The sequence below is a fragment of the Mauremys mutica genome, chromosome 12, assembly GCF_020497125.1.
Source record: "Mauremys mutica isolate MM-2020 ecotype Southern chromosome 12, ASM2049712v1, whole genome shotgun sequence".
In the NCBI taxonomy this organism is placed as follows: domain Eukaryota; kingdom Metazoa; phylum Chordata; order Testudines; family Geoemydidae; genus Mauremys; species Mauremys mutica.
The window spans coordinates 1,839,904-1,908,404 of NC_059083.1; the positions used below are offsets into that span (position 1 = coordinate 1,839,904).

The 68,501-nt window shown below is 59.1% G+C and overlaps 3 protein-coding genes across 7 annotated transcripts; 1 reads left to right on the forward strand and 2 right to left on the reverse strand.

Moving 5' to 3' along the window:
• Positions 1-11,762: 11,762 nt before the first annotated feature.
• LOC123346426 (DLA class II histocompatibility antigen, DR-1 beta chain-like) lies at positions 11,763-21,433 on the reverse strand. Its single transcript, XM_044983819.1, has 6 exons — positions 21,256-21,433; positions 20,340-20,609; positions 19,515-19,796; positions 13,480-13,590; positions 12,722-12,745; positions 11,763-12,354 (listed from the first exon to the last, which is right to left on the reverse strand). Exons 1-6 carry the CDS (start codon positions 21,359-21,361, stop codon positions 12,341-12,343), a joined length of 807 nt encoding a protein of 268 aa, XP_044839754.1. The 5' UTR covers positions 21,362-21,433; the 3' UTR covers positions 11,763-12,340.
• Positions 21,434-22,152: 719 nt separating this feature from the next.
• On the forward strand, positions 22,153-26,591 carry LOC123345781 (HLA class II histocompatibility antigen, DR alpha chain-like). The gene is made up of 6 exons (XM_044982830.1): positions 22,153-22,168; positions 23,189-23,311; positions 24,178-24,435; positions 25,018-25,299; positions 25,658-25,808; positions 26,048-26,591. Exons 1-6 carry the CDS (start codon positions 22,153-22,155, stop codon positions 26,049-26,051), a joined length of 834 nt encoding a protein of 277 aa, XP_044838765.1. The 3' UTR covers positions 26,052-26,591.
• Positions 26,592-39,224: 12,633 nt separating this feature from the next.
• LOC123346400 (bromodomain-containing protein 2-like) lies at positions 39,225-57,729 on the reverse strand. 5 transcript variants are annotated; one of them, XM_044983775.1, is made up of 12 exons: positions 57,533-57,729; positions 48,174-48,474; positions 46,922-47,059; positions 46,658-46,799; positions 46,168-46,382; positions 45,423-45,794; positions 44,815-44,943; positions 44,450-44,695; positions 43,552-43,778; positions 41,232-41,542; positions 40,497-40,619; positions 39,225-40,156 (listed from the first exon to the last, which is right to left on the reverse strand). In XM_044983775.1, exons 2-12 carry the CDS (start codon positions 48,444-48,446, stop codon positions 40,026-40,028), a joined length of 2,307 nt encoding a protein of 768 aa, XP_044839710.1. In that variant the 5' UTR covers positions 48,447-48,474; positions 57,533-57,729; the 3' UTR covers positions 39,225-40,025. The 5 variants fall into 5 exon arrangements, with proteins under 5 accessions (XP_044839710.1, XP_044839711.1, XP_044839709.1 ...); XM_044983776.1 differs by lacking the exon at positions 57,533-57,729 and adding an exon at positions 52,150-52,297 and having other exon boundaries at positions 48,333-48,474; XM_044983774.1 differs by lacking the exon at positions 57,533-57,729 and adding an exon at positions 52,150-52,297.
• Between the last annotated feature and the right edge of the window lie 10,772 nt (positions 57,730-68,501).

The window sequence follows — 68,501 nt, forward strand, 5'->3', positions numbered from 1 at the left end:
TCCAGGGGCCCACCGCAGAGTCCCAGAGGCGTCTATATCTCGGCCACCGCCATCCCCACCGCCAGCCGTTCCGGTGGTGCCAGAGTGCCCCTCCGAACCCCCAGCCCACCACGCAGTGGACCCCTCTTCGGCTGAGGTCGTTCAGGAGTTATCCTCCTCATCCTCTCCCGATGAGGCAGTGGCCGGCGCGGCATCAAGAGAGCCGCCCCCCGTTGATGCGAAGGCGCATCAAGACTTACTCCGCCGTGTGGCGACGGCTATGGACCTCCCTATAGAGGAGGTAAAAGAGGACGAGGACCCCATCACAAACGTGGTGGGGTCAGACGTGCCACTCCGGGTTGCGTTACCTTTTGTGCGCACGGTCCAACGGAACGCCACCACCATTTGGCAAACGCCCGCTTCCGTGCCTCCCACAGCCAGGGGAGTGGAAAGGAAGTACTCAGTCCCTCCCTCGGGCTATGAGTACTTGTACGTGCATCCAACTCCGGACTCCCTGGTGGTACAGTCAGTTAACGATAGGGAGCGTATCGGCCAGCCGGCCGCTGCCCCAAAGGCGAAAGAGGCACGACAGATGGACCTTCTCGGCCGAAAGGTCTATTCGGCAGGGGGCCTGCAGATGAGGATCGGTAACCAACAGGTCCTCCTGGCCAGATACGTGTTCGACATACTCACGTCCCTGGCCAAGTTCACTGACCTCCTGCCGTCAACATCCCGCCAGGACTTCACCACAATGTTGGAGGAAGGGAGGCGGTCCTCTCGCTCCTCCATTACAGCCGGCCTCGACGTGGCGGACTCAGGGGCACGGACCTTAGCAACAGGGGTCACGATGCGGCGCATCTCCTGGCTCCAATCTTCCACCCTGCCTCCAGAGGTCCAGTTTACTCTCCAGGATTTGCCCTTTGACACCAAGGGGTTGTTTTCGGAGAAGACGGATTCGCGGATCCAGTCGCTCAAGGACGGCCAGGTGGCGATCCGCACACTCGGGATGCATACGCCGGTTACGCAGCGTAGACCTTTCCGCCCGCAGCCCTCCCGCTATCAGTCGCGGTACCGGCCCTACCCGGCTCGGCGACCGGCCCAAAATCGCCGTCGCCCGTCGGGCAACCGCCGAAACCGGGGCCAGGCCGCTTCCAAAGCCCCACAGGCGGCGAAGCAACCCTTTTGATGGGACGCACGAGGGCTGCACATCACTCTCCCCTACGGATCCTCCTCGTTTATTTCACAACCGCCTCTCCCGTTTTTTCTTGGAGTGGTCCCGAGTAACGTCGGACAGCTGGGTGCTCAGCGCGGTCCACTCGGGATACCGTCTTCAGTTTGTTTCGCCCCCTCCTTCCCACCCACCTTCCCTGTCCCTCTTCAGGGACCCCTCTCACGAGCAAGTCCTCCTACAAGAGGTCCAGACTCTGTTGAGCGTGGGTGCCATAGAGGAGGTGCCTCCCTCCAGGCGGGGCAGGGGATTTTACTCCAGGTATTTCCTCATCCCCAAGGTGAAAGGCGGGCTACGTCCTATCCTGGACCTTCGCGGGCTGAACAGATACCTACTCAAGCCCAAGTTCCGCATGGTCACCTTGGGGACCATCATTCCCTCCCTGGATCCGGGAGACTGGTTTGCGGCCCTCGACATGAAGGATGCCTACTTCCATGTCGCTATCTACCCCCCTCATCGGCGCTACCTTCGGTTTGTGGCCAACGACGCCCACTACCAATTCGCCGTGTTGCCATTCGGCCTTTCGACCGCCCCCAGAGTATTCACCAAATGCATGGCGGTCGTCGCCGCAGCGCTGAGACGGAACCAAATTCACGTGTACCCGTACCTGGACAACTGGCTCATTCGCGGTCTGTCCAGGCAGCTCGTGGAGAGTCAGATAATAGAGGTCCTGGCTCTCTTTCGGCGCCTCGGTCTTCTTGTCAAAACCGAGAAGTCAACTTTGATTCCGACGCAGCGAGTCGAATTCATTGGGGCGGTCCTCGACTCCACGATGGCCAGAGCCTGTCTCCCTCGCGCTCGACACCAGACGATGGTCTCCATCATCCGAGACCTCGTCAATTTCCCGACTACGACGGTGCGGTCATGCCTCCGCCTCCTGGGCCACATGGCATCGTGTACATACGTCACCGCGTACGCACGACTTCACCTTCGTCCGTTTCAGTCCTGGCTCGCGACGGTGTACCGCCCGCATCGCGACGCCATCGACATGGTGGTCACAGTCAACAGGACGGCTCTCGACTCCCTCCGCTGGTGGCTCGACCCGGAGGTCGTGTGCGCCGGAGTCCCGTTCCACCCTCCTCGGCCATCGGCAACGTTGACCACGGACGCCTCTGCGCTCGGATGGGGGGCTCACCTGGGAGACCTCCACACTCAAGGCCTCTGGTCAGCAAGCGAGCTCACACTCCACATCAATGTCCGCGAGCTCCGAGCAATCCGTTTTGCGTGTCACACCTTTCGGACCAAGCTGCAAGGCCGCTGTGTGACAGTATTCACGGACAACACAACAGCAATGTTCTACGTGAACAAGCAGGGCGGAGCCCGCTCGTCCCCCCTCTGCAGGGAAGTGATCCTCCTGTGGGAATTCTGTGTGGCCCACTCCATTCACCTGGAAGCGTCCTTTCTTCCGGGAGTGCAGAACACGCTGGCCGACCATCTCAGCAGGTCGTTTCTCTCCCACGAGTGGTCCCTCCGTCCCGACGTTGCTCACACGATCTTCCAGAGGTGGGGGTTTCCCCGGGTCGACCTCTTCGCCTCCAAGGCGAACAGGAAGTGTCTCCAGTTCTGCTCGTTCCGGGGGGCACTCGCCGGGCTCTCTGTCGGACGCTTTCCTGTATCCGTGGCAGACTCACCTCCTCTATGCCTTCCCTCCGTTTCCACTCGTGCACAGAGTGCTCCAGAAGCTTCGGAGGGATCGAGCCACCATGATACTCGTGGCTCCAGCCTGGCCGAGGCAGCATTGGTACACCCTGCTGCTCGAGCTCTCCGTTCGGGAGCCCATCACCCTCCCGTTGTGGCCGGACCTCATCACGCAGGACTTCGGCAAACTCCACCATCCGGACCTGCAGTCCCTCCATCTTACAGCCTGGTACCTGCGTGGTTGACCCACGCAGAGAGGGGCTGTTCGGCGGCGGTGCAGCAAATCCTGCTTGAGAGCAGAAAGCCTTCCACTCGTTCCACCTACATGGCAAAATGGAAGAGGTTCACGCTCTGGTGTGACCAGCAAGGGCTCAACCCATTCGTGGTACCTGTCCCTACCATCCTAGATTACCTATGGTACCTTAAGGAACAGGGTCTGGCGGTTTCCTCCTTGCGGGTCCACCTCGCATCGCTGTCCGCCTTTCGTCCGTCGGTGGAGGGTCGAACCATCTTTTCCAATCCGATGGTCTCCCGCTTCCTGAAGGGCCTCGACCGCTTGTACCCGCCTGTACGTCGCCCTGCCCCTACCTGGGACTTGAACCTCGTCCTGGCCAGGCTCATGTGTCCACCATTCGAGCCTATGGCCACGTGTTCTCTCCTCTACCTCTCCTATAAAACGGCATTCCTGGTTGCCATAACATCGGCAAGGAGAGTCTCGGAGCTCCGAGCGTTGACGGTGGGCCCCCCCTACACCGTCTTTCACGCTGATAAGGTGCAGCTTCGTCCTCACCCGGCCTTCCTACCAAAGGTGGTCTCGGCCTTCCACCTTAATCAGGACATCTTTCTCCCGGTCTTCTTCCCGAAGCCCCATGCTTCGCCCCGGGAGCAACAGCTCCACACTCTCGACGTCCGTCGGGCGCTGGCGTTTTACATCGACCGGACAAGGTCCTTTCGGCGTTCCACCCAACTCTTCATCGCAGTCGCTGATCGCATGAAAGGCGAGCCGGTCTCTACCCAGCGCATTTCCTCCTGGGTGACTCAATGCATCAGGTCATGCTACGAGCTGGCTCACGTGACACCATGCCGACTCACCGCTCATTCGACGAGGGCGCACGCCTCGTCAGCCGCCTTCCTGAGCCATGTCCCCATCCAGGACATCTGCAGAGCGGCCACCTGGTCTTCGGTCCACACCTTCGCCTCCCACTACGCGTTGGTGCAGCAGTCTAGAGACGATGCAGCCTTCGGCTCTGCGGTATTGCATTCTGCCACGTCTCACTCCGACCCCACCGCCTAGGTAAGGCTTGGGAATCACCTAACTGGAATGCATTGGAGCAATCACTCGAAGAAGAAAGAACGGTTACTCACCTGTAGTAACTGTTGTTCTTCGAGATGTGTTGCTCCAATCCATTCCAGACCCGCCCTCCTTCCCCACTGTCGGAGTAGCCGGTAAGAAGGAACTGAGGAGCGGACGGGCTGGCTGGGGTATATATTTAGCGCCATGGCGGCGCCACTCCAGGGGGCGCCAGCCGGCCCGCCGGGGTTGCTAGGGAAAAAGTTCCGGAGAAGCCGTGCACGCGCGGCGCGCACACCTAACTGGAATGGATTGGAGCAACACATCTCGAAGAACCACAGTTACTACAGGTGAGTAACCGTTCTATCTCTGGCTATCAATGCCCGGGATTGGGTGACTGGCCCCAGCCTGCTGGGGAACGGCATGTCGATGCCGGAGACCTGACTGGAGATGGAGACCAGTGACAGGCTGGGGGCCACCGAGGGGGCCCAACACGACCTTCCCCCTTGACCCCACTGTCTGAGATGGCTCCCCGGCGGGGCTGGCGGTCCCTAGGCGTGGGAGGAACCAGGCCTCTCCTAGTGTCCGGGTACCTGGAGGATCCTTCAGTGGCCTGGGTACCGTAAGCGGTGTGACCTCCCCCGCTGTCGCCTTTGATGGGAAGACGAGTGGCCTGACATGGGTTGCATCTCACCCCCACAGGCCATCCTGGTCTCCTCTGGTCATTGGGCAGTGCCCTCTGTCGGTGCAGGTCCTGTGCTGCTTTGCTAGTGCTGGGAAGGTCAAGCGGCACCAAGGAGGCCCTGATGCTGGGGGAGGAGGGGTCACTACGCACAGAGGCTGACGTGCTCGATGCTGAGTCCCAGCAGTTCGGGGTCCAGTCTCAGCGCGGCTCCCAGTCGAATGTCCCTGTCCCTTTGTGTGCGGGGCCTGAAACTCCGGCAGATCCTGCACGTGGCCTGTCCATGAGTCTCCCCCAGGCCGTTCAGACGAGTGCGGGGATCATACCCGGGCCTGTCACCAGAGCCGGCCCCAGCCTGGGAACAAGGGCCCTTTTTAGGGACTAACTCCTGACAACTGTCAGCTCTTCACAACAGTCCAGCAATGACTCTAGCTAGCACGTGCCCGGCTCTAGCCCAGGCTGCCCCCTAGTGGGTGTCTCCCTCCTTACACACGTCCCTGCGGGCCGGCTGGCAGAGGCAGCGCCACGGGAAGGGCTGTAAGAATCTCCCAGGCCACAGTTTTGTTGCACTCACCACAACTCTTCGCAGACACCCCACAGCCTTTCTTAGCTGCAGCAACTTTCCTCACCTCGGGTGCTGCTGCCAGCGGCAGGGCCCAGCCTGTGCCCAGCGGCTCCTTACGCCCCGGCTCCCTGCCACAGAGAGCAGAGATGGCAGGGGGCAGCTGGGCCGGCTCTGAGTGTGTGGCACAGGGACCCGGCACCGTCACAATGCCGGGCACCACGTCACACTGGGCTGAGGTGCACAGAGCTTCCACGGGCTGGGGGTGCTGAAAGGACCCCTGGCAGCCCAGCAGTGCTGGGGGGAGCCTGGGCCATGCCGGAGCAGGGGGGTCTGGGCCGTGCATGTCTGCCCACTGAGGCTGTGATGGCAGCTCGCTCCTGGGGAGCAGGGGCAGCGAGGCCGGATGCCGGACAGTGAGGGGGGATCATGGCTGGATGGAGGGTAGTGAGGGAGGGGATCAGGGGCAGTGCCGTATGGGGGACAGTGAGGGGGGGCATGGCCGGAGGGGGAGCAGGGCTGGATTCAGGGCAGAGGAGCTGGTTTTGTGAGTGCTCCAAATAGCAACTGTACAAAACGGTTGAACAGAACCAGTCCCAACTTTCTCCCCACCTGAGCCTCGGGAGACCCAGAGACCCCAGGGCAAGAGCCACCAGCCCCACGTGTGTCTGTCTCTGTCATGGCAGCCAGCTGGGGACCCCCCAGTCCACAGCCAGCCCAACCCCAGCCCCTTGAGAGAGGAGAGGGCGCCCTCTGCAGGGCAAAGCGGGAACAGCAGCCGCAGTGGACGCCCCAGGGGCAGGCTGGGGAGGTGGGGGGCAGGTCGGGGCCCCCTGCAGGGCCAGTCACAGACCTCGGCCGGCAAAGGGCCCCATGACCAGCCAGGCCTGGTCTGCACCAAACACTTGGGTGGAGGGAGCTGCAGCGCTCCAGGGTGTGACAAACTCACTGTGAGCGATGCAGCTCCGCCAGCCTGTGCCCCTGTGCGGGCAGCGCCGGGATTTCAAGGGTAAAATCCCTGTGACCAGCTAGGCTGAGTCTGCACCAAACGCCCCCCAAACCCGGTTACCAACCAACGTTCTTCGAGGGGTGCTGCTCACGTCCCTGCCAGTCTAGGTGTGCACCCACGGGCGCTGTGGGCAGAGGTTTCTGCCTTAGCAGTATCCCAAGGCCGGCTCTGGTGCCCTCTGGAGCCCCGTGCTCAGGCGCTGGTATATCAGGTGCTGCCGGCCCTGCGCCTGCTCGGTTCCTTCTCGCCGGCCGCTCCGACAGAGGGGCAGGCGGGCAGGTAAAAGCAGGGACATGAGCGACACATCTCGAAGAATGACACGAGAGGCAGGGAACCGGTTTTTCTTTGAGCGCTTGCTCATGTCGATTCCACTCTAGGGGACGCACAAGCAGACTCCACGGAGGTGGGCTCGGAGTTCACAGTCTTACCGATTGGAGCATTGCTCTGCCGAAACCAGTGTCACCTCGAGCTCGCTGGGTCAGCGCGTAGTGCAAAGCAATTGTGAGAATGGATGACCAGGTAGCAGCCCAATGGATTTCTTGGATAGGCCCCTGCGCTCTAGCTGAGTGAGCCGGCACAATCGCCAACTGGGGGATCTTTGCCAGCTCATAACCGTAGGGGATGGAGGCCGTGATCCCGGACAAGACTCTCTGGGTAGACATTGGGCAACCCTTCATCCTGTCCGCAGCAGCGACAAACAACTGCATTGACTCACAGAACGGCTTCGTTCTATCAATGGCCAAGGCCAGCACCCGTCTGACGTCCAGGGATGCTGCCTGCGTTCCTCCTCCATCGCATGAGGCTTCGGACAGAGGACGGTAAGTAAATGTCTTGACCAGTATGGAACGGGGAGACAACCTTGGGCAGAAAGGCGGGTGCAGATGCAGCTGGACCTTGCCAATATAGAAGACCGTATAAGGTGGCTCTGACATGAGCGCCCAGCTGGGACACCCTGCGGGCCGAGGTTATAGTGACCAAGAAGGAGACCTTCCAGGAGGGAGCAGGAAGCCCAGGGTTCAAAGGGGGGACCCATGAGCTTCGACAGCATCAAATTCAGGCCCCAGGGTAAAGGTGCAGGTAAAGGTGCTCCAGACCTTTCAGGAACCGCGCCGCCATGGGATGGGCGACGACCGACCTGCCGGGAATTGGAGGGTGGAACGCCGAAATGGCCGCCAGGTGGACCTTGACCAAAGAGAGCGACTGGCCCTGGAGTTTAAGGTTCAGCAAATAGCCCAGGACGTCCTGTGGTGGGGCCTCGTCAGCCCTAATGTGTTACTCCGAGGCCCGGCACGTGAACGGCTTCCCCTTCCCCACGTAGGCAGCGCTGGTGGAGGGTTTCCTGCTGCCCGGCAGGACCCGTTGGACACCAGCGGAGAGACGCCCGTTCGTCCAGACTCAGCCACGCAGCAGCCAGGCTGTCAGGCAGCGCCGCCAGGTTCGGTGCAGCAGGTTCCCAGGGCTCTGGGACAGCCGGTCCAGCCGAAGAGGAGCTGCAGGGGGCTGGCCGCTGACAGACCAGTGCTGGCGAGGCCACGCCGGGGCTATGGGGTGACAGTTACTTTGTCCTGATTCACCCTTAGCAGGACCCCGGGGAGCAGCGGCACCGGCGGGAAGGCGAACGTCAGCGTCCCTGAGCACGGGATCAGGAAGGCGTCTGACAGGGAGCCCGTGTCCCTGCCCTGCACAGACCAGAACCCGGGGCACTTCCTGTTCTGCCAGGACGCGGACAGGTCCAGCCGGAGAGTCCCCCACCCGCGGGAGACGAGGCTGACACCTCCGGGTGGAGCGACCACTCGTGGGGAGACGAGACGGCCCTGCTGAGGGGATCTGCCAGGACGTTCCTGGCGCCAGGCAGGGGGGCGGGTACCAGGTGAATGGCTGAGCGCCTCCCGACACTGGGCTGAAGCCCTGGCCCCGCCCTGCCTGTTGATGTAACACACCGAGGCTGTAGTGTCCGTCAGGCCCGGTATCCCCCGGCCCTTCCTCTGGGGCGAGAACACCAGGCAGGCCAGGGGAACTGCTCCGAGCTCCCAGACGTTGATATGAAGGGCCAGGTCGTGTTACAACCATCGGCCCTGGGTGTTGAGCTCACCCAGCTGGGCTCCCCAGCCCAGAACCGAAGTGTCTGCGACCAGGATGAGCAATGGGGTTGTGAGGGGAACTCCCTGCAGCGCTGAGTTGGGATCCAGCCACCAGTCCAGGGCCGAAAGGACGTGGCTCGGTCCTGCCTGCTGAGGATACAGACCGCGACCAGCCACGCTTGCGGGACCACAGGTGAAGTCAAGCACGGCTGACCACGTCCGTGCAGGCAATCGCAAGCGGGTGTGGGCCATGGTGAGGATAAAGGGACAGGAGCGTAATTCCCAGGAGGACAGTGCAGGGGTCACTTCCCCTTTCCCATCCAGGGGACACGTGTGGCACACACAGAAGGGTCCCTCTGTTCCAGTGCTGCACCACCCCACAGAGCCGACCTTCCTGCTCCACACCCTCTGCCTGGAGACAGCCAGGAGCCTGTTACTCAGCAATGGCCGAGGGGGTCACTGGTTCGGTTCATCGCACCAGGCGAGCGACTGCGCAGGCGCAGAGCAGTGGACGCTGCCGGGTAGAAACCCCCGGTCCCAGGCGCATGGCGCGCGGGTGACCCACGGCTGGGGACCCACAGGGACAGCACGTGACTGGCCAGGTTTAGCAGAAAGGCGCTGCCCAGACCCACGGGCTCTGCCCGCAGGAGCCTGACGACAGGACAAAGGTGGGATCGCCCCCCCCCCCATTACAGCTGGGAACGGAGCCCCGGAGGGTGGGGGGTGGGGATTTACCCCCATGGGCACAGCCCTGGCTCCCTCACTCCCTGCTCTAGCCCATTCTGCCCCCTAGTGGGTGTCTCCCTCCTTACACACATCCCTGCTGGCCGGCTGGCAGAGGCAGCGCCGCGGGAAGGGCTGTAAGAAACTCCCAGGCCACAGTTTTGTTGCGATAACCACAACTCTTCGCAGACACCCTGCAACTGGGGACATTGACATTAGGCTGTTAATGGGGTTTAATGAGCCTCACCTGCTTCAAATCTAGGACTCAAGGCCCAGCGCACTGACTATTCCCTCAGGGCAGCACTTGCAAACATCAGGAAACTGCCCCAAGACACCTTGGCAGGGGGAATCCGGGACACAGGGGAACTGGGACCCCCAGGATGCATTAAATTCAGGGCAGTGAATGTACTAAAAACAACCTGAAGTTCAATTACAGTATCAGTGTCTGACTAATTTCTATATTATCCCTGCCCAGCTACCTGGATGCATGTTGCAAAACCTCTGGGTAAAAGTACAGTTTAAAATAATTGCCAGGGATCCTGATATGCAAAACCCAAGACAACGCCCATTATATGGGCCACGTGTGGTAAACTTGGATTATAGGGAACAAGTTGTTATATCACCAATAGCATCTCAAAAGCAAACTGAGCTGGGCGTTACGGGGTTAAATGTGTCCAAGATCGTACCTTAGTGAGCCCCGTATGTACAAACTCTCCATCGGGGGGGGGGGGCAGCGGGGTTAAAATGATGGTACATTGAAAAGTCCATAAGGAAGAGAACCCCAGCGCTGGGGAGCCCCGACTGCGACACACCGGTTGTGGGTTTCACAGCCGCCTCTGACAGGCTGCGCTGCTGCGACACCATGGACGGGGCAGAGACACCCCCACCCCTGGGGCAGATCTGAGCAAGACACTGCTTCCCGGAGCGAACTGGGACAATGGACAATGAACGTCTGTCCTGGGGCTGGGCCCTGCGCAGACCACAGCCCTGTCAGTCCGGGAGCTGTCGCCCTGCGTGTACTGACCCCTCGCCGGCCCGCAGCCAGTGACAGGGGCTCAGGCCAGGGGACGAATGGAGCCTGGTGCCCCAGCGAATGGTGCGGGATGATCCATGCGACAGGGAACGCAGCTCTCCCAGCTGGTGCCTGGCCAGGCCGTGAGCCACGGATTCTCCCAGGATGCCAGTCGGCCAGCCTGGGTCCATGACACCTCCATAGGGGAGGGGTGACAGGTCTGCAGGCCAGGGATTGATCTGCTCCCTGGCAAGAGGTTATCACAGCTCCTCCGCCCAGGCACTAACAGCAGCAGGGGGTGATCACCGCAGCGCCTGGGACTGGGACCGGGACCGGCTCAGAGACATCCCCCCGCCGGGGGGGTCCCAGGCTGGCAGGGCTGGGCCAGAGGAGGGGTGAGGGCCGCAGAACAAATGGGGGCCAGAGAGATGAGGTTAAACAGACTCGGGGCCTTGCTTTGATCCAGCGACAGATCCTGGTTGGAGGGCTGGGAAGTACTCGGGCCCATCCCACGCCCCACGGAGGAGCTGGGCGATTCCTGCTGGCCAGGGCAGGTTACATCAGGTGGTTTCTCTCGCTGCTGATGCTTTTCCCCTGGAAGTCGCTGTCTCTGCTGAGCGTGACCCGGGGGGAACCAGTGTCCCAGGTACCCAGGGTGGGGGGGGCCTGGCTTTGGAACAGGCTCTGGGAGGACCCGTCAGTGAGCCAGACCCTCGGGGGTCTCACTCTTCCTCCAGGGTGAGCCCTGCGGCTTCCCTGCCTTCTTAGGCTGGACGCCTGGGTCTGCAGCCCCCACCCCCCTGGGCGCTCCGGTCATCCTCCCTCCCCCAGCGGGGCAGTGAGAGGGAACGTGGGGCTGGGCTGGGTCAGGGAAAGGGGGAATGCAGGGTGTGTGTGTGTGTGTCTCGGACGTGGGCAGACCAGGTACCAGCTCATGCCAAGGCCCTGGGTTTTCACTGACACATCCCTGGCTGGAAACCGGCCGGGCTCAGCTGCGTGTTCGCATTGTTAAAATGGGGATCAGACTGAGCGAAGGTGAACAGGGCTTTGTGAAATGCTGGTAAGCTGCTGCCTGCGTTAATCTCACCGATCACAGCTGTACCCCACGCGATACGGCGATAGTGAAACGAAACAGTAAAGCCAGGCAGGAGAGATGCATGGCCAAGTGTGAAATGCCAGTGTGTGGGGGGGTGGGGGGGGCATGGGGGGGTTATCTCCTGCCCACCAAGAGAAGGCCCTAAGCCCCAGATGGTTCCCTCCCCGTGAAGAGGAGACGCGCAGGAGCTCGTCCCACCAGCTTAAACTCGGGGAGGACGGGAATAACACTCCCCGTCAAGGAGCAATCCCTATTGGGCTGCGGTTGGGCTCTGAAGGGGCAGGAATGACCAGGCATAAGCACCAGATCCCCTGGCTGTGCCGGGTCAACCCCGCAGCACACACAGTGCTTGCTTCTTATCAGAGTTTCTATTTCCTTTTGAAACCTGGGACTGTAACTCTCTGGTGCGTGTATGTGGGACCTGCTGTAACCTTGTCAAGAACTCCCCATGCTTTGTCTTCGTTAATAAATCTTTACTGAGGTTATCACAGGACTGGCTACAAGCGTTGCCTGTGGGGTGAGATCGAAGGTGCCGCTGCCCTGGGGTGAGCGACTGGTCCTGTGGGACAGGGAGTGACCGAACGTCGCTGTGATTTGTGGGGGAAGGGACGATCGATGGATCACAAGGGCAGGCTGGCCGGGGTGGCCAGACAGATCGCAGAGCCCAAGGGGAGCGTCTGGGGCTCCGCGGTTACGTTGTTACAGGGCCTGTGGAGTTCACACCCGATACTTTGGTGAAATCTCAGTACAGAACTCACCCAATGTGGGGCTGGTGCCCCGGGTACTAACTGTGCCCTGAGATTGGTCCCCACCCTCGTGAGCCACTCGACAGCGGGACAGGGTCGCCCCAGGGCCCTGCTGGGACTGAGGGGCAGGGATGGGTCCCGGGGGGGCAGCGCGGGCTGGAGCCGGGCAGAGCGCGGGGGGCAGACGGGGACAGGAAGGGACCGGCCCCAGGTTCTGCATTCTCCGGGCTGGGCGAGGGGCTGGGACAGACGGACAGAAACTCCTGCCGGCCGGGGGATCCGACGCCCAGGATCTAACTCAGGAGCCCTGCAGGGAGAGGGGAGAGAAATCAGCCCCTGGCCGTGGGGCTGGCGGGACGGACGGGGGATTTTCTCTGCCAGGCCCCAGGGCGCCCCAGGGACTCTGCCCGGCAGCCGCAGGGCTGGGGGATGCTCGGCAGGACCCAGGACCCTCTGCCCCCGGGAGCAGCTCGGGGATCGGCCTGAACGGGGACCGAGGGAGCCGCAGCCTCCTCCTCCGCGGGGCCAGCGCCCCATTGCCCAGCTGCCCAGGGGCTGAGCCGGGCGGGTGTCACGGGCCGAGGGGCAGAAGCAGCCGCCCCAGGGGCGCCCCAGGCAGCCTGTGCTCAGTGTGGGGGGAGGCGGGTTTAACGGGGGAGGGGGATTGAAATTACCTGCAGGTTGGAGAACGGGGCGCCCTGAAAAACAGAGAGAAACATGGTCAGAGCCCTGGGCGGGGGGAGCCGGTTCCTGGGGGTCAGAGCTCCAGCCCCTGCCCCACGGCATGGAACGCCCCCCACTAGGAACCCAGCCCCCCTCCGGCTCCCAGACCTGGGGTTACCCCCCCCCCCCCCGTTATTACTGTAAATCCCTGACCCAGGATCCCTGCCCGGGGGAGGGGACGGAAACGCTCTGAGCCCCGGGGCAGGGGCAGCTCCCTGCACTGCGAGGGGTCAGGGTCAGACCCACCCCGGGGGCTCGGCCGGGGGAGGGGAGAGTGGGAGCCCCCAGCCTGGCCCCGGGGCCCCGCACTGAGATCTCCCCCTGGCCCCTGCTCTGTCCCTGCCCTAGGAGGGGGAGGGTCTGATCCAGCCCCGGGCCCAGGAGAGGCGAAGCCGGGAGGCCCCTGCCAGACTCTGAGCAGCCCCTGCTGGGCGGGGGGTGGAAGCCTGCAGCCAGGCCCTGATTCCCCTGAGCCCCCCCGCAATAACTGGAGATATGCCAATCTCCTAGAACTGGAAGGGACCCTGAAAGGTCATTGAGTCCAGCCCCCTGCCTTCACTAGCAGGACCAAAAACTGATTTTTGCCCCAGATCCCTAAATGCCCTCCCTCAAGGATTGAACTCACAACCCTGGGTTTAGCAGGCCAATGCTCAAACCACTGAGCTATCCCTCCCCCCCAAGCTATCCCTGCCCGCCCGGAGCTGTTCACCTTTCTTATTCTTCAGGTAGATGAGGAGTCCGGGCACCAGGAAGATCAGCCCCAGCACGAAGCCCCCGACCCCCGTCAGCATCTTGCTCCTGGCGGAGTCAGACTGCGCCTCTGAAACAGGGACATGGAACGGGCCGGGTCAGAGCCAGGGGCCTCCGGGCCGGGCTCCCGTCCGTGCCAGTGACCGGCGCCGGCCGGGGCGGTGCCAGGGGCTAGGGCCTGCAGGAGCAGCTGTGGGACAATCTGCCCCATGTCAGAGCTCCTCCTGGTCTGTGATCGTCAGGCCCCTCAGCGCGAGGTTTGAGATCCCTGCCCGTTGTCAGCATGTACTAATCTAGCCCTGTCCCCATGTTCTGGTCAGGCAGAGACCCAAGCAGAGGGAGGGATAGTTTAGCAGAGGAAATGGAGGCTGGAGTGGATCTGAGGAAAGGGAGTTTCCTAGCACTAACTCTCCTGTGGCGCAGCCTCCCATGGCCAGCGGTGGGATTTCTGACCGGCCAAGGCACTGGAGGACAGAGTGTCAGGGGGGCCTGCTCCACGTCTGGGGCTGCCAGGCCCAATAACAAACAATACCAACGTTTCTGCCCAGAGCGGGAGTTTGGGCTGAAATGTACCGTGCTGGGCTCTGATTAGAGCTGAAACTTCCAGCCATTCCTCAGAGCATGGCTGGGGAACAGGGTGGATACAAATCAATTATTTAAAATAAAAACAAATAAATAAATAAGATTTTTTTAAAAATTTAAATCAGATTTTTTGATAAAATGCTTTTTGAGGAAAAAACCTATCTAAAGATAGTTTTAATTAAGATACATTATAGCTCAAAGATATCTCATTATGGAATAGGGATTATAAATTCTAATTCTATAGTATGAAACAATATATTCATGTCATGTTTAAGAAACGTTTTGTAAATGAATTCCAATAGTTCTGGATTAGGGACCCAATTTTATGGGGTTCCAGGGGCTTCTGTAGAGATTATTTAGGTTAATCTTTCGGTCTACCCAGCAGGACTCAGGGCTCAGTCTAGAAGATACCAGCAGAGATGCTTAGTTTGGCACTTCTCAAACTGTGGATTTGTGTCTCCAGAGGTAACATGCTTGTTAACAGCAAAAATGTTTTAAAATAAATAAATAATTGTGGTGGAGTGTGTGGGGGAGGGGAGAGCAGGGAGGATTTTAGGTGAGATGCAGGTATTCAGCCTGTAACATGAGCTAGGCCTGGGGGAGGAGAGGTGACACCTCTGCCCAGGAGCTAGACAAAGAAAAGGGGCGGAGGGGAAGGGTTGAGTCAGTCTTCGGTTGGGGAGCTGGGTGGTGGGTTTTCAGGGGATCCTAGGCTGGAATCCAGACACCCTGAACCCCCAGAAAGGCCAGATTGAGGGGTCCTGGCTCTGAACACAAGCTGGGCTGTATCCTGTGTTCCTGTTGTTCAATAAACCTTCTGTTTTACTGGCTGGCTAAGAGTCACTGTGAGTCCAGGAAGAGGGGTGCAGGGCCGGACTCCCCCATACTCCGTGACAATAATATATAGAGGTGAGAAATAACAGACTTCAACTCTATTGTCCCTCTGCAAATTTGTGTACAGAGTCAATCCCTTACCTCTCTCTAAAAGTGCAGAGTTTCTAAAAGTTCAATGAATAGAAGATTGTTGGGGGTGGAATAGATCTGGACAAGGAGAAGAAGTCTGGAGATATATGTGAGAAGGGTGGGACAGGCCGTAGAAACCCAAGTGAAACTGTTTGAGCAGCATATTCCAGAAGTCTTGAGGTCTTTGAGTGTAGCCTTCGTTGATTTGAGATCTACCCGCACCATTCTCCCACTAGAAGGGAAAACCTGTAATGGCAGTAGGCCGTAAAAGAGACCCGGTTTGGGAATATTTTAATGAAGTTCCTTTACCTGTGGGTAAGACAGGCATGCGTGCCAGGACCGTCCAGAGGATTCCGGGGGCCCAGGGTCTTCGGCGGCGGGGGGCCCTTCCGTTCCGGGACCCGCTGCCAAAGTGCCCTGAAGACCCGCAGCGGGAGCCCCCCGCCGCCTAATTACCGCCGAAGCGGGACCCGCTGCCGAAGCGCAGCCCGGTCTTTGGTGATAATTCGGTGGCGGGGGGGGTCCCCGCCGCGGGTCTTCGGGGCACTTCGGCGGCGGGTCCCGGAACAGAAGGGGCCCCCCGCCGCCGAAGACCGGGCTGCGCTTCGGCGGCGGCGGGTCCCGCTTCCCCCCCCCCGCGCCCCGGCCCCAGCCTCTTACCCGAGCGTGTCTCCGGCGGGGCCTGAGCTCCATCCCGCTCAGAGCCGCGTGGGGAGGGGGCGGGGCTGGGAGCTCCACGCCGAGCGGAGGCAGCTGCCCCGCCCCCTCCCCACGCCGCTCTGAGCGGGGTGGGGCTCAGGCCCCATTGGAGCTCCCAGCCCCGCCCCCTCACCACGCGGCTCGGATCGGGGCAGGGCTCAGGGGCCCCGCCGGAGACTCGGCGCTTGATGTGCTGAGGCTCCAGGAGAGGGGCAGAGGCGGGAGCCTCCGCTCTTCTCTTGGGGGCCCCTGCGGAGCCCGGGGCCCGGGGCAAATTGCCCCCTTTGCCCCCCCCCTGGCCGGCCCTGATGCGTGCAAATTCAAACAGTGCAACAAAGAAATGCAAGGCCTGGTCGCCTGAATGAAACATCATGATGAGAAGTGCTTCTTCTCAGGAGGAAACTGCGTTGAAGATGATGAAAGGAACATGTCTGAACATGCAGGATTCTGAAGACTATCCACCTTCAAGATCACTCTCCTTTCCGTATGATTGAGAAGCCACACTTCATTAACATGGTTCAGTCATGAAGACCAGGATACAGTCCACCCAACAGAGCAGATGTCGCAGGCAAATTGCTGGATAAAGTGTATGAAAGAGAAACTGAGCAGTGTGCAAACGGTCTAGAGGGTGAAATTGTTAACCTGAATCTTGATGAGTGGAGCAATGTCCGCAATGATCCTGTTGTATGTGCTTGTGTGACAACAGAAGAAGGGAATGTCTTCCTTACAGAAACAATTGATATATCAGGAAATGCACACACAGCAGAATACTTACAAGAAACTTTAACAAATGGTGAAAAAAAATTCAAATGTCTAGTATGCAGCTTGGTCACAGACAAGGCTGCAAATGTATCCAAGATGAGAAGAAATTTAGAAGAGAGTCCCAAGCTAATAACATACAGTTGCAGTGCTCATTTGATGCACCTCCTAGCCAAAGACTTCAGTGTTCCAGAAATAAAGGCTAATGTTGAAATTGCAAAATACTTCCATAACAACCACTTTGCAGCAGCTGCTCTGAAAAAAGTGGGAGGAACCAAGCTAACCCTCCCACAAGACGTGTGATGGAACTCAGCAGTGGACTGTTTGAGCACTATATCAAGAACTGGCCTAATCTGATGACAGTTTGTGAAAAAATAGATGGCACGGTCACCGCCGAAGTTCTCAACATTGGGCTTAAGAGAAATGTTGAACACATGCTGAGTACTCTGAAGCCTATTTCTGTTGCCTTGAACAAAATGCAGGGAAATAACTGTTTTATTGCTGACGCTGTTGAAATTTGGAAGGAACCGTGTGGGATGTTAAAAAGAGAAATATGCAATGAGAGAGTTAAATTACAAGCATTAAAAAAACCAATGGGACAAGCACTATCTCCAGCTCATCTTCTTGCAAATATTCTCAATACTCGGTACCAGGGTCAATCCTTAACTGCTGAAGAAGAGGAGTTGGCTCTGACATGGACATCCAGCAACCATCCCTCCATGGTGCCAACTATAATAAACTTCAGAGCTAGGGTGACCATTCAAGAAATATATGTTTGCTGATGATGTTTTAAAGAAAGTCACATTAGTGAACTGGTGGAAGTCACTTAAGCACTTGGATTCAGAGACTGTTGAAGTGATAATTTCACTTTTAACAACAATAGCTTCTTCTGCCAGTGTAGGAAGAATATTTTCTTCCTTTGGACTAATTCATTCCAAACTGAGAAATCGTTTGGGACCTAAAAAAGCAGGAAAGCTTGTTTTTCTTTTCCAGATTATGAACAAACAGGAAAATGAAGGTGAAGATGACTGAGTTAGCTGGAGAAGCCAATATTTTAGGTTTCTCATGTTGACCTGGCTGACATAGTCAATTTAATTTTTGTTTTGTTTTGTTTTTTAAATATTTCATTTAACTATTATAGTTAAAAACAATTTTAACAAAAACAAACCTGATTTTAAAAAACTTGAATGTTTAACTAAATTCAAAAATTCATATGCTTGTTTTGTTAAAATATTTTATGTTTGCTGTTGAAGAAAAAAAATCCAGAATACATAATGTTGTTGTTTTAGTTAAATAAAACAGTTTAAATGTTTGTCTGGTGATGATCTCCTCCTAATACAGGAAGGCAAGCAAATCCTCCAAATATTAATGATTAACCTGTTGAATTGGAGATAGTTCACCTCCCAGTGACTTCATAAATATCTGCTTCAATTATCTTTGGTAAATGAAATAACCAAACAATCATTCATTTTCTGATATAGCTGTAAAACTAATCTGAAAAGTTTTCAAAATAAATCACATTAAAAATGTATCATGTGTACCTTCTAAAAACAAAACCTACATCCATCTCTGAGTTGTGAAGAATATGTATTAAGGTTATAACAACCAACAAGAATGCACTTTTATGTAGAAAACCATGATTAAATCGAGTCTTCCTGACTAGTGTTTTAAATCACGATTTAAATCAAATCCACGCTGCTGGGGAATGATACTTGGTTTTGCCCATGTTAAATGTTCTTACGCCCACTGAGGAGTTCGGGTGCCTCCCAGTCTGGTTGTGCACAGACTCGGTAGAGATTTGTGAGCGTGTACCAGCTAAATTCTATGAAGATCCCATGTGCACTGAGCGTGCTCCATGCCCACAGAGCACCGACACGCCAGCTGCACTGCACATGGGCCAGCCCCACCACATGGCATCAACAGTGGGAGTGAAAATGTTTCCTGCAGCTGCTCCCCCTGGCTATGCCGGTGGCTGGGGTGTGGCACGGACAGCAGAGACGGACTCCTGAGCTCTCTCGGTTGCTGCCCAGGCCAGGCAGATGGGAAGGAGGACGTTCCCTGACTGGCGGCTGGGGCGAGGAGCAGCTGGGGAGGAAGGGGATGCCTTGGGGATGCCTTTGGTCCATCTCAGCAGATTCTGTCCTGGCTCCCTGTCCCCTCCGTCCTGGTCCTGCTCAGAGACCCCCCCCCCCCAAAGCTATGGGGCCATGGGGCCCTTGGCAGACCCTGCACTGCTCATCCCCCAGCAGAGCCACATCCCCTTGGGGTTCATCAGCCTAGTGCAATGGACATTTCCAGCACAGGCATCCAGGGGCAGGACAAACAGGGGCCGGGGCTCAGCCCAGCCTCTCGTTCCGCTGCAGGGCAGTCGCTGGCTGGGCCCGGGGGCTGGCTGGAGGGGTTGGGAGACGCCCTCGGTCCCCTCCTGGGGGCTGCTCTGGGTGGGGCATGGGAGGGTGATGGGCCCCAGGGACAAGCGCTCAGGGCTGTGTCCTGCCCAGCCCTGGGGGCTTCCCCAGCTGCTTCCCCCAAAGCGCAGCTGGGAGACCCCAGGGGAACCTCCCCTGTGGAGCGAGAGCCGACCCCAAGTGTGAGAGCAAATCCCTGTGGAGGGGGCCAGGGACAGGGGCTGAGGCACTGAGGGAATGGGGGGGATCCCCTGAGTGTCCCTGAGACAAGGGATTCCCCTTCACTTCCTGTCCCAAACTGCAGGTCTGTGCTGCTGTGGGGCTGTTAAACAGCGGCTGTGCCCCACCCCAGAGGGGGCTGCATTGCAGTGGGGGTGGGGGGCCCGGTGTTGGCTGGAGGCTCAGGCTGGGAAATGCTGGGGGCTGGGGGGGGCTGTAGAAACGTGCGCTCAGTCTCACTCCCCACAGCCCAGTGCTGCTGTGAGGGGGGGCAGGCTGGGGGGTCACATCCCGGCTCTCTGCCCCCAGGGGCTCTGCCCCAGGCCCATCCCCCGAGGGGTGCCCCACACCCAGAGGCTCTTACCCCAGTGCACGGCGAGGGGCCCCCACAGGCTGACGTGCTCCACCTGGCAGGTGTAGACGTCCCCGCGCCGGGGGCTCATCTCCAGCATCACCAGGATCTGGAAGGTCCAGTCTCCGTTCTGGAGCAGCTCCGTGGACACCACCCCGGCCGTCTGCTCCTGCCCGTTCTTCAGCCACTGGATCTCGATCCCCCCGGGGTAAAACCCCGTCACCGAGCAAACCAGCAGGTGGGGGTGGGGCTGGGACCCCGATTTCGTGGGGGAAACTTTCACCTTGGGCCGAACTGGGGGGAGAGAGAGAGGGGGGCTGGAGACAGAGCAGGACTCAGAGAGAACAAGTGACACCCCACTCCCAGGGAAAGGGCCCAGCCCCCCAAGTGTTCCAGGCTCCGGCAGAAAGGGCCCGAGGGAGTCGTGTCCCGTCACCCCCATGGGGACAGAGCCAGGGACCGGCTGACCCTCGGGGTGCAGGGAGACGGGGTCTCAGCCCAGGGACCAGAGGCTGCTCTCACACCTGTAACAGTCACACACCCGCCCAGAGACTGACCCGGGCGGGGCTCCGCTCCCTGCAGAGAGGGGGCGCCGCAGCCAGACCCGGGGACGGCAGGGGGATGGGAGGAGACACCGCCCCGTGACCCCTCCCCTCTCCGCCCCCACCGCTGAGTGACCCCCGCCCCCCGCCGGCTCCTGGTCCCCGGGCCCCGCCCTCTCCCCGCTCCCCCGGCCGCAGGACCCTCTCAGCCCCTCCCACCCCCGTCTCTGGCCCAGGTCGGGACCACGGAGATAACCGGGGGGGGGGCAGTGTGTCCGGACCCCCCCGCACTCACCTCTCCGGTTGACGGTGAAAGGCGTCCACGCCCCGTAGTTGTTCCGGCAGAACCGGTCCACCGAAGCCCGTTTGTACGCCAGGAGCTCGGGCTGGCTGTTCCAGTACTCGGCGTCCGGCCGCCCCAGCTCCGTGTCCACCTCGAACCGCCCCACGTCACTGTCGAAGTGCACGATCTGCTGCCGGTCGTAGATGTAGCGGTGCAGGAACCGGACCCGCTCGGTGCCGTTGGTGTACTGACACTCAGCCTTGAACTGGTGCAGGAACCGCCCTGGGAGGGGAACGGGCTCGGCTCAGACACCCCCCAGCTGCCCCCGGGATCGGAGCCGGAACCGCCGGACCCCCCCACCGCCCATAACCCCTCCCAGGCCCGGGGGAGCGCGGCGGGCAGGCAGGGCCGTGGGCGGCGGGGTGGGGGTGGCGGTAACACACGCGGGGAGTGTAGGGCAGAGACGGTGCCGGGGACAGGGGTAGAGACACTGAGCGGGCCGGGGGAAGACACCAGCACCTGCCCAGGACGGGGCTCCCCGGGGCGCTGGGGTCTGACCCCCCCCCCGATACACCCAGCGCTGCCCAGGCCGGGGCTCCCCGGGGCGCTGGGGTCTGACCCCCCGCCGATACACCCAGCGCTGCCCAGGCCGGGGCTCCCCGGGGCGCTGGGGTCTGACCCCCCCCGGATACACCCAGCGCTGCCCAGGACGGGGCTCCCCGGGGCGCTGGGGTCTGACCCCCTGGATACACCCAGCGCTGCCCAGGACGGGGCTCCCCGGGGTGCTGGGGTCTGACCTCCCCCCGGATACACCCAGCGCTGCCCAGGACGGGGCTCCCCGGGGCGCCGAGGTCTGACCCCCCTCCCCCCCGATACACCCAGCGCTGCCCAGGACGGGGCTCCCCGGGGCGCTGGGGTCTCTGCTCACCTGGGGGCTCCGTGCAATGAGCCAGGTGGGTTCTCAGCACCGTCAGTGTCACCAGCAGAGCCCCAGCCCAGCGGCTCCCGGCCCCCAGGATCCGACCCGCCCCCATCGCTGCTCAGGAGGGAGAGACCTGGAAACTCGTCGGGTCCCCCCAGACTGAGACCTTCTCTGTCCAGCTCCGAGCACCAGCCCCGGGACGCTGCCCACGGCCCCGGGGATTGGGCACCCCCAGCCCAGGGGCCAGTCAGCACCGGGGCTGGGCAGCGTCACCAGTCGCCAGGCAGAGCCGGCCCCAGCAGGGCTCGGTTCCCTACTTCTCCCTCGCAGGGGGCAGAGCAGGGCCTGGGGTCGGGCTGCAGGACTCGCCCAGCGCCTGCCATGGCCCCGGGGCAGCTGGAGAGCGGGGCCGGCCCAGGGAGCAGCCCCCCCCAGAGCAGGGCCCCCAGCAATGGGCCTGGGACCTTCCGTCCCCTTCCCCGGTGCCTTGACCCTCTGCTGCCGGCTGGGGCAGGACGGGTGTGGGGCGGGTTGCTGGTTTGTTGGGGGGTAAATTTAGTCTCGGGAAGGTTTGGGGCTGGTTCCACAGAGAAAAGTTCTGAGCTTCCCCTCCCCCCCCTCTGAGCCCCTCCCCCTCGCTGCTGCATTCACCCCCCACCCCGTGGGGCAGGGCCGGGCCAGTGTCCCCACGGCCCAGCTGGGGAGGGAGGCCCAGAGGAGTCAGTGACTGGCCCAGGGTCACACACAGTCTGTGGCAGGGCCGGGAATGACCCCAGGGCTCCTGGGTCCCAGGCCAGCCCCAAACTGCTGAGCCAGCCCCTCTACAGCCCCTCCAGAGCCCGGCCCCTCCTGCCGGGGGCAGTGTGAACACCCAGAGCGTGGGGGGATGGGTGAGTTGGCGCCATGGGGCGGGAGGCAGGTTTGGGCAGGGGACAGGGACCAACGTGCCCCACACAGGCCCAGGACAGACCTGGGGGGAGGGAGTTTGGTCACTAACAGCAGATTGGAGCCGGCAGCTTCTAGAGGTACAGAGCTTCTGTCCCTTCCCCTGCCCTCGGGGCCAGCCAGGCCCCTGCTCTGGGGCCAGATCGGAGCCGGTGCCCCCCCAGAGGGGAAAGGCTCCAGGGTCCTACCAAATTCATTGTCCATCTGGGGCAATTTCACGGCCATAGGATTTAAAAATCTGAAATTTCAGGGTGTTGTAACTGTAGGGGTCCTGACCCAACAGGGAGTTGTGGGTTATTGTAGGGGGTTGCAGTATTGCTACCCTTACTTCTGCGCTGCTGCCTTCAGAGCTGGGTACTTGGCCAGCAGCAGCCGCTCTCTGGCTACCCAGCTCTGAAGGCATCGCAGACGTCAGGGTGGCAACACCACAACCCCCTACAATAATCTCGCGACCCCCCCTGTGATTGATCCCCTTTTGGGTTGGGCTCTCCAGTCTGAGACACGGTGGTCTCCCCTGTGAAATCTGGTCTTTTGTGTACTTTTACCATTACCACCCTATCCTAGACAGAGTTCATGGTCCGTGATGCATTTTTCACGGCTGTGAATTTGATAGGGCCCTACCCAACTGCATGAATGATCCCCACCAAACCCCTTTCATGACCTGGTCTGCACTTAATGCGTCTCCCAGCAGAGCTCTGCGGGTCCAGGGTGTGACACCCCCCCCTGCCAGCGCCGCGTCCATACCAGGGGGGTCAGAGCCGCCCTGCTCCAGGCCCCACCGTGCAGCCCCAGCCCCGGGAGCTGGCGTACAGTATTTCTCCATCTCCCCTCTCTGCGAGGCTCAGCGCTGCTGCTCTGCCCGGTAACAGCCTGGTCGGTGCAGGGATTTCTGCCATTGGGTGCGGGCCCCTGGGACAGGCTCCCCTGGCCAATGCTGGGTGCTGCCCCCCCCCCCCCAGGGTGTGACATGTGCCCCCCACGCCCGGCCCCCTAGTGCTGCCGGCCCCATGCCCAGCCCAGTGCCGGGGAGAGGAGATGGGCGCAGGACGGGGCGTCCCCATGGCCCAGCTGACCCTGCTCACCCTGCTGGCCCTGCCGGGCACCGGGGCAGTGACAGGTACAGGGGGGGGGGGAGGGGAGCCAGACTGGGGGTGGGGGATGCGGGGAGGAGGGTCTCACCCCCTAGTGGTGAGGGGATGGGGTTGGCAGGCAGGAATGGGGGGCTGATCTGGGCAGGGTGAGGGCTGCAGGGAGGAGGGTCTCACCTCCATGCCAGCAGGGGAGGGGAGGCTGGTGCGGGGGCAGCAGAGGGATCGTGGGGAAGTGACTGTGGTTTGGGTACGACACAGCCCTGCCCTAGGGGTGCAGCCCCCTTCCCCCACAGGGACTCGGGGCCTGATCCCCCCAGGGGGGTGCCAGGCACAGGGGGGGTGGGGGAACATTCCCCAAAGAGCCGCGCCAGGGCCAGACCCTGCTGAGCAGTGAGTGCGTCTGTGCAGAGCAGGGAGTCCCTGGCCCCGCTCCCCGGCCTGGCCCCATTGTCCCCATCCCCCCAGGGCTCAGACCCACGGTGCCGGGGGGGCGGGGGAGGGCTCTGTGGGGCCGACTCTCCTCTGCTGGTGGTGGCGGGTTCCCTCCTCTGCAGTCGCTCAGTAAGATCCTGCCGGGCGAGCTGGGGTCAGCGAACGACTCCCTAGGATGCAGGTGCCCAACTCCCTTGGGCCCTGGGGGATCCCAGCCTCAGCCCTGAGATAGACCCCCTCCCCCTCCTGGAGTGTGTCTGACCCCCCAGCGCAGCTTTAATGTCTCCCCAGCATAATACCAGGGTCCCTGGGTCCCTGCACCCACTTTCCCCTCACACCGGGGCGCCCCAGTGCCAGGGTCACGGCCGGGGGCTGTGGCCCCAGGGGAAGAGATCAGAGACCCTGTATCCCAGGGGAGGGGCTGGTGTGGGTGCTGATGGGGACGCCCGTCTCCCCGCAGTGGATCACGTGATCTCCCAGGCGGAGTTCTACCAGCGCATGGACCGATCCCAGCAGGGGTCCGGGCAGTACATGCAGGAGTTCGACCAGGATGAGACCTTCCACGTGGACCTGGAGAGGAAGGAGACCGTCTGGCGCCTGCCCGACTTCAGCAAGTTCACCAGCTACGAGGCGCAGGGCGCCCTGCGCAACATCGCCATAACCAAGAACAACCTGGAGATCCTGATCAAGAGGTCCAACCGCACACGGGCTGAGAACGGTGGGACATTTTCCCTGCCAGGCACCCTCCTGGGACCCGTCCCTCCCCATGCCCACCTACTGCGACTCCCCACTCAGCTCCCGCCCCCAGCCCCTGGAGGGCTCCGGGGGCCAGTCAGCCGGGCCAGGGCTCTGCAGGGCAGGGGGCCCGGGCAGTTCTCACCCTCCAGGCTGGGGGCCCAGGGCAGCTCCTTTGCCGAGGGCTGTTCATGGCCCCTGCCTAGCGCCAGGCCCTGCCCCTGAGGGATTCTCTCCCCTGCCCCTTGTGCCCCTTGAGCCGTGAGGGCAGGGAGCTGAGACGGCCCCGGTGACACCCCACAGTCCTGGGGAGAGACCCTGAGCTGGAGCGTGAGCACCAGGGACTGGCTGGCTCAGGGGGGCAGGGAATGGGGCAGGGGCCTGTCCCCTCTAGGGGGCGCTGGCTCCGATCCGGCCCCAGGGCAGGGACTGGCTGGCACAGGGGGGCAGGGAATGGGGCAGGGGCCTGTCCCCTCTAGGGGGCGCTGGCTCCCATCCGGCCCCAGGGCAGGGACTGGCTGGCTCAGGGCCAGGCAATGGGACCCACTGACCCCTGTCTCCCCAGTGCCCCCTGAGGTGACCGTGTTCCCTGAAGACCCCGTGGAGCTGGGGGAGCCCAACGTCCTGATCTGCTTCGCGGACAAGTTCTCCCCGCCGGTGCTCAGTGTGACGTGGCTGAAGAACGGGCAGGAGGTGACCGAGGGCGTCTCCGAGACCGACTTCTACCCCCGCCAGGACAACTCCTTCCGCAAGTTCTCCTACCTGCCCTTCCTCCCCAGCCAGGGCGACTTCTACGACTGCCGGGTGGAGCACGGGGGGCTGGCCGAGCCCTTCACGAAGCACTGGGGTGAGGCCGGGGCACCCGGGGACCCTGCTGGGCACAGGGCTGGGAGCCAGGACTCCTGGGTTCTATCCCGGCTCGGGGAGGGCAGGGGGCGCTGGTGGGTTAGAGCAGGGGGGCTGGGAGCCAGGACTCCTGGGTTCTCTCCCCATCTCTGGGAGGGGAGTGGGGACTGGTGGTCAGAGCAGGGGGGCTGGGAGCCAGGACTCCTGGGTTCTCTCCTGGCTCTGGGAGGGGAGTGGGGGCTGGTGGCTAGAGCAGGGTGGGCTGGGAGCCAGGACTCCTGGGTTCTATCCCAGCTCTGGGAGGGAGGGACAGGAACAGCCCTCTTCACTCCATGGGCTTCTCCTCCTCCTCTCTCCAGAAGCCCAGGTGCCCAGCCCCGTCCCCGAGACCACAGAGACCCTGGTGTGTGCCCTGGGCCTGGCCATGGGCATCGTCGGCATCATCGCGGGCACCATCCTCATCGTCAAGGGGATGAAGATGAACGCCGCCCGCAACCCGCGGGGCCCCCTGTGAGTAGCCGCTGCCTGGGGGAGGCACCCGCTGCACCCGCAGCCCCTGGGCCCACCCAGCACCCACTGGGGAGACCCCCCACCCGCTGGGCCCCACCAGCCAGCCACAGCCCCTCCCCGACACAGCACCCCCTGTATTAATGGGAGAGTCCCTGGGGGTGCTGGGGAGTGACCCTGATCCCTGCCAGTCTCATGTTGGGGCCCAGGGCTCCTGGTAACTGACCCTCTTTGCCTTTCAGATAAACACAGGGAGGAGTCAGAGCCCTCGAATCCGCCCGGTGCCTTCGTGGGACCCACTCGCACAGCCCCCTCCCCTCCTGCTGCCCCCAGCGTCCCTGCTCCGCTCCCGTCGGTGCCAGCTGCTGTACCCCGGCAGGAGCCCCCCGGACCCGTAACCGTGACATCCAACCCGTTAGAGACTCACTGGGGAGCCGGTGCCTCCGGTTGTCCCTGCGCCCACTCTGTGCTTGGGATGGGGGAGCCTATGCAGGGAGAGGGCTGCTGCCCCGTGGGGTGGGAATGGGGGTCGCCCCCTCGTCGGGGGCAGCAGGGCCCACGGGGCTGATCCAAACCCCACTGCCGTCATGGGGAAGGTTTCTCTTGACTCCAGTGGGCGCTGGATTGGGCCCCAAGCCCGGCCCCTATTGGCCAGCGGCTGCTGTCAGTCACCCCAGGTAAAGCCCCTCCAGCCATTACCCAGAAGGCTTTGGGCCTGATTTGGCCATTCCCGGTCAATGGGGTCCCTGTGGGGTGGGATGGGGCCCATGGCTGGGGAGCAATAACGTGGGTTTGGGACGTTCCTGAGTTTTTTATCCTGATTTAAAATCTGGTCAGTCTGGGCCGTGCCCGCGGCAGCCTGTGTTATCCCAGCCCAGCCACAGTCTGTCCAGGGGCACCAGGTTACACTGGGAGTTTGGTATGAGAGGTAAGGAAGGAGCCAGGACTCCTGGGTTCTCTCCCAGCTCTGGAAGCGGAGTGGGGGCTGGTGGGTTAGAGCAGGGGGGCTGGGAGTCAGGACTCCAGGGTTCTATTCCCATTGCTGACTCTGACTTGCCGCATGCCCTTGGGTAAATTATCTTCCTCTGCCTCCTTTTCCCCTTGTGTGAAATGTGGCCGTTCTCCCCTGGGTCGGTGCGGGAGGCTCGGGGGCAGAGGGATGGTCCATGGAGCACTCTGAGCTCGTCCCATGGCCGGGAGCCCAGGAGCAGGGCAGGGCTCATGGGCCAGGCTCCCCAGGACTGAGCCCCGCAGGGCGAGCGGCTGCAGACACGCTGGCCTGGCTGGGGGCTGCGGTGACGTCCCCCAGGCTGGGGTCACCATGACACAAAGGGCAGATCCCCTCCTCTCCCCCCCCCGAACGTGGCACTGAGCCGTAGCCCAGCTTCCTCGCACCCCTTCCCTGGCACAAGCTAAGAGACCCCGCCCCACCCCCGGCTCCCACCAGCAGCGATTGGCTGCTCCAATCCGCCAATAACACCACCAACCAGCCAAGCTCTCCCATTGGCCGCCGGAGCCTCGGTCCAGCCTCGTGCGTGTTCCCATTGGCTGCCACCATCCAGCTGCCCCTGGGAAAATGGTCCCAGGTCCCTTTAGGCAGCTCCAGACACCGGCCCTGGGCTTCTGCCAGTTGGGGAGGCCCTGGGGGCCTGGGCGTGTGGCGGGGGAGGGGGGGCGCTGTTTCCAGTGGGGGCACGGCTGGGGGGGGCGGCTGCTTCCAGTAGGGGGGGGGGCACACAGCTTGGGGGGCTGCTTCCAGTGGGGTCTGGCAGGGCCGAGCTAGTCAGTAGCTGGGTGAGCCGAGAGACGATGTAACCCCACCATGGGGCGCGTCTGCAAGGACACCGAGGCTGGGCAGTGATGCTGGGACGGGTCAGTTACACACAGCGAGCTGGGGCATGCAGGGAGCTGGGCCCATTCACGCATGTTTTCACACAGCCAGGGCCAGGCTGGACAACCAGGAACTGAGGATGGGGGTTAGGTGGGCTATATTCTGAGATGCAGAGACCCTGAACACGATGTGGGGGTCAAGTCAGAACCCAACGAACGTGAGCTCCCAGGGCCGTGCTGTGTCTTGGGGGGTAGGTGTGACCCTGGGCTGTAGGAAAAGACGGTTACTCACCGTAGTAACTGTGGTTCTTCGAGATGTGTTGCTCCTATCCATTCCATGTAGGTGTGCGCGCCGCGCGTGCACGGCTCTTCGGAACATTTTTACCCTAGCAACTCCGGTGGGCCGGCTGGTGCCCCCTGGAGTGGCGCCGCCATGGCGCCGAATATATACCCCAGCCGGCCCATCCGCTCCTCCGTTCCTTCTTGCCGGCTACTCCGACAGTGGGGAAGGAGGACGGGTCTGGAATGGATTGGAGCAACACATCTCGAAGAACAACAGTTACTACAGGTGAGTAACCGTCTTTTCTTCTTCGAGTGATTGCTCCTATGCATTCCAGTCAGGTGATTCCCAAGCCTTACCTAGGCGGTGGGGTCGGAGTGAGATGTGGCAGAGTGCAAGACTGCGGAGCCGAAGGCTGCATCGTCTCTGGATTGTTGCACCAATGCGTAGTGGGAAGCAAAGGTGTGAACAGAAGACCAGGTAGCCGCCCGACAGATGTCCTGAATGGGGACATGGGCCAGGAAGGCGGCAGAAGAGGCTTGCGCTCTCGTAGAGTAAGCGGTGAGGCGGCTAGCTGGCAGACGAGCAAGCTCGTAACATGTCCGGATACATGATGTTACCCAGGAGGAAATCCTCTGAGAGGAGACCGGCTTGCCTTTCATGCGATCAGCAACCGCCACGAATAGTTGGGGCGAATGCTGGAAGGGTTTTGTTCGCTCTATGTAAAATGCGAGGGCGTGAAGCTGTTGTTCACAACTTGAGGCGTGTGGCTTCGGGAAAAAGACCGGGAGAAAAATGTCCTGGTTCAAATGGAAGGCCAACACCACCTTAGGAAGGAAGGCCAGGTGTGGCCGAAGCTGCACCTTGTCTGCATGGAAGATGGTATATGGCGGACCAGCCGTTAGGGCATGAAGCTTGGAAACTTGCCTCGCTGAAGTTATAGCGACGAGAAAAGCCGTTTTCCATGATAGATAGAGCAGGGAACACGTGGTCAAGGGCTCGAAGGGGGCTCCCATGAGCCTGGCTAGAACTAGGTTCAAATCCCAGGACGGGGTAGGACGTTGTACTGGTGGGAACGAGCGATCTAGGCCCTTAAGGAAGCGGGAAACCATCTGGTTGGAAAAGATGGACCGTTCTCCTACGCCGGGTCGGAAGGCGGAGATGGCCGCCAGGTGCATCTTCAAGGAGGAGACCGCGAGACCTTGCTCCTTGAGATACCAGAGGTAGTCCAGGATCGTAGGAATAGGGACTGCGAAAGGATCGAGACCCTTCTGATCGCACCAGAGTGAGAAACGCTTCCATTTTGCGAGGTAGGTTGAGCGAGTGGAAGGCTTCCTGCTTTCCATTAGGACTTGCTGTACCTCAGCCGAACAGACACGCTCCGCGCGAGTCAGCCACGCAGGCACCACGCTGTAAGATGGAGGGACTGTAGGTCCGGGTGGCGAAGCCTGCCGAAGTCCTGCGTTATCAAGTCTGGCCATAATGGGAGGGGAATGGGATCCCATACTGAAAGCTCGAGCAGCAGGGTGTACCAGCGCTGTCTCGGCCAGGCCGGAGCAACGAGTATGAGGCGGGCCCTGTCCCTCCGGAGTTTGAGTAGCACCCGGTGCACAAGGGGAAACGGAGGGAAGGCATATAGCAGGCGACCCGTCCAGGGGCGGAGAAAAGCGTCCGATAGGGAGCCCTGGGAGCGACCCTGGTAGGAGCAGAACTGGTGGCATTTGCTGTTCTCTTTGGAGGCAAACAGGTCTATTTGGGGAAAGCCCCACCTTTGGAAAATTGTGTGCACCACATCCGGACGAAGGGACCACTCGTGGGAGAGGAATGACCTGCTGAGATGGTCTGCCAGCGTGTTCTGCACTCCTGGAAGAAAGGACGCTACCAGGTGAATCGAGTGGGCTATGCAGAAGTCCCAAAGGAGCATCGCTTCCGTGCACAGCAGAGAGGAGCGGGCCCCGCCCTGTTTGTTGACGTAAAACATCGCTGTCGTGTTGTCCATGAAAACAGCCACACAGCGCCCTTGGAGGTGGGCGTGGAAGGTTTGACACGCCAAGCGGATCGCCCACAGCTCCCTGACATTGATATGGAGGGAGAGCTCTCGGGGCGACCAGAGACCTTGGGTGTGAAGGTCGCCGAGGTGTGCTCCCCATCCCAACGCCGAGGCATCCGTGGTCAGGGTGACGGACAGGCGAGGAGGGCGGAATGGGACTCCTGCACACACGACCTCTGAGTCCAGCCACCAGTTGAGCGAATCGAGGGTCGAGCCTACAATCCTTTCCCACCGTTGTTGTGGGAAAGGATTGTAGGCTCCAGACGAGGGAAACCATAGTTTGGTGCCGAGGTCGAGGGAGGCAGGCCCTGGCCAAATTGGAATCCAGGATCACTCCGATGAACTCCACCCTTTGCGATGGAGCTAAAGTGGACTTCTTGGCATTTATTAGAAGTCCGAGACGCTGAAATAGGGCAAGGATGTCGGCCACTTGACGCGCTACCAGTTGGCGGGATGGGCCGCGGACCAGCCAGTCGTCGAGATACGGGTACACGTGTATGCGATGACGGCGGAGGGCTGCTGCCACCACTGCCATGCACTTGGTGAAAACCCGTGGCGCGGTGGACAGGCCGAAGGGTAGCACCGTAAACTGGCAGTGCGTGTTGTTGATGACGAAACGCAGGTAGCGCCGATGAGGAGGGTAAATCGCGATATGGAAATACGCGTCCTTCATGTTGAGGGCGGCAAACCAGTCTCCCGGATCCAGGGAGGGAATGATGGTCCCCAGGGTTACCATGCGGAACTTGAGCTTGAGTAGGTATCTGTTGAGCTCTCGGAGATCTAGTATAGGTCGTAGACCTCCATTCGCCTTGGGGATTAGGAAATATCGGGAATAAAATCCCCTGCCTCACATGTCGTTCGGCACCTCCTCTATGGCACCCAAACCCAACAGAGTCTCGACCTCTTGCAAGAGGAATTGCTCGTGAGAGGGGTCCCTGAAGAGGGACGGGGAGGGAGGAGGCGAAACAAATTGAAGGCGGTAACCAGACTCTACCGTGCGCAGTACCCAGTTGTCCGTTGTTATCTGGGACCACGCCGGGAGGAAGTGGGAAAGACGGTGGCAAAATAACGGGGAAGGATCCGGTGAAGACACTGATGGGCTGTCCTCGGGCGTCCCATCAAAAGACAGACTTAGGCCCCTGAGGGGCTTTGGAGGGTGTTTGGGACTGATTACCCCGGTTGCCCGACGGTCTACGGTGGCTCACCCTGCCTCTGCGCCTATTATCAGGCCGTGGCCGGCCTTGACTAAACGGGCGGTACGGCTGCTGCCGGAAGGACCTCCGCTGGGTAGCCGGCGTGTGCATGCCCAGGGTGCAAATGGCGATTCGCCCATCTTTGAGGGTCTGAATCCTCTCGTCTGTTTTTTTTTTTTTTTTTTTTTTTAAAAAGAGGCCCTTGGTGTCGAACGGGAGGTCCTGCAATGTGTACTGGACCTCGGGCGGCAAGGTGGAGGCCTGCAGCCAGGAAATTCTCCGCATGGTCACTCCCGAGGCCAAGGTTCTGGTTCCTGAGTCTGCTGAGTCCAGAGAGGCCTGGATGGAGGACCGAGAGGCTTTCTTGCCCTTCTCAATAAGGGCTGAGAATTCCGGTCAGGAGGTCGTTGGTACCAGCTCCGTAAACTTGGAGAGTGAGACCAAGGCGTCGTACGTATAGCGACCGAGGAGAGCCAGTTGGTTGGCAATCCGTAGCTGGAGGCCACCGGCCGAATAGACCTTCCGGCCCAACAGATCCATCCTCCGGGCCTCCTTCGATTTTGGCGCTGGAGCAAGTTGCCCATGGCGCTCCCGGTCATTCACGGACTGTACCACTAAGGAGTCCGGAGCTGGGTGCGTGTACAGATACTCGTACCCACTGGGGGGGAACTGAGTATTTCCGTTCCACCCCTCGAGCGGTGGGCGGGATGGAAGCCGGCGACTGCCAGATCGTATTGGCATTTCTCTGTATGGTCCTAATGAAGGGCAAGGCCACCTGCAGCGGGACCTCAGCTCCAAGAACGCTGGTCATCGTCCTCCGCGACCTCCTCGACAGGGAGGTCAATAGCATGTGCCACCCGTCGAAGCAGGTCCTGGTGGGCACACAGGTCAATTGGTGGAGGGCCCGATGTCGATGCCTCTGCCACCGCCTCATCCGGTGATGAAGACGAGGATAGGCCCTGGACCATGGCTTCCGGAGGTGGTTCGTCCACGCATTGCGAAGCCTCTGCGTGTGTGGGATGATCTCCCGCTACCGGTGGCTGCAGTTCCTCTCCCAAAGGTGATGGAGGAGGTCTGCTGACCGTGGCTTCCGGCACCCTGTGGTCGGAAGCTCTGGGCTGCTGAGTGACGGGGACCCCTTGAGCCTCGTGATAGGCCCAGGGTGTCCAGAAGCCCCATTGTTGAGGTCCGTGGTCCTGGCCTTGGGGGTCGGCGCGGAGATCACCACCGCTGCCCGCTTGGGAGGCGACTGAAGGTTGGCGGGAAGGCCACGGGGGGGCAGAGGCACTGAGAGACTGCGCCGTCGATCTGTCCCTGGAAGGTGCCGGTCGTCGCGGTGCTGAGAACGAGACCGGGACCATCGACTGCGCGGGTGCCGGGAGGTCGACCGAGATCGCGATCATCGTCAGTGGGAGCAGCTGCGCGATGATCGGTACCGGGAGCGGTACCGGGATCCGGATCTCCGGCGGTACCGACGGTCGGGTGACCGGGACCGGGATCGTCTCCGGGAGTGCGACCGGTACCGCGAAGTGGAGCGGTACCGGGACTCCGACCGGCGCCGAGATGGAGAACGGTACCGGGATCGTGATTGGTGCCGTGATCTGGACCGACGAGAAGGTGAACGTCTCCGGGATCGGGACCGGGACCGGAACCGGGACCTGGAGCGCCTTCTGTCTCGTCTGTCAGGGGACGGGGGCCTCATGATGGCCGGCTTGCCCACTGACTTCACAGCCCGCACTGGCGGTGCCGGGGGCTGTAGGCCTGATGGCTCTGTGAGCGCCATCAGTTCTCTTGCCGTCGAGAATGTTTCTGGCGTCGACGGGAGAGGCAGCTCGACCACGGTTTGCACCGGGGAGCAGGGTGGTACCGGACTCGATGGCTCTTGCGGTGCCGGAGTCAACGTTACTGTGCATGGCTTGTGCACCATCATAGTCGGTGCCGGAGGTGCCGGCGGTGGCTGGGTGAGCGGCCCCGGTGCCGGAGGCTTGGAGGTTGCCTGCGCCGGCTTGCGCTTCCTCGCAGGAGAGAGGGAACGGTGCCGGGACGCCGGTGCTGGCTGCTGCTTCTTCAGAGTCTCGGTGCCGGAACGGCTTGGGACCGCTGGTGCGCTCCGCACCGAAGAGGACTGTTGAGCTGCTGGTGTCGGCACCGTAGGGCTAAGTGCCGACTCCATCAAGAGCTGCTTTAATCTAAAGTCTCGCTCTTTCTTTGTCCTCGGCTTAAATGACTTGCAGATCGGGCACTTATCTGCACGATGGGACTCTCCGAGGCAGCGCAGGCAGGAGTCGTGAGGGTCTCCAATCGGCATGGGCCGCTGGCAAGCCGAACAGGGCTTAAACCCCGGTGCCTTGGGCATGAGCCCGCACCGATTCGGGAAAAAGAGGGGCTAAGCCCCCCCGATTTCCCTTAACTACTAACTAACTAATCTAACTATGTTAACTAACTATACACACTAAATTACACTAAGAACCAGAGAGAAGCTAGGGTTGTGGAGGTCAAGGAGCACTCCACTGTTCCAACGGCCGTCACGGGCGGTAAGAAGGAACTGAGGAGCGGACGGGCCGGCTGGGGTATATATCCAGTGCTATAGCGGCGCCACGCCAGCCGACCCGCCGGAGTTGCTAGGGTAAAAATCTTCCAAAGAGCCGTGCACGCACGGCGCGCACACCTGACTGGAATGGATAGGAGCAATCACTCAAAGAAGAACAGGGGAATATGGGGCAGGTGCAGGGAGATGGTGTCACCTCTGTACGCGGCCCTGGTGAGAGCGTCACTGGCTGCCGTGTCCAACCCTGGCGTTGGCCCTGCGGAAAGGCTGAAACGTGAGCAGGGCTCAGAGGGGAGCCACGGACGTGCCTCAAGGTCTGGAGAAGCTGCCTGTGAGTGAGCGACGGAAGGAGCCTGTTCTGTGCACAGCTCAGGGTGACCTGTCCCATCTGTAAGGACCCCCCAGGGAGCCGATTGCTGGGAGCAGGGGGCACGTCCGTCTCCCAGACAAAGCAGAACAGGAGCCAGAGGCTGGGGCTGACCTGAGATGACCTCAGACTAGAAACCAGGGTCACGTTTTTACCGGGGGGGCAGAGGGGGGAACCACTGCGACGGCTGAGCCGGTCAGAGCACGTTGCTCTCCAACCACAGCCAGACCCTGAGACTGGATCTGCACAAACAGCCCCTGGAGGGGGGAGCCCCACTGAGTCCTGCGGGGGGGCAGGAGTCCACCCACCGGCAGGGTCCAGGCTTTGGGTTAAAAAGGTGTTTTAAGAACGCTGCGTGAATGGCTGGAACATGCAAACCCCGAGCTGGACGGAGCTCAGAGCCCAGTCAGTACAGAGGCTGGGAAACAGGAAGTAAATGGCAAAGAGAAAACGGTGACTCACCTCTCGTAACTGTGGCTCTTCGAGATATTGCTCACGTCCATTCCAGGCAGGTGTGCGTGCGCCGTGTGCACGGACATGGGGAAGTTTTTCCCCAGCAGCTCCCAGCGGGTCGGCTGTGGAGCCCCCTGGAGTCGCACCTGCCTGGCACCGAATATGTGACTCTGCCCACCCGGGGCCCCTCAGTTCCTTCCTGCCGGCTGCTCCGACAGGGGGAAAGGGGGCGGGTGTGGAATGGACGTGAGCAACACACCTCGAAGAACCACAGTTACAAGAGGTGAGGAACCGTTTTTATTTTCTTCGAGTGATTGCTCATGTCGATTCCAATCAGGCGACTCCCAAGCCTGACCCGGGCGGTGGGGTCGGAGTGAAGGAAACGCAGACTGCAGCACCGCTCTGCCGAAACCCGCGTCGTCCCTGGCGTGCTGGACGATGGCGCAGGGCGAGGTGAAGCTATGCACCGAGGAGCACGTCGCTGCCCTGCAGATTTCCTGGATCGGGACCTGGGCCAGGAACGCTGCTGACAAGGCCTGGGCCCCGGTGGAGTGTGCGGTGAGAGCTGGGGTCGGCACCCCGGCCAGCTCACAGCAAGTGCGGATGCAGGACGTCATCCAGGAGGATATTCTCTGAGAGGAGACCGGGAGGCCTTTCATCTGGTCCACCACCGCTACGAAGAGCTAGGTCGATTTCCTGAAGGCTTGGTGCGCTCGATGTAGAAAGCCAGGGCCCTGCAGCAATCGAGGGAATGCAGCTGCTGCTCCCGGGGACCAGCATGCGGTTTCGGGTACAAGATGGGTAGGAAAATGTCCTGGCTGGGGTGGAAGTTCGACACCACCTTGGGGAGGAAGGCCGGATGCGGTCTGAGCTGCACCTTATCCCCATGCAAGAACGCGTAAGGCGGTTCTGAGGTGAAGGCCTTCAGCATGGAGACGCGTCTCACCGACATAATGGCGACCAGGAAAGCCACCTTCCAGGAGAGATACAGGAGGGAGCACGTGGCCAGCGGTTCAAACGGGGGCCCCAGGAGCCTCGAAAGGACCAGGTTAAGGTCCCAGGCAGGGCAGGTTGATGGATCTGAGACTGTCCAAGCACTTGAGAAAGCAACCGACCATCAGGTCGGCAAAGACAGAGGGGCCAGACACAGCCGTGTGGAAGGCCGAGATGGCAGCAAGGTGGAGGACGCCACCAGGCCTTGCTGTTTCAGGTGCAAGAGGCACTCCAAAATGAGGGGCACCAGTGCCCGGATGGGGTATGAGCGGCGCTGGGCACCCTAACACGAAAACCTTCTCCACTTCACCAGATACGTGGCTTTAGTGGAGGGCTTCCCGCTGCCCAGCAGGACCTGTCTTACGGGGTCCAAACACAGCAGCTCCAGGGGGTTCAGCCACGCAGGTTCCAGGCCGTGAGGTGGAGGGACCGCAGGTCGGGATGGCAGAGGTGACCGTGGTCCTTAGTGAGCTGGTCGGGGAGGAGAGGTAGCGTGACCGGTACGTCTGACAGCTCCTGCAGCGTGATGTACCAGTGCCGGCAAGGCCACACCGGCGCTACCAGAATCACCCTTGCCCCATCCCTGTGGACCTTGGCCAGGACCTTGTGCACAAGGGGGAACGGAGGGAAGGTGTAAAGCAAGCGACCGTCCAAGGAAACAGGAACACCTCCGTGAGGGAGCCTGGGTCAGCGTAACACAGGAGGGTTTATCGAGTGTCTGAACCCAACACAGGAAACTCTCCGGGCCTCAGGCCTGGCCTCCCTCAGCCCAGCACATCCCAGTCCCCCTGCATCCGGGGGGCTCTGCCTGCTCCCCCTCTCCAGCCCAGCATCTGAGATCCCCGGCCCCAAGCCCCACCTCTGTCCATTGTCCTCTCTCCAGGCAAACAGGGTCGCCTGGGCCTCCTCTCCCCTCTTCTGTCCTCTGGCCGGAACCAACTGGTCAGGTCACCGGGGTCCTCTCCCCGCAGCCCATTGTCCTCCCACTGGCCAGAACCAGCTGTGACTCCAGAGCTGGGTCTCCGGGTCGCCAGGTCACCAGTTGCTGGGGTCTCCGTCCTCCAGCCCATCGGCTGGGATCCCAAGTTCCCTCTCTGGTCCTCTGTACCAATAAACTCCCTCTCCCCTCACCTCTTTAAACCAGTAACACCCAGGGAAACTGAGTCCCACACCCTCTGCATGCAAATCACTGGAAAAAACAAGAAAATCCCCCACTTCGTCACAGGGTAACACCTGCAGATGCAGAGCAGCACCAGGGGCCTCATGCTGTCAACCGGAGAGAGGTGTTTCCATAATGCTCGGGAGACCCCTAGCAAAATCACTTCATCCCTCCGTAAGCAACTACTATTCAACTCCAGGGCAAGTGGTCTTTGCCAGGGGACTAGCTCTGACAATTCCCTGGGGGGCCAGATGCCGGGGCGGGGGGGGAGATCCTCCCTGTCAGAATGCCCCGAGTTAACACATCAGGGTCATGTCGCTGTGTCGTCATGGGCAGGCGGCCCTGTGTGGGGGATTCCCCAGGCTGTGGACACTCAGATGCCAAGGATAAAGGGACAGGAGCGTAATTCCCAGGAGGACAGGGCAGGGGTCACTCCCTTTCCCACCCAGGGGACAGTGTGGCACACACAGAGGGGTCCATCTGTTCCAGTGCTGCACCACCCCACAGAGCCGTGTCGCCAACACACCATCCTGCTCCACACCCTCTGCCTGGAGACAGCCAGGAGCCCCTTACTCAGCAATGGCCGAGGGGGGTCACTGGTTCGGTCGTCGCACCAGGCGAGCGACGGCGCAGGCAGAGCGCTGGACACTACTGGGTAGAAACCGCCAGTCCCAGGCGCATGGCAGCAGAAAGGCTCCAGTGAGCAGCAAACCGTGTTCTAACAGTTAGGAATGAAATGGAATCAACCTGCCCCAATCCCCAGCCCCTGGGCCAGCCAGTGCCCGTCCCAGGGCTGGAGTGGAGCCAGCGCTCACCGGAGGGGGTGGGGGGGGGCAGAAAAGGCCCCATGTACCAGTGCCCCCCACCCTGGGCTGTACAGACCCCGGCTGAGAGCAGGGCTGTGTTGTGCCAGGCGCTGCCCAGACCCAGGGGCTTTGCCCACAGGAGCCGGACAACAGGACAAAGGTGGGATCGCCCCCCCCCATTACAGCTGGGAACGGAGCCCCAGAGAGGGGGGAATTTACCCCACTGCACACAGCCCTGGCTCCCAGCCACCCCCTGCTGCCCCCTTGTGGCTGTCTCCGTTTGCACAAAACACAGCAGTCAGCGCCCTGGGAATGGCTGTACAAAATCCTGGGCTGCAGTTTGGTTGCAATTAAAAAAAAAAAAGTTAGCAGACACCCCGCGACTGTTCTTAGTTATGGCAACTTTCCTCCCCTCGGGTGCTGCTGCCAGGCCAGGTCAGGCCAGCACCAAATTCTCTGAGTGACCAGCTCCGCCAGCCGGAGCCCTCTGCCGCCAGCGCCGGGATTCCAAGGGCGAAGGAGCCTGCACCGAGCTGGGCTGGACCGAAAACGTGGGGCCACGGAGCTAAAATCCCCTCCGGGGTGACACAGCTCAGCCAGCCTGAGCCCAGCAGAGTCGGCGCTGGGCCAACAGACGAGTTCTCCAGCGACCTGGCTCCCGCCCACCCGAGGTGTTTAGTGATGGCAGAACCCACCCCCCAGGGTGTCTACGGGACAGTGCTGCCCCCGGGCGTGTCAGCGCAGACATAGAATCACAGACTATCCGGTTGGAAGGGACCCCAGGAGGTGTCTAGTCCAACCCCCTGCTCAGAGCAGCACCAACCCCAACTAAATCATCCCAGCCAGGGCTTTGTCAAGCCTGACCGTAAACACCTCTAAGGAAGGAGATTCCACCCCCTCCCTAGGGAACCCGATCCAGGGCTTCCCCACCTCCCCCCCGCCAGCACGGCCCTGACCCAATCCTGGCTGGGCCCCAGCACAGCTCTCAGGAAACCGCCCCAGCCTGATCTAACCCTGGCAGGCTGGAGCCTCCACCCACCCCCTCGAAAGCTGTTCCTGGGGTTCACTGCCCTCATGTTGCGGGGGGCGGGAACCTGCCCTGTGGGGGGTGCTGGGAGGGGCAGGTCTGGGGCTCCCCCCTGGCACCACTGCCCCAGGCTGTAAGCCTCAGGAGGGGGATGTGGCAGCACCAACTCTGAAGCCAAAGTGGGGGCTAGGGCCCCCCACCTCCATCCCTGGCCAGAGAACCCCCTTGCACGCCCCATGCCAGGGGCCAGGCAGCTGGGAAGAGATGGGATGTGCTGGGAGACCCCAACACTGCAGGGGGGTCCCCAGCCCCCAGCATTTCTGGCTGGCTCCGTTCCCAGCTCCCCCCTCACCCCCTTCCAGCCCGAGGGCTGGCGGCTCACCCGTCACAGGGCGCTAGAGCTGGGAGGGCTGTTTCCAGTGGGGGAGCGGGAGGGGGGGAGGTGGGGTCTGGGGGGGGGGCGCTGTGTGTGCAGCTGTTTCCAGGGGGGTATCCAGGGGGTGCGCCGCAGAGCCCAGGGCTAGTCCCAGCTCCCTCTACAGGGGTTGGAGGGGGACAGGGTCAGTGATTCAGGACTCCGGGGTTCCATCTCAGCAAGTGGGGGTGTCTAGGACTCCATCCCACGCCTGCCAGGGGCCGGGTGACCACGTTCCCAGGCCCAGCGGGCACCGAGGAACGAGGCCTGGGCGGAGACCTGCAGAGAGAACGGGAACTCCAATAATATTTTCTTTATTTACATGTTCCAGGCTGGAAAGGTCAGAACAGCTGAGCCCGCCCTCGGGGTCTGACAGGCCGGGCAGGGGACGGGGAGGGAAAAGGAAGGAGTAGAAAACAATTGTACAGTCAACATAAAAAACAGCCCCCCTCCCCTCCCCGCCCCCCAGTAAGGAGCATGCTGCCCGGGCCGTGCCCCCGCGGGCTCTGTACACTGCAGTCCTGGAGCCGGGCGGGCGACACCCGTCTCTGCAGGGCCTCGCGGCCCAACCGCTGCTCAAATAAATAAACCCTCCCCGGAGAAGGGGACGAGGCCGCTGGTGGGACGTGAGATGGGGGGCCAGCGATGCAGCCCAGAGCACGTGAGGGGCTTGCGGCTTCCATCTGTCCGGCCAGCCCCCCCCAAACCTCCAGCCCCAAGAGCAAATCCAAGCGTGGAGACTTCCAAACCCTTTAAAACCCAAACTCTGCGCTGGGAAAAGCTCCCATGCGTCAGAACCAAACCAAACCAAACGGTAAAACCTGGCTGGGGTCGCGCCGGGGCCTGCACAGGCTGTGCCCGGCAGGTGCCTCTGCGCCGACAACCCCCAGGGGCCTCCGAACTGTAAACACTGGGGCAGTGCCCATGTCCGTGAGGGGGCAGTCACTGGCACCCTCCCCCGCCTTGGGGGTGCTGCCTGCCGGGTGGAGCTGCTCAGTCCGGTTCACATGGGGTCCGGTCCCGCAGAGCCTCTTCTGAACCTGCCCACGCTTCCACCCGGCCGCGATGCCGCCCGCCCACTGCCATCGCCGCCACCGCTCTAGCCGGAATCCGAGTCGCTGGTGTCCGAGGACGAGGAGCTGGAGCTGCTGCTGCTGGAGTCGGAGCTGGAGCTGCTGGCGCTGAGCCGCGACACGGGCACCTGCTGGGCAGACTCCGGCTTCTCGTTGGCTGCAGGGGAACAAGGGAGCCGGTCAGCAAACAGAACACGCACTTTATCCTGCGCTGGGAGCCAGGCTGGGCTAGCAGGGGCTGCAGGTCGGGAGTGAGGGGCACTGGCAGAGCTGGGGGGCAGGGCTGGGCTAGCAGGGGCTGCAGGTCGGGAGTGAGGGGCACTGGCAGAGCTGGGGGGCAGGGCTGGGCTAGCCGCGGCTGCAGGTCGGGAGTGAGGGCACCAGCAGAGCTGGAATCATTCCCCCTCACCCCGCTCCAAATCCCTGCCTCGCAGACCCCAACGCTGACGCCCCACAGAGGGAAGGCAGGGACCTCCCGCCCCCTGCCCAGCACTCACCCTTCTTGGGGGGCTTCTTGGTGGAGTTGAGCTGGCCGCTCACGTCCTGCAGCCGCTTCTCCAGCTCCCGTTTCTTCTCCAGCGCCAGCTCCTCCTTCGTCTTCCCCACCGGCTTCTTCATGGCTGCAGCGGGCAGGACAGACGTGCTCAGAGAGCTCCCCGCGGCTGGCTGGCCTCCCTGAGCCCCCCTATGCCCACCCCGCCTGGGGAGCAGACAAGCCCACCCCTGCACTCAGCCCCACCCCATCTCTGTACAGTGTGTGCAGGGGCAGAGCGCACTGCTCCCCAAGGCCCCCCCCATCCCTCGTAAGGCAGACGGGGTTGTGTACAGGCAGGACAGGGGGGTCACTGCTGAGATCTTCCCTTCCCCCCCGGCTAACTCACTGCAAGGCTCCCAGGCATCCCCCTCACGCTAACCCCAGAACATCCCCCCCACGCTCTCACTGGGAGGCACCCAACCCCCTAAGCTCCCTGATTTCCCCACCCTAACAACTTCATCTCCCTCCACCCTTGCTGCGAGGCTCCCAGCCCCCCAGCTCGTATCTAGTGCTTCTCTGCCGTAGGTCTTGGGGCGCTTTCTCGACCACGTCTATACCCCCGGCAGCAGGGCGGGGCCTCTCTCATGTCAGCACCACGAGGCTCTGGATGGGGGGGTCTTTGGCAGGGGACAGGAACTGAACGCAGGGCTCCCACATCCTAGGCCAGAGCCCAGCCTGGGACCACCCCCCCACTCACTCTCGCTGTAGGGCTTGCGCGGCTTCTTGCGCAGGCAGGACAGCACGTAGCGCTCCAGCTCCCGCAGGGTGGAGGGCTTGAGGGTCTCGAAGTCGATCTCGATCTCCTCGGGGTTGGAGTCGCGCAGCGAGGGCTCCCGCGACTGGATGATGTGCACCACCCGCCCCAGCTTCTCCCCCGGCAGCTTGTTGATGTCCAGGCTGAGCTGGCGCTTCTCGTCGTAGGTCATGGGCTTGCTCTCCTCCTCCTCTTCCGAGTCGTAGAGCACGGGGGGTGCCGGCAGCGCCGCCTTCGACACCTTACTGGAATTCCTGGGGGGGGGAGGAAATGTCAATCATGGCCAGATATCCCTCTTCTGGGCCACTGTGTGCCACAGAGCCAGCCCTGCCACCCACATGGCCAGAGACCCCATCTGGGCCACCGTGCGCCACATCTCCTCACACACACCCCGGCCACGGTGCGCCACAGAGCCAGCCCTGCCACCCACATGGCCAGAGTGGAAATCAAAGAGAACCTAAGCAGGAACTGAAAAAGCAGGACAAAGCTTGTTTATCCTTTTCCAATCTCTGAGGAGAACTTAGGTGTGAGAGAATCAGATCTACTGGTTCCGAAGGCTTGAAGGACACGGTGACCAGAACCAATCACCTCAGTTCACTAACTTGTTCACCAAATCAGTTGTAAACACAAAGTTTTTGATAAGATTCTTTTCTTTTACATTTCCAAGACATTTGAGGTCATTTTACTGAATTAAAAATCAGTCCAAAAACGTGTGCCTTTTTAAACTGCATTCCAATTTCCATCAAAATAGATCACAACCAATCTAGTAAATAAATGCATCATTCCCAATTTCTTTGCACAATAAAACACGCAATATAATGGCTTAAATAAAAATGTAGAGATCTACTGTTTCTTCGTGAACTGCAAAAAGTATCACCAAGTTTAGCATAAAGCTTATATTCAGTTACATAACATAGGAACGGCCACACTGGGTCAGACCAGACATTCATCTAGGCCAGTGTCCTGTCTGCCGACAGTGGCCAGTACCAGGTGCTCCAGAGGGAATGAACAGAACAGGGAATCATCAAGTGACCCATCCCCAGCTTTGGCAAACAGAGGCTACAGACACCATCCCTGCCCAGCCTGGCTAATAGCCGTGGATAGACCTATCCTCCAGGAACTTATCTAGTTCTTTTTTGAACCCACTTATAGTCTTGGCCTTCACAACAGCCTCCGGCAAGGAGTTCCACAGGTTCCACAGGTTGTGTGTTGTGTAAAAAAAATACTTCCTTTTATTTGTTTTAAATCAGCTGCCTATTCATTTCATTTGGTGACCCCTAGTTCTTGTGTTAGGAGGAGTAAATAACACTTCCTTATTTATTTTCTTCACACCAGTCATGATTTTATAGACCTCTAGCACATCCCCCCTTAGCCGTCTCTTTTCCAAGCTGAAAAGTCCCAGTCTTAAAAATCTCTCCTCATATGGCACCTGTTCCCTACCCCTAGTCATTTCTGTTGCCCTTTTCTGAACCTTTTCCAATCCCAACAGATCTTGTTTGAGATGGGGGTGACCACATCTGCACGCAGTATTCAAGGTGTGGACGTACCATGGATTTATATAGCAGCAATATATTTGTCTGATTATCTCGTTCTTAATGATTCCCAACACCCTCTTAGCTTTTTTGCAAATCAACATGTTTTAATGGTTCTCAACTAACAAGAATGACCCTTTGTAGGAAAAGAACTAAATACAATGGCAAAACAGGATTTCAACCCAGATTTTCTGCTTCTTGATTGAAATCAATCCACCGTGATGGCCACAAATCCACCTCCTGTGGGTATCGCAGGAGCCAGCCCACCACCCAAGGCCTCTGCTGTGGAACTCATGTGGGGCTGGGGGCGCAGGTGGAAGCGGAGAGGTGAGCAACACCCTTTGCTCACACCCCGTCAGACACACCCGTCAGGAAGCTGAAGCTGCTGAGACGGGGATTCATGTGGAAGGGGAGAGGTGCTCACACACTGAGGTGCTCCTGGGGACCCTGGAAGCCCCTGTAGCCACAGTGCGGGGACCCCAGGAGCTGCCCACTGGATGTCAGACCCACGCTGTCCCAGGAGCAGCTAAGCCCAGCGAGGACCTGTACCCCCACCCAGCCAAGGGAGTCGGCGGCAGGCAGCCGTCAGACAGGCTTTGGCTTGTTCACACAAGGTCATCGCCATGGTCGATCCGCCGGGGAAAGAGTCATCACGCAGCTGCCCTCGCCACTCCCCAGCTGGTTGGGGCACGGGCTGCCCTGCCACCTCCACATATCCCCACCCTGCTCACTTGGTGATGCTGCTGCTGCTGCTCCCGCTGGTCCCTCCACTGCTGCCCCCTGCCTTCTTGGCCTTCTTCAGCTGGGCCTGGCGTGCCCGCGCCTCCTCATCGCCTCCCCGGCCCTTGTGCTTCTCCGATTTCTTCTTCCTTTTCTTCTCCTTCCTCTCCCGCTTCTTTTTGGGCTTGGAGACCGGGCCCTGCGACAAGGCGGCCAGCTGCTCATGCACTGCCCTCAGCTGGGGGGAGAGAGACACACCAGTGAGAGGGGACCCAGAGACGAGGGGGCTGCGAAGCCGAACCCTGCACAGGGCAGCCAGCAGCTCATGCACTGCCCACAGCTGGGGGGAGAGACACACCAGTGAGAGGGGACCCAGAGACGAGGGGGCTGCTAAGCCAAACCCTGCGACAGGGCAGCCAGCTGCTCATGCACTGCCCGCAGCTGGGGGGAGAGAGACACACCAGTGAGAGGGGACCCAGAGACAAGGGGGCTGCTAAACCGAACCCTGCACAGGGCAGCCAGCTGCTCATGCACTGCCACAGCTGGGGGGCGAGAGACACACCAGCGAGAGGGGACCCAGAGACACATGAATTCTCACCAGCTGCAGCTGGAGAGGGACGACAAGGAGCAGAGGAAGGGAGCTCAGCACTAGCCCAGAGACAGGGCTCCCGTGTAAGGGGGCCAGGACACAGCCAGTGAAGATAACGCCCTGCCTGTGGCCAGGAGGGAGATGGAAATGAGAGAGACAGGGAGGAAGACACCACTAGGGGCAGAGGGAGGCAGGGAGACAGCACCCCACGGAGGAGCTAAGTGCTGAGTGGAGGGACCCAGCCAAGCACTGCCGCCCCCCGCCCCCCCAAAGAGAAGGCGCAGCCTCCACACCCGTATGGTCAGGGTCGACGGCCTCACCTGCTCCTGCAGCTCCGCCAGCCGGTTGGCGCGCTCCTCCTCCGAGTCGGAGCTCTCCTCGCTCTCCGACGAACTCTCGCTGCTGCTCTCCTCGTCGTCCTCATCCTCATCTTCGTCCTCATCCTCGTCGTCGCTGGACGACTCCTCGGAGGAGGATTTGGAGAGGGCTCCAGACAGCCCGGCTGACGGCGGGTTGGTGTCCAGGGGCTCGTCCGGCATCTTGGCATAGCTGAACTCGAACACGTCCTGCGGGAGGGCGAGGGAGGCCAGGGTTAGTGGGTGCAGTGGGGAGACAAAGGCGTGCTGAGTCCTGGGGTGGGGGCGGGGGGAGGGGAAGTGCCACCTGGCCCCGCTGCCCCACTCACCTGCAGCTTGCGAGCCATGGCCACGACGTCGTGGTCGGGCGGGTTGTACTTGTAGCAGTTGGAGAACATTAACCGGACGTCGGCAGCAAATTCCTGCGCGTCGTGGTAATCCCGGTTCTCCATCTTCCGCTGCACCACAGGCAGAGAACACAGGGTGAGCGGGGGTGGCTGCACCAGGGAAGGGGCACAGGCCCCCCATCCCCAAGGTTCTCCCCAGACTGGGCTGCAGCAAGGGGGCTCAGAACAGCCCATCAGGCAGTTACCACTGGCCAGAGCCTTCCTGGCACCGCTGGGGGCAGGACAGCCCCCACCGCCCGCGAGGAGGGGCAGGGTCTCAGGCTGCCACACGACACCTTCCACAGGGCGATCCGGCAGGCTCCCCAGTGGGGGACCTGTCTCCTGTAGACCCGCACCAGGAAGGCCTCAGCTCACACCTGGATGGCATGGAGGTTTCTGGGATGCCCCCTTCCCAGGGCCAGGTCACAGGCTGCACTTCAGGGATGCCTTGTTACTAAGCTCTCCCCCAGTCCCCAGAGGAAGACTCCGGGGCACACCCGGAGGTTCCCCAGCACCCTTCCCCTCCCTCCCTGCAGAGCCCCCAGCCGCACCTTGACGGTGCTGAGGTCCATGGGGCACTTGATGATCTCGTGGTAGTCGTGCAGCCCCAGGGCCGAGGCGTCGACGGGCTTGTAGAAGGGCCAGGCGTAGGCCGCGTGCTTCTTGGACACCAGGTCCTTGAGGATGCCGTTGCAATACTTGAGCTGCTCGGACAGCTTGCCCTTCTTGGAGGTCTGGTGCTGCTGCGAGTCGGGCAGGTCCTTCTTGGGGGGCTTGATGGGGCGCCCGCTCTCCCGCCGGGTGGGGATCTTGGCCGCTTTGGGCTCCAGAAGGGTGGCCGACGGGGACGACTCCCCACTGGTGGCGATGATGGCTGTGGTGGTGGGGGTGGTGGTGTCCGCTTTTCGCTTCACACCCTTCTTCTGTGGGGCAGGGACAGAGAACATGAGCAGTGCGCTGAGCAAACCCCGCCCCCTTCCCCCACCCAATTTCATGCCCATACAGAACCAACTGAAACCCCAAACCACCCAGCACCTGTCCCACGCGGGACAACTGCAGAAACCCCACCGTCCTGCGGCCCAAATGCGAACAGCACCCCCACAGCCAAGTATTTTCTGACCCCCATGTGGCCAACCGCAGCCCCTCCCTCCAGGTCTGCAAACACCACCCCCTCCACAGCAGGACAGACTGCAGATGGCTCAACCCAGCCAAACCCCCCTGCCCCACCAACCCCCCTGCCAGTCTCCCCAGCTGTTCACTCGACCACCCCCAGCCCCACGCCAGGTGGGTGCCTACCTTGGCCACGGGCTGCGTGGGCGCGGGCACAGCCAGCACTGGCTGGCAGGCAGCGGAGTGCAGTGATTTGAGAAGCGGTGCCGAGATCACCGAGGGGTGGGGGATACTGAGCACAGTGGTGGGGATCTCAGCGCTTGGGGTGTAGAGCGAGGCGTGCGAGACCGAGGAGACTGCGGGCACTTGGTGAGCTGCAGTGACTGCTCCTGCCAGGAGAGCTGGGGGAATACGCAAGCACCAGTTAGCACCAGCACCTGGGAATATAGTCACCACCACACAAGGACTGGCCCAGTGTCACAGCTGACCATGGAACCGAGGAGTCCTGGCTCCCAGCCCACCCATCTCTAACCACTACACCCGCCCCCCCCCATTTCCAGACCACTCATTCCTCCATGTCTGGGATCTGCTTGCCCCCACACCAGAGCTGCTGCCTACTGCCCCCACCCCTCCAGAGCAAACTCCGGCTAGTCTCCCCGTCACAGAGCGCACGTACCTGCCGCCCGGGAAGCCCCCTTCTTGTGGCTGTTCTTGGCCACGGTGATGACAATCTCCTGCTCCTCTGCAGGCATCTGAGCCACTTTCTGCAGGAAAATCTTCTCCAGGGTCTGGGCCATCAGCACAATGTCATCCGTGGGCTGTAGGCCAAGGCAGAGGTGAGGGATTAGAGGGGGCAGGGGAGGGGCTGGGGCTCACGCCGACTCCAGGGAAAGCCCAAGGAGCAGAGCACTGCAGGGAGGGCCGGCTGGCTGGCTCTCACCTTGTTGTAGATGTAACAGTTGGTGAACATGGTGTTGAAGTCCTGCATGCACTCCGCCGCCCCCCAGTAAAAGCTGTTCTCCAGACGCCGCTTGATGGTCCCCATGTCCATGGGCTGCTTGATGATCTTGTGATAATCCTGCCGGCAGAAGAGCACAAGGGGCCAGGTGGTCAGTCACAAGGTGTGAGCCCTACAACAAGGATCCCAGTCACACCCGCGCCCCAGAGGCACACGATCAAGGGAGGGTGGTGGCATCTCAGTCCAGAAATACCCAAGAGGAGCTCACGGACGCAGGAGCTGTGTAATGTCACTCATCCACACACATCTCATTCCGGTTTCTACACTCAAGTCACCTGGCAAAGGACAGGGGTTGTATCCGCTCAGAGACACTTCCTAGGGTGCCTGCAGTGTTCCAGTCAACGCTGGATTCAGCCTCGCATACAACTCAGGGACGGGGACCCCTGCGCACCCTGGAGCGGAGAAGCCTAAGCTACTGGGACAGCTGGTGACCATGAATGGCTGCGGTCCCAGTGACCCAACAACCTGGACGACTCCAGTCCCAGGTGGGGTGCGACAGGGCTGGGAGACTAAAGCTAAGGAAAGAGCAAACCTACATGGAATTTACCTCCGGGCTTTAAATCCTTGAGCGCCACAGGTGCACGGGGGGCTGGCGTTTAATATTGGGGTCACGTGATGTCTTCTACAAATTCATGGATGGGAATCTGCAAAACGCATTCAGGGCACAAGAGATTAGGTGGGGAAGTGTCCAGGTTACCTGTAAAGGGGCTGCCTCACCTCATCCCCACCTTTGTAGGGAGCAGCAGGGTGGGGCGGCTGGTTTGGGGAAGCTCCCAGGACAAGCCAAGCAGGCCGGATCTACAGGGACCTGGAGACCCTCAGCTCTGGGACAGCATGGAACCAGCTGAGAGACCACCACAGGTCGGGAAGGAGGAGTTGGGGATGGCACAGCCCAGGCACCTGCAGCTGCATCTTTGTGGCACAGACCCCAGGATGGGACAGTGCTGTCCCTGGGACTGTCATACTGGGGTGTGTGTGGGGGGGGAGAAATACTTTAGGTTAGGCCACTTGGTGAAGCAATATTTGACTGACGCATCCTCCAAACACCCCTGGAAAGGCACACACTCTCCAAGCCAGTAAGGATCAACCGGGGGACAGACAGACAGACAGACACACACCCCTCCCACCCTCTGGGCCTCAGTCACTCCCATGCCCAGCCCACAGAGCTCATTACCGGCAGGCCCAGCTTGACAGCATCGACAGGCTGGCGGAAGGGCCAGGCGAACTGATGTTTCCACAGGGCCTTCATCACCACCTTGTGGAGATACTGCAGTTGGTTGGTGACCCTGCCTGGCTTTTTGGGGTTGGACACCTCCGGTGGTGGAGGGTTCACCTGAGGCAGGTGCAGGGCTGGCACCGACGCCATGGTGGGGCTCTCGAAACCCTCGTAGAGCAGTGACGGCTTGCGGATCCGCTTGCCTGGGGTCGACTCCGTCGCCAGGCCCATGAGCCCAGTACTGCCCTCCCCCAAAATCCTGAAATGGGAGCAAAGACACCATTAAAAGGGTAACTCTAGGACTAAGAAGCTCATGCCATCTGGCCCTGGGCCACCAGCACACAGCAACACAGAGCAACAGGGCCTGCAGACACCACAGGGGCAGGACACCTCAGGTGGAGGGAAAGAACTCTGTGCCTGCTGGCGACAGCTACTCTTGGGTCCGGGAAGGAGCTCTTCTGAAAAGTCTCCCCAAAAAACCATTCCTGAAGCAAAGCTGAGAGGCGCCTGTGCTATTTATACCCCTCCTAGGGCACAATTAGTGCTGGGAAGATTGTGCTGCTTCTCCGAAAACATCCATCCAATACCAAGCGAAAGGCAGAGAGGAAAGTGTACTAAGGCAATCTGTCTCTGGGACATGGGTGAATTCTCAGCCACACGCATGCCCAGGGAGAGGCCATGAACTCTAGCCAGTTGCCGCTAGCCTAGGGTGGCATTCCCAACTGTTTCTATGGGAGCACGAACCAAGGGCCTCTCCTAAGGGCCCAGACCCCAGAGATCTTGCTGTGGAACACCAACACCCCACACAACACTAGTGCGTCATAGCTACAAAACCACACCGCAAGCACCAGAGAGATTCAGGGCTGCAGAGCCAAGGTTCTGGCACACATCCAGGTTATGTCTGGAAACAAAGGGCGGCAGATTAGCTCCATGAAAAGCCTCATCTATTTCTGTGCCTTCTGGACAGGACTGTTCCCTAGAAGTCACTGCCCAAGGTGCCAATGGCACAGGGCAGGGCTCTCCAGCAGGATGTGGAAGGGACAGGAGATGGGGACGGTCATGAGGCACAGGTAGCACAAGCAGAAGTCACACCACATGGAGGTCTCCTGCAGCTCAGCAATCTAGCATGGAATCTACTTTAAGGCCAGTCTGACCTCCTGTGTATCCCAGGCTGGTACATTTCACCACTGCTCTCTAATGCAGCGGTTACTGTGCAGCGATGGGTCGCCAGGGCCCACGTTAGACTGCCTGGGGCCAGGGCTAAGCCCAAGCCTCACCGCCCAGGGCTCAGGCTTCTGCTTCAGCCCTGGACAACAGAGCTCAGGTTACAGAACCCCCCAGAGATGAAGCTCTTGGGCCTTTGGCTTTGACCTCCCCACTGTGGGCAGCTGCCCCAGCAGGCTCAGATCCTCCCTCCTGGGCTTGTTTAGTAATTTTTGTGGAGAACCCCATCTCCAGTGAACCAAATCACCTGTGCTATACAGACACTCCCCGGGTTACGCAAACCCGACTTACGGAAAATGTTCCGTAAGCTCTTTTTGGCGCGTAATTGTCAGAGATACATTCCCGACTTGCGCAAACTTCAACTTATGCGTAAGTCGGGGAGCTTCTGTACAGAGCTGTGCAGTGCAAAGTAACCAGAGCCGGTCAATGAATACACTCAGGGGAACAGCATCCCCAGGGCCAAACTCGAAGGAACCCGACATCCCCACCGCTCTCCTTAGAGGCACACACAGCAAGGCACTGGCAGGGGCTGGGACTGTGTCACCAGGTTGCTATGGGGCCTCTAATCACAGCCCTGCAAAAACCAGGGGAACCAAACCAGTGTTACAATCCCAGTTCAGAGCTTGCATCCTGCTTAACAAGGAATGGGGGGGGGGGGTCACCCTGGCTCCACCCAGTGGGGAGGCCGGATTTCCTATCCCTGGCAGCCAGCCAGAAGCCAACCCCTATCTTGGGATACTGAGATCCCCCTCCCCCATGCTGTGTCTCCAGACAGGGCCTGTGGACAGGCTGATAAAGGGTGGAGGGCTGGCCCCGGGGAGTCAGGAGCAGCACCAGGGGCCTCATGCCATCAAGGGGAGACAGGTGTTAGGTGTTGTGTTGTTTCCCTAACACTTGGGAGACTCCTAGCAAAATCACCACTTCACCCCTCCATAAGCAACTACTACTCAACTCCAGGGCAAGCGGTCTCTGCCAGGGGACTAGCTCTGACAATTCCTGCCTTTCCTGGGGGGCCAGATGCCAGAGTGGGATCCCTGTCAGAGTGCCCTGCGCTGACATGTCAGCTCATCTGTCATGGGCAGGAGGCCCTGTGTGGGGGGATCCCCAGGCTGTGTGGACACACTCAGATGCCAAGGATAAAGGGACAGGAACCACAGTGCCTCTGATTAGCCAGGAGTAATTCCCAGGAGGACAGGGCAGGGGTCACTTCCCCTTTCCCATCCAGGGGACAGTGTGGCGACCATCCTGCTCCACACCCTCTGCCTGAGGAGAGCTGGGAGCCCCTTACTCAGCAATGGACCAGGGGGTCACTGGAGCAGGGTTGAAAAGCCACTTGGCAGATCTAGTCCACACCTGAGAAGCTTATTGCTTCTGGTTGGGTTGGGTTCAGTGTCAGGTCCAGCCCAGGCCGTCCCCTTGGGGAGTCTGGAGACAGGCTGAGGTTGTAAGCAATCCCAAAGGGCTGACCTCACACCTGTCCCCTCTCAGCCACTCCAGATAACAAGGGGGCTGGAAGCAGGGATCACCGAGTAGAATCCTCTATGTTGTACAAATCAGAAATGTTCCTAATGACCCCTTCTTCTTGCCTTAACATGAACCCATGAATCCAATCTTTCTACCTCCAGGGACTAGGAGCAACCTCCCTTCTCTCCCAGAGGGGCAAGGCTAGTGAAGAGTGGTGGGAGCAGGCCAGGGGCAAGCTGGCAAGCTGGCCACACACACAGGGCTGACATGTGCCTGACTCACCCTCACTGCAGCCCTCCTCCCTTTGCCACATGCATGACTGCACAGAAAACTCACCCCTCCCAAGCCCTGACCCCACTCCAATGACCCTGCTGCAAGGCACAACTGCAGTGACAGCACAGCCGAGAAATAGCAGTGGCAGGTCTCAGAGTTCCCATGCACATACCGCCAACACGTGGCAAGTGCAGACCCAGCATCGTCTCACAAAAGGCACCCAAAACACCTGCCAGGACAGCCAAGAGTTGCTCTTCCTTTTGGGGGATGCCCATATTTTAGCATGATAGAAACTGATTCTGTGTAAATAAACCCCAAGCCATCAAATGCATAAACCCCCTACATAATACAGGAACCCCAGAGGCAGCGCACCCCCATTTAATGCATTGTTTCAAAAAACCCACTCCACAAATACACTGGCAGTGCCTGGCACCCCCAATTAACATCAGAAAGCAAGTAGTAGATGATGTTTTCACCCCTCAGCTCGCAGAGAGCCGAGCCGCATGCAGTGACCTTAGCAGGCAAGGTGCACACTGGTAAGTGGGGCTAGCACCCCCAATTAACTGTGCATTGCAGAAACACAGGGCGCCAGGCCCCTGGCTACCATATAACAGGATCATCCCCAAACCCTAGCACAAGAGCGCTTAGAAAGGAATGCTGAATACAAACCGTCCTCACGGGCCCCAGGCCCCCCAGGAACGGAAAGCGAGGGTGTCAATAAATCCAAGTCCTCTAACACAGGACAAGGGGTCACTGAGGACACACCAGCCCCCCCACTAATGACAGCAATGCAAAATGGCTTTGCATATAACACCCCGCAGCAGGCCCCACGTAACAGCAGCGCATCCAAGGCACCCCAACCCACTGCCTCCATATCGCCCAGCAATGCCCCCCCCCATGGCATACCCCGCCCCCCGCCCCCCATGCAAACCGGGGCCGAGCCCAGCCCCCCGGCAGAGAGCCAGGCACCTACTTGTTGTGGGGATTCACATTCTGCAACATGCCTGCAGCGGCTGCTTTCCAGGGTCTCCCTCCTCCTCCTCCTCCAGGTCCTGGGTCCTCGGCTGAGCCCCCCACTTTGCCAGGGTGCGGGGGCAGGGGGGGGGGAAGAGGAGCCCTAGTGACACATGCTGTTCCCGCGCCGCCGGGTGCAGGGCGGCCCGCTGCTGAGCATCACCGACGGAGGGCGGGCGGCTCCCGTCACACGGCGGGGGGGGGAAGGCGCTGGGGGGGGGAAGGCGCTGGGGAGGGGGACAAGCCTGGCACCCCCTCCCCTCCCCCCAGCGGCTAGAACCAGACGCGGGGGCTCAGGCTAGCAGCGGCCGGGTGCCGGGCCCATGCACAGCCGCGGGGCCGATGTCTCCAGCGAGGCGAGCGGCACCAGCAAGGGGGGCGGGGACCCCAGCACCATTCACCGGGTTCACATGAATGGAAGCGAAGAAAATGGCGGCGGCTGAAGGGAGGGGGATGCAGGGTGGGGGGCCCCCTCTTCGGAGCCCCCGGCGGGCTCCAAATCCTGTCGGGCTCCGGTCAATATAGGGCTCGTTGGGTCCCCCGGCGCCCCCTCTGCCCGTGGAGGCCGGTCCCCGGAAGGATGGTCCCCGTCAGGGAGGCGGATGGCACTGGATTGTACGGAGATCACTGGCCCGGCTCCATCTTGGCTGCCAGGGGGATGGGGCGTTCTGCGAGGGCCCTCGAGGCCGCAGGCAGGGGTCTCTACGGAAGCCGGGGAGGTCCTGCGAGCCCGTCGGTGGTGTGGAGGCGGGGGTTGGGGGCTGCCCGGCGGAGGATGGATCCGGATTGAGTCCGCCCCCTTCACGGACCAGACTTCAACCAGTTCCTTCCTCCTCTTCAGCGAAATGGCGCCTCTCGGCCTGTCCCCGGTCGGCCTTATATAGACAGCGGCTTGCCTCTGATTGGGTGGTAACAGTTGTGACATCACCCCGCCATCCGGACTCGCCCCTTCGCCGGCTCATTGGGCGGAAGCTTGCCAGACGCCGCGTTCTGATGGGCCTCCATAACCATCAGTCACATTTCTGCTCTTCCCCGCCTCCTCGATAGGCGCTCGAGCGGCCGGCCTAGGCGGCGCGCGCTGCCATTGGCCAGCGCTGCCATTCGTTGTTGGCTAACTGGCTGCCGAGTCACGTGGGGGCGGGGCGACCGTTGGAACTGGCAGTTGGCTGTTGTTGTGCTGCTCCCCGCGGGGGAGGGGGAGAGGAGGGAAGCGCCATTTTGAGCTGCAGCGGGGAAGAGGGCGGACAATAAAGCGGCTGCTCCCTTCAGACGGCCCCTGCGCCGCCCCACATACACCGCGAACCGCTCCGAAACTCCTGTCACAAACGTGCCCCCGAACGCACCCCAGCCCCAGCCCTGACATCCCCAGCGCCCCTCGCCGCGAGGGACGGGGAAAGGCCCCCGCCAACCTGCCGGTGCCCCCCAACTAACCTGGCACCTGTGCCAGCTCCTGGCGCTCAGTCCAGCCTCTGCTCAGACCCTAACAGCACCGTCCCCCCCTTCCCAGCCGTACCCCAGACATGGGGTACCCGAAATCCCGCCAGAATCTCATCCCTATGCCCCCCATGCTAACATCTCCCTCCCCCGCCTGCTCTCGCGCCAACCCCTCTCCAGCCCCCCCTCAGAGCACGTCAACAGCACCATCCCCCCTATCCCAGCCGTACCCCAAACGGGGGGTACCCGAAATCCCACCAGAAATGCATCCCTCTATGCCCCCCACAATGCTACCATCTCCCTCCCCATCCTGCTCTCATACCAACCCCTCTCCAGCCCCCCCTCAGAGCACGTCAACAGCACCATCCCCCCTATCCCAGCCGTACCCCAAACGGGGGGTACCCGAAATCCCACCAGAAATGCATCCCTCTATGCCCCCCCATGCTAACATCTCCCTCCCCCGCCTGCTCTCATACCAACCCCTCTCCAGCCCCCCCTCAGAGCACGTCAACAGCACCATCCCAGCCGTACCCCAAACGTGGGGTACCCGAAATCCTGCCAGAAATGCATCCCCCTATGCCCCCCACAATGCTAACATCTCCCTCCCCCGCCTGCTCTCGCTCCAACCCCTCTCCAGCCCCCCCTCAGAGCACGTCAACAGCACCCCCCCCTTCCCAGCCGTACCCCAGACATGGGGGTACCCGAAATCCCGCCAGAATCTCATCCCTATGCCCCCCCATGCTAACATCTCCCTCCCCCGCCTGCTCTCGCGCCAACCCCTCTCCAGCCCCCTCAATGCAAGTCAACAGCATCGTCTCCCCCATCCCAGCCATACCCCACATACGCAGTTAATCCCCCCCAAACATGGGGGTACCCGAAATCCCACCAGAAACACATCCCTATGCCCCCCACAATGCTACCATCTCCCTCCCCCCGCCTGCTCTCATGCCAACCCCCTGCACCCTCCCCATCAGCACAGATGTCAACAGCACCGTCCCCCCCAATCCCACCTCACCCCCCAAACTCCAATAAAACACGGACGTCACCAAAAATACTGTCAGAAAACCACTCCAATCCCCCTGTGGCACTACCACCTCCCCTCCCCCCTCAGCACTCACGCCAACCCTCACCTACAACCCCGAGCACAGACACCACCACCGTTCCCGTGTACCACAGAGCGCAAACAGAAACCCCACAGGAATTCCTGTCTCCACACCCGACACCCCTTCTGAGCTCAGCCCCCCACAGCGTGGATGCTAATGGTGCCATTCCACCCCACACACACACACAATGACCCCCACTCATTGCTCCAGCACCTTTCACACCATGGGACCAGCTTAGCATAGGGACACGGAACCCCGTTAGGGAGCGGGCTTGGCTCCCCAAAAGGGTTAAAGGTCCCCACAGAGGGGGCAGATGTGGGGTTTCTAGAGTCATCCCCCCAAATAAATGTGTTAGTCTCTAAGGTGCCACAAGGACTCCTGGTTTTTTTGCAGATACAGACTAACACGGGTGCTACTCTGAGCTCTCCCCCCCGCCCCCAAAAGTGACTAGCAAAGGTAAGTGACCAGGGCTTCTCCCAAAGCACAAAGGAACGGATGGAACTAAAGGGTTTCAGCCTAGAAACACGTTTCTTTCTCTCTCTCTCTCCTCTGTTGTCAGGCTGTCTCCAAGGTGCAGGCAGCCGCCATCCTGGCAGCTCCCCCCTCCCTCCGCCTCCCCTTTAATATAGGCAGCAAATCTCCTCCCGAAAGCTCTCTGGAGGGCGGGGAAAGGGGAACGATTACGGGGTAACTTGAGGGGGCATCTGGTGGTTTTTCACCCCCCTTTTCCTGCGGGCAGGCGTGGGCTCCCTCCCTCTTCTCTGCCCATCCATCCCCGCCCCTCCTTGTCTCTCCACATTTCATCCTCCCTGATCCAGTGAGATGGAAATTCCCCGTTCACGCCTCAGTCCAGGGCTGACCCCCCAGAAGGGAAGGTGGTGGCATGGGGGGATCAGTGATCTCAGAACGGGGGGTTAGTGCCACACATGGTGGGGAGGTGGATCCCACCCTTCAGGTCTGTCTGCAGCGGCCATTTTACATGGAAAGCCCTAGTCGCGTTAGTGCAGATCCCAGGCCCGATGCCCTAATAACCCCCTGAAAGGATCAGGCGCTGCCCCGCCAGGGTGGTAACACGAGGCGGAGAGCGAGGCACATGAGTCATTTCAGCCCCTGAAGTCACCAGGTCTTTGTGCTAGGCGGTCCCACCCCCTGGTGCAGGGCCCGCTCCCTCCTACAGCCGTGACACAGCATTTTCACTGCTTCTCGCCTGCTGCTGCATGATTCGCACCAGGAAATAAGTTAGATATATTATACTGGAAACTGCTTTGCCACCTTAACTGCAGTGATCACTCCTGCAGGGATAGACAGGGATTTGGGGGGGATGATCCTAGGGATTTGGGGGTGTTTAACCCCATTACTATCCCCTCTAAACACCCCCCCTTACTTTGCAGGGAGTGAAGAGCTGGGAAGGCCCAGGCAGATTTGAACCTCATTTTTCCTGGTTTACATTCAACCCAGTGATTTCATACTGTTGCTTTGTACTGATATTTGGTTTTAAGTATCTTTTATGGTTGGCACCAGCTCTCCGCCTGCCTCTCACTCACAGCAAATCCCCCTGTCTGGGTCATCCACATGGCTGCTTATTCAAGGGGCAAATACCCTCTTTGCCCAAGGTCACCAACAGACCCTGGGCCAAGGTGAAACCAGCCCCCCTCTGGTAACTGCGCTGCCCCTACCCCGGGTGAAACCCCCATCCCACAGTACCCTTGAGCGACGGGGACATCCCTATTCACCTCACCCACAAGGATTCCCCCTACTCCAGGGATTCCTCCCATTACCCCCCTTCCCCATAGCAATCCCCACCCCTAGCTCCTTCAGCCCCCCTCAGCCCTCCTTCCCTGACTGACCCTGGTGCTCACTTCCCTCCTTCCCCATAGTGATCCCTGCAAGGATCTCTCCCCCCGCCACCCCCAATCTCTATGCCCTGACACGCCCCAACCCAGGCTCTCACTGCCCCTTCTCCCCAGTGACCCCCACTCCAGGGATCCCTCAGGCCCCCTCCCCAGCCCCCCCGCCCTGACCAGCCCCACACCAGGCTCTCTCTGCCTCCTTCTCCCCAGTGACCCGCACTCCAAGGATCTCCCCCCCACACAATCTCTATGCCCTGACCAGCCCCACCCAGGCTCTCACTGCCCCCTTCTCCTAAGTGACCCCAACTCCAGGGATCTCTCCCCACCCCTCTGCCCTGCCCGGCCCCCCCCCCAGGCTCTCACTGCCCCCCCCCGGATCTCTCCCCACCCCACCCCAGGCTCTCACTGCCCCTTCTCCTAAGTGACCACCACCCCATGGATCTCTCCCCCCCCGCCCTGCCCGGCCCCACCCCAGGCTCTCACTGCCCCTTCCCCCCAGTGACCCCCCCAGGGATCTCTCCCCACCCCTCCTGCCCTGCCCGGCCTCACCCCAGGCTCTCACTGCCCCCTGCCCCCCAGTGACCCCCACCAGGCCCCCCCCGTCATGCCTGGCCCCCGGAATCCCCAGCCCCCCAAGGGCCTGTCCTCACCCCCACCCCAGCTAACCCCAAATTATTAAGCCATATGCTAATTTTTGCTAATTACCCCGCTAGACTGTTCGTTACAGCGCCTCACCCCCCCCCCCCCCGTTCGGCCCCACACAATGGTGGCGCCCCCCCACTAGCAGACCACGTGACGCATCGATCGGCGCGAGGCCCTCTGCGCCCGTCAGTCACCGCCATGCTCGGCCCCGATTGGCGGAGGACCAGCGCCAGGGCGGGCACGCGGTTGATTGACAGCTCCGCACCCCACGTGGCTCTCCCCCCCCGCCCTTAAAGGCGCACGAAGCACTCACCGGATGGGCTGCCGGGCGGGCGGCAAAGCCCCGTCCCGGGGCGCGGGGGTCCCATCTCCTCGCCCCCGGCGGAGCCCGGCCGCGATCCCCGCGGCGCCCCGCCCGGGCGGGGGCCCAGCGCATCCCGGGGCGGAGGGAGCCGCCGCCTACGTCACCGCCGCGCTGATTGGCTGCCGCCGTCACGTGACGCTCCAACGCGCCCTTCCCCCTCCCGGGGGCCGATCCCCCGCTCGGAGCCGGGAAAGCTGCCGGGGGGGCGGGCGCCAGCCGGGACCGAGAACCGGGGCGCGCGGGGGGGGGACCCTTCCCACCAGGCCCCCCCGGGCTCCTGCTTTGGGTTAATGTCAGCATGGCGGCGGCACAAGGAGCCCAAGGCGCATGCGCGGGGAGGGGGCGCATGCGCGTTGGGCTCTCGCTGCAGCTCCGACCCCCGCCCACCTCCCCCAGGGCTGGGCGGGGCCGGCCGCGTGCTGCTGCGGGCGGGGGAGGGGCGGCGGCTCTGCAGCGCTTGGGGCGCGTGCAGCGTATCGTGCACGTGACTGCAGTGCAAACGTGGTGCAGTGTCCGTGGGGCGGCCGGGCCCGCCGCAAGGCGCCTTTGTCACTGCACGGGAAACTGCATCACCCACGCAGTGGGAACTGGGCAGCGCCCAAGGGCGTGCATGCAAGCAGCAGCCTGCAGCGTGCAATGGGACAGCCCTGCTGGGAGCGAGCGTGTCCCGCTGTGAAATACCGGTGTGCAGCGTGCGGCACAGAACCACACTGCGACCTGTCAGGCTGCCAATAGAAATAACCCCACGCTGCTCGCAACAGTGCGCCGTAAAGTAGTGCAGCGGGCACGCACCATTCTGCGCTATACAATTGAAAAGTGCACAGCAGGAAAATACATTGCAGAATTTCCATGTGCATGCTAATTAATAGTGAAAGCACAGAGGCTATGGAGTTGGAAATTCAGCACATGCAAAGCAAGAAGAATAATGCATGAAGTGGTGGCAGGCAAACTTTAGAAGACATTTTAAATGGTCCTAGGCCTGCTAACACTTAAGCAAGTGCCTGATTTTACTCTCACAAGTAGTCAGTGCAATGATTCCAGTGCTTCGAGTTAAACATGTTGTGACGCATGGCCAGAAAGGGTTAAGCAGCCTGCAGGATAAATGACCTAAATTCAACCCTTAGAGATATTTTGGTAGATAATGTTTGTGTGTTGTGTGTTTCAATATATATTATTAGAGGTTAACAGTGTAATCAAACAGTCCCTGCCTATGCTGTGTTCTCTTAATTCAGAGACCAAAGGAAATATTAACATTTAAATGAACTGTACACATAGTAACAACTGACATCTGCAGGGAGAGCAATACAGCAGTGCACAGACAGTCCAGGAAGCTTTTGGAGAGGGTTGGGGACAACTTCCTGGTACAAGTGCTAGAGGAACCAACCAGGGGCCGTGCTCCTCTTGACCTGCTGCTCACAGACAGGGAAGAATTGGTAGGGGAAGTAGAAGTGGGTGGCAACCTGGGCAGCAGTGACCATGAGATGGTTGAGTTCAGGATCCTGACACAAGGAAGGAAGGAGAGCAGCAGAATACGGACTCTGGACTTCAGAAAAGCAGCCTTTGACTCCCTGGGGAACTGATGGACAGGATCCCCTGGGAGAATAACATGAGGGGGAAAGGAGTCCAGGAGAGCTGGCTGTATTTTAAAGAAGCCTTATTGAGGGCACAGGAACAAACCATCCCGATGTGCAGAAAGAATAGCAAATATGGCAGGCGACCAGCCTGGCTTAACAGAAAAATCTTCAGTGAGCTTAAACTCAAAAAGGAAGCTTACAAGAAGTGGAAACTTGGACAGATGACTAGGGAGGAGTATAAAAATATTGCTCGAGCATGCAGGGGTGTAATCAGGAAGGCCAAGGCACAATTGGAATTGCAGCTAGCAAGGGATGTGAAGGGTAACAAGAAGGGTTTCTACAGGTATGTTAGCAAGAAGAAGAAGGTCAGGGAAAGTGTGGGCCCCTTACTGAATGGGGGAGGCAACCTAGTGACAGAGGATGTGGAAAAAGCTGAAGTACTCAATGCATTTTTTGCCTCGGTCTTTGCAGACAAGGTCAGCTCCCAGATTGCTGTCCTGGGCAACACAGTATGGGGAGGATAAGAGCAGCTGTCAGTGGTGAAAGAACAAGTTAAGGACTATTTAGAAAAGCTGGACGTGCACAAGTCCATGGGTCCAGATCTAATGCATCCGAGGGTGCTGAGGGACTTGGCTGATGTGATTGCAGAGCCATTGGCCATCATCTTTGAAAATTCATGGCAATCAGGGGAGGTCCTGAACGATTGGAAAAAGACTACTGTAGTGCCCATCTTTAAAAAAGGGAAGAAGGGGAATCCAGGAAACTACAGGCCAGTCAGCCTCACCCCAGTCCCTGGAAAAATCATGGAGCAGGTCCTCAAGGCATCAATTCTGAAGCACTTGGAGGAGAGGAAAGTGATCAAGAACAGTCAGCACAGATTCACCAAGGGCAAGTCATGCCTGACTAACCTAACTGCCTTCTATGAGGCGATAACTGGCTCTGTAGATATGGGGAAAGCAGTGGACGTGTTAGTCCTTGACTTTAGCAAAGCTTTTGATACGGTCTCTGCCAGTATTCTTGCCGGCAAGTTAACGAAGTCTGGGCTGGATGAATGGACTATAAGGTGGATAGAAAGCTGACTAGATTGTTGGGCCCAATGGGTAGCAATCAGTGGCTTGATGTCTGGTTGGCAGCCGGTTTCAAGCGGAGTGTCCCGGGGTCGGTCCTGGGGCCAGTTTTGTTCAACATCTTCATTAATGATCTGAATGATGGGATGGACTGCATCCTCAGAAAGTTTGCAGATGACACTATGCTGGGGGAGAGGTAAATACACTGGAGGGTAAGGATAGGGTCCAGAGTGACCTAGACAAATTGGAGGGTTGGGCCAAAAGAAATCTGATGAGGTTCAACAAGGACAAGTGCAGAGTCCTGCACATAGGACAGAAGAATCCCATGCACTGCTACAGGCTGGGGACTGACTAGCTAAGTGGATTACAGTGGAGGAGAAGCTGGATATGAGTCAGCAGCGTGCCCTTGTTGCCAAGAAGGCTAACGACATATTGGGCTGTATTAGGAGGAGCATTGCCAGCAGATAGAGAGAAGTGATTATTCCCCTCTATTTGGCACTGGTGAGGCCACATCTGGAGCATTGCATCCAGTTTTGGGCCCCCCCCCCACTACAGAAAGGATGTGGACAAATTGGAGAGAGTCAAGTGGGCTGGAGCACATGACTTATGAGGAGAGGCTGAGGGAACTGGGATTGTTTAGTCTGCGGAAGAGAAGGATGAGGGGGGATTTGATAGCAGCCTTCAACTACCTGAAAGGGGGTTCCAAAGAGGATGGAGCTCGGCTGTTCTCAGTGGTACCTCATGACAGAACAAGGAGTAATGGTCTCAAGTTGCAGTGGGGGAGGTTTACATTGGATATTAGGAAAAATGTTTTCACTAGGAGGGTGGTGAAGCACTGGAATGGGATCCCCAGGGAGGTGGTGGAATCTCCATCCTTAGAGGTTTTTAAGGCCCGGCTTGACAAAGCCCTGGCTGGGATGATTTAACTGGGAATTGGCCCTGCTTTGAGCAGGGGGTTGGACTGCTATGGAGGTCTATGACCTCCTGAGGTCTCTTCCAACCCTAATCTTTTATGATTCTATGATATCACTATTCATCTCTCTTTGAAATGTACAGAAAATAATCTGCAAATGGTGGAATAACAGCTAATTGCTATATATTAATCTGTGTAGCTAATTACCAGTGATGCTTAGGAAATAGGTCTACTTCAAAGAACCCACGACTGCCTGTTGTTCAGGACCCCAAGCTGTCAAGAGAAGGCCTGGAACTGTATAAAACCCCTTAGGTCCTGATCCTTTTTATTTCAGTTCTGCTTGATGTTGGATGCAGGAGAAGCTTAAGTCACAAGGCTGAGATCTCCAGTCCTAATCTGGATCACCCTGAGTATGAACATTGGACTATAACATATGGACTGGTTCTGAAAGAACTCTGCAACTACAAAGCTCACCATCTCTACCATGGATCTGATCTCAGACCTGTACTCGTGTAGACTGATCCTTTAACCAATATTCTCTTTTATTTTTAAATAAATGTTAGTTTAGTTAATAAGAATTGGCTGCAGCGTGTATTTGGGGAAGAACTGGAATATTCATGTAACCCCTCTGCCAGGCTGAAACGATAGCAGCAAGGGCCGGGTTCAATACATACGGGTCCCTTCCCTACAACGTAATGCAAAACCAGCTCGAGCCCCCACCCAGTGACCTGGGAAAATCTTACACACACCCCTGGGCGCCTCAAAGAGGCAATACTGCCCCTCTCGCAAGCACAGAGTCTCGGTGTAGCAGAAAATGTTTAATAACATGAGATAAACAACAAGCATTAAATTAGGAAAACACCTCAACTTGGCTGTGTCCTTTTCCCTGGGCTCTTGAGTCCAGCAACCCCAAATCACCCCACGACTCCAAAGTCCAATATCCCAAATGTCCCTAGAGTCCAGCAACCCAAAAATCACCCACAGTCCCAAAAGTCCCGTAACCCAAAAGTCTCTGTCCCAGGTCAGTGCAGCCCCAGAGTTCGAGAGTCTATCTGCAGGGCTTTTTCCCGCCCCCAGCCTGGGTAGAAAGGGGCACCTTACGTGGTCCGGGGCTCTCCGTGGGGTTCTGCTTCCGCTTTCACCACAAACTGCTCCGCTCTACCAGCCACTCCACTCTGCTCCTCCAGCCATTCCCACAAACTGCTCCGCTCCACCAACCGTCCCATGATCCGCTCCAGCTGTCCCTGCAAACTGCTCGGCTCCACTCGCTCTGTGGGCTGCTGCAACCGTCCCACAAACTGCTCCGCTCTGCCAGCTGCTCTGCTCCACAATATAGCTTCAGGCTCCCCCCCTAGTTAGCACAGCACTCAGTGCTCTCAGCTCAGCAATTCCAGCTCTTCAGTGATTTCAGCTCATAGCAGGGGAGCCCCAGTGCTGGTGCACCATTAGCCCAAAGTGAGTTCAGCTCAGTAACCTGTAACTAGATTCTTAAGGGAATCAAAGATCAGCTCTGATAGTCAACGCTGGAGAGAGGAGGCAGTGTAATTAGTGCTTTTGGCTCACACAAGGCACCCACCCCACCAGGTACAGACACCTGTCCCCAACCTCTCTCAGTTCACTGGGTTTTGGCACCCATGTCCCTTATCTAGCGAGTGCTACGTCACTGATGGTGAGACCCTCTGTCATAAAGCAGTCTCATAGTTCCTCATTCACATAATCAGGGTGACAACACTTTATTCCTCCTGCCCCAATGATAAAGAAATTGGGGATCCCACAGCTGTCAAAGTGACCATCCCAGGCTGCCGTGGGCTATGCTAGGCGGGATGGGTGTGCAAATGCAAACACCTGAAATTCCTTTCCACACTCGCCATAATTCACCACCAGATGTCAGGGTAGAGCTCATCCTGACTCTGCTTACATCTAATTAACCTGGGAGGTAGCGTGTCCGATCCTTTGGGGATTGGTAGAACTTTCTTACATGACGAATACGATTTTCAGTAATCGTCATCATATTTGACTTGGCTGGGTGGGAGCCCAAGGCCGGGTTGCTTTAAGGGGACTGTGCTGTGCTGGCTTGGTGAATCTAAGTGTTGGAATATCCACCAACTTCGGGGATTGTCTGCCCTGTTCTTTGCAGTTCACTCTCATTAAGTAACTCCAGTGTGGCCCCCTGGGAGCCCGGTCACACATGTACATCACAGTACTGGGGTTTAGATTTAGGAACTCCAATTTGTGACTGCATAGCTTCCGGGCCTGTGAAGTGTGACCTACACAGTGCAGCACAGAATACAACCCTGCACTGTGAAATAATGCAGTGTTGATGTCAAGTGAAATAAAACCATCCGATAGTCACTAATACAATGCACTATAAAATGGGAAAATATACCCCGGAAATCATTCTAGGCAATACAGGAGAAAATGCAATGCAATGCACGACAGCATATTACAGCATAAAACAGGGCAGCGCTCTGTGAAATGTTATCGCCAATTGTGCAAAGTAAAAGAGTGGTGGGCAGTGCAGTATGAAATCACATATTGCAAAATACACGCAGGTCCCTATCCGAGAGGACAGACCAGTGCTGTAAAGCACTGAACGCTCACTCCATACTGCCTCTAGGGCATGAGAGGATCAAGCCTAAAATTGGGCAGAAAGGAATTTAAAAATAAAGGTATTGGGATCTAGCTGCTGCCGAAACTGACTTCAGCCCCTGGGGTAGTTTAGTCTGAGTGCCGTCTTCTGCAGAGTTTAAGATCTGATTACAAAAAAATAAGATTTCTATTTAATTTTGCAGCAAAGATGGAGTGAACCCTGTCACTTCTTACCCTGTCAGCCAGACAGTGTGGCAGGAAATAAATAATGGCTTCAGCAAAACCCCATTCAGCTCAATGAGGTGTTAATTCAGCCCAGCAGTGAATCTTTCAGGGCTCAGATCTGGGCTGTGCAAACATTCACACAGTTAAGATCACAGCTGAAATTAAAGGTACAAAAGTTTCCACTGACATTATTAAATTCCAGTTTAACTCAATGGCGTGAGGTAGTTTGGAAAGGTTAGTCTAGAGACACCTCCCACCCCTTTGAACAGTGACCCCAGGGACAGGACCTGAAGGTTGTGATGTGCATGCAATTAACTCGAGGAATGATGGTAAAAAGTGCCATTAACTCCTCTGCAAGGGTCAGGGATAAATAGTTCCAGCATCTCCTCAACCCCCCTGGTCACATCCAGATCATTGGGGGCAAGCGGTGGCACCCCTGCATTCAAAGCTCAGCGAGGCCGGGACCAGAAGGGACCACTGTGGTCACCCAGGCTGGCAGCGTCCAGGCCACAGGGCTGCCCCGAATTAACCCCCGTTTGCACTAGAACAGCTTTTAGAAAAACCACCACGCTTGATGTAAAAATTGCCCCTGACGGAGAACCCATTGTGAGCCAGAGCCGCAGAAATAATGAGATCAGCTTAAAAATCATGCAAGCTAAAGAAAGTAATAACGGCTGGGTTCTTTCTACTCGTCTCCTATTCTTCTCTGTTTTTGTTGAGCTGTTCGGGATCATCGTGTCAAGATTTTCTCCACAACCATTAGGGTTAACAACTTACTTTTTGAAGACGAGCGCCGAGGTTCTTACACAATCTCATGACCCCGGGAGCTGAGACGCCACTCACCTGCCGCGAGAGAGCTGGCCACACAGCCTCTGTTCCACGAGACAAGCTGCAAATGTTTGTATCCCACCTGAAGTTTGATGAATAGATATTAAGGCCAGAAGGGTGGCCTGTAATGTGACCCCCTCTTCATCACAGGCAGAGAATCTCACCCAGCATCAAGCCCACGGCACTGGCTGAGCGCCAGCTCGTCCTTTAGAAATAGGGTGACCAGATGTCCCGATTTTGTAGGGACAGTCCCAATATTTGGGGCTTTTTCTTATATAGGCGCCTACCACCCCCCACACTCCGTCCCGATTTTTCATCCTTGCCGTCTGGGCACCCTATTTAGAGAGAGGTGTAATCTTGATGGTGATGGAGAATCCACCAGAGCCCAGGTTAGTTCCCTGCACTGTTTAAAGAAGTGCCCCTCACTTCTACTCTGAACGTATCTAGCTTCAACTCCCTTGGATTTCATTGTGCCAGGCCCACTGGGTGCCCTGACCAGCATTTGTAAAGGCAGGTTAGCTGGCTGGCAATTAGCTTCAGTTAATAAAGCCTCCAGTGCAGACCTGCCCAATGGAAGGTGCATTCTGTAACCTATTCAGCTGAAAGCCTCGGGAGTCTCTCGGAGCCCGGAAGAGTCATTCAAAACAGGCCATTCTACGAAGATAAATTAAATAGAGGCACGGTAACTGCATTGATGAGGCATAAAGGTCAGGGCTTTAAATGAATACATTTGGCAGAAGGATCCCAAAGTGGGTCATAGAATATCAGGGTTGGAAGGGACCTTAGGAGGTATCTAGTCCAACCCTGTGCTCAAAGCAGGACCCTTTCCCACTCAGATTTTTGCCTCAGACCCCTGAGTGGCCTCCTCAAGGATCAAACTCACAACCCTGGGTTTAGTATCAGAGGGGTAGCCGTGTTAGTCTGGTTCTGTAGAAGCAGCAAAGAATCCTGTGGCACCTTATAGACTAACAGATGTTTTGCAGCATGAGCTTTCGTGGGTGAATACCCACTTCTTCGGATGCAAGCAGTGGAAATTTCCAGGGGCAGGTGTGTATATATATAAGCAAGCAAGAAGCAAGCTAGAGATAACGAGGTTAGATCAATCAGGGAGGATGGGGCCCTGTTCCAGCAGCTGAGGTGTGAAAACCAAGGGAGGAGAAACTGGTTCTGTAATTGGCAAGCCATTCACAGTCTTTGTTTAGTCCTAAACTGATGGTGTTAAATTTGCATATGAACTGGAGCTCAGCAGTTTCTCTCTGGAGTCTGGTCCTAAAGTTTTTTTGCTGGAGGATGGCCACCTTAAAATCTGCTATTGTGTGGTCAGGGAGGTTGAAGTGTTCTCCTACAGGTTTTTGTATATTGCCATTCCTAATGTCTGATTTGTGTCCATTTATCCTTTTCCTTAGAGACTGTCCAGTTTGGCCGATGTACATAGCAGAGGGGCACTGCTGGCATATGATGGCATATATTACATTGGTGGACGTGCAGGTGAATGAACCGGTGATGGTGTGGCTGATCTGGTTAGGTCCTGTGATGGTGTTGCTGGTGTAGATATGTGGGCAGAGTTGGCATCGAGGTTTGTTGCATGGGTTGGTTCCTGAGCTAGAGTTACTATGGTGTGGTGTGCAGTTGCTGGTGAGAATATGCTTCAGGTTGGCAGGTTGTCTGTGGGCGAGGACTGGCCTGCCACCCAAGGCCTGTGAAAGTGTGGGATCATTGTCCAGGATGGGTTGTAGATCCCTGATGATGCGTTGGAGGGGTTTTAGCTGGGGACTGTATGTGATGGCCAGTGGAGTCCTGTTGGTTTCTTTCTTGGGCTTGTCTTGCAGTAGGAGGCTTCTGGGTACACATCTGGCTCTGTTGATCTGTTTCCTTATTTCCTCATGTGGGTACTGTAGTCTTGAGAATGCTTGGTGGAGATTTTCTAAGTGTTGGTCTCTGTCTGCGGGGTTAGAGCAGATACGGTTGTACCTCAGTGCTTGGCTGTAGACAATGGATCTTGTGGTGTGCCCGGGATGGAAGCTGGAGGCATGAAGGTAGGCATAGCGGTCGGTAGGTTTTCGGTATAGGGTGGTGTTAATGTGACCATCACTTATTTGCACCGTGGTGTCTAGGAAGTGGACCTCCCGTGTAGATAGGTCCAGGCTGAGGTTGATGGAGGGGTGGAAGCTGTTGAAATCATGGTGGAATTTTTCCAGAGTCTCCTTCCCATGGGTCCAGATGATGAAGATGTCATCAATGTAGCGTAGGTAGAGAAGGGGCGTGAGTGGACGGGAGCTGAGGAAGCGTTGTTCCAGGTCAGCCATAAAAATATTGGCATATTGTGGGGCCATGCGGGTGCCCATAGCGGTGCCACTGATCTGGAGATATATATTGTCATTAAATTTGAAATAGTTGTGTGTGAGGATAAAGGCACAGAGCTCAGCAACCAGTTGTGCTGTGGCATCATCAGGGATACTGTTCCTGACAGCTTGTATTCCATCAGTGTGTGGGATGTTTGTGTAGAGAGCCTCTACATCCATGGTGGCTAGGATGGTGTTCTCTGGAAGGTCACCAATGCATTGTAGTTTCCTCAGGAAATCAGTGGTGTCACGGAGATAGCTGGGAGTGCTGGTGGCATAGGGTCTGAGTAGAGAGTCCACATATCCAGACAGTCCTTCAGTGAGAGTTCCAATGCCAGAGATGATGGGGCGTCCAGGATTTCCAGGTTTGTGGATCTTGGGTAGTAGATAGAATAACCCTGGTCGGGGTTCTAAGGGTTTACTAGGTAGTACTCAAACCACTGAGCTATCCCTTCCCCTGGAGGAAATGCTTCTAATGGGACTAGTTGAGCAGTGAAGGGGTTAATGTTCTTTGTATGTTCCCTAGATCTGAGCTGTAGGCTTAATTGCTAAAGACGTAATTATTGCACTAGCTTTCTAAAGGGGAGTGAATGCAGCATTGCAACTCTCCCCATTTTATTGCAAGTCTTGTGATATGTGGTGGTTTTCTTAAAGCCCCAGCTCCCGGAGTCATGGTATTATGTAAGAATCTCAGCTTTCATTTAAAAAACAAACAAACAAGTTTCTAGCTCTCTTAGCTATGGAGAAAAGCTTGAAAACACAAATTTAAAAGGCAAATAAAAGATCTCAAAATTGTTATTTTTAAAATGTCATGATTTTTAAACCAAACTGTGATGACGTGGGGCTGTTCTGGCTGTGGTCTGTGAAGGCTGAGTGGGCAGTGTTGACCTGGGAAAGTTGCAGGAGAGTTGAGACTGGCTGCCTTGGGGAAGGGAGGATACCTGAGCATGTAACCTGAGAACCCAGGAGGTGGGTTGAAGGCCAGGTGACACCTCTGCCCGGGGAAAAATGGACAAAGGACACAAAGGCTGGGGGAGGAGCTGTGGGAGGCTGGGGGGGGGGGGGAGAGTTTTCAGTTTGGAGCTGTCTAGGAAATGGAGGGGAGCCCCAACGGGGCTGTGGCCTCCCTGGGGGCCCCAGATGGACCTACCTAAAGGGGGTCCTGTTGTCTGTACCGGCAAGACCTGTTTTGGCCTGTGTTCCTGGCATCGAATAAACCTCTGTGTTACTGGCTGGCTGAGAGTCACATCTGACTGCGAAGTGGGGGGGGCAGGACCCTGTGGCGCCCCCCAGGACCCCCCGGGCGGACTCGCTGTGGGAAGCGCAGGGAGGGGCAGAGGATGCTGAATGCTCCAAGGAGAGACCCAGGAGGTGAAGCCG

What these genes read in the sequence shown, in the direction of transcription:
- LOC123346426 (XM_044983819.1), bottom strand. Translation starts at nt 21,361, where the DNA reads ATGGGGGCGGGTCGGATCCTGGGGGCCGGGAGCCGCTGGGCTGGGGCT. An exon ending in TCATTGCACGGAGCCCCCAG is followed by an intron (nt 20,610 to 21,255) that starts GTGAGCAGAGAC and finishes TTCCCCTCCCAG; the next exon opens with GGCGGTTCCTGCACCAGTTC. An exon ending in TTTCACCGTCAACCGGAGAG is followed by an intron (nt 19,797 to 20,339) that starts GTGAGTGCGGGG and finishes CTCTCCCCCCAG; the next exon opens with TTCGGCCCAAGGTGAAAGTT.
- LOC123345781 (XM_044982830.1), top strand. An exon ending in GGGCACCGGGGCAGTGACAG is followed by an intron (nt 23,312 to 24,177) that starts GTACAGGGGGGG and finishes GTCTCCCCGCAG; the next exon opens with TGGATCACGTGATCTCCCAG. An exon ending in GCCCTTCACGAAGCACTGGG is followed by an intron (nt 25,300 to 25,657) that starts GTGAGGCCGGGG and finishes TCCTCTCTCCAG; the next exon opens with AAGCCCAGGTGCCCAGCCCC.
- LOC123346400 (XM_044983774.1), bottom strand. Translation starts at nt 52,178, where the DNA reads ATGTTGCAGAATGTGAATCCCCACAACAA. An exon ending in ACTGTTACATCTACAACAAG is followed by an intron (nt 46,800 to 46,921) that starts GTGAGAGCCAGC and finishes CTTGGCCTACAG; the next exon opens with CCCACGGATGACATTGTGCT. An exon ending in CAAGAAGCCCCCCAAGAAGG is followed by an intron (nt 40,157 to 40,496) that starts GTGAGTGCTGGG and finishes GTTCCCCTGCAG; the next exon opens with CCAACGAGAAGCCGGAGTCT.